Consider the following 72089-nt stretch of genomic DNA (forward strand, 5'->3'; position numbering starts at 1 on the left):
TAATAGGGTGATCTGGTTCTGCTCCCGCTCCTAGTTGTGGGACTCATGGTTATTCAGATGAGTAGGTGATTGGTAGGATCATGGATACAATTTGGGCAGAAAATTCTGACACACCAAAGATGGCTGACCTTAAAGGTCACTGACAATTCATTCAGCTCACACCATACAGATTAGGTGAATGCTGGTATTGTCATGGTATGCCCTTTTGTTCACTGTTACTTCTGCATGGTACGGTGATCTCTCATTATTTTGGAAATCTGGGATGACCAGCAGTGGCTTCAGAATTCCAAATGAGGAAATAGACCTTCATGGAGCTTGATTGTGAGAGGAGCTCGCCAGGGCACTTGATTCAGGGAAGCTATATTTATAAGCTCAGACATGGGTAGACATTGTCCTGTAGAAGTTGGCTACACCAGACATCTACAGATCTTTTGCAAACCACTTTCGGTTTGGAAAGTCCACTGTTGTGGTTATGACAGGTTTGAGGAAATTAATGTGCTTTACCAACAGGTAATTTGTCATAAGAAAAGTTGCAGAAATAATAGCTGGATTTCAAAAGATGGGGTTTGAATCCGTATCCAAATACTTATATCCCAATACTTTGCCTACCACAAGAGGTTACTTTTCAATCATTCTGCAACACATAGTGGACCACAGAGGTAGATTCCTGAATACAGCACTGGTGGGATATACTGGAAAACTTAATGACAGCAGGTTGCTGAGGAGATCTGGATGGTATCTGAAGAGGGGGAAAAGGATTTTATTCCCCAGAAATGATAAAATTCTGCATTTGTTCTGTATTTTGGCATATCTGTGCCAACTGTTATTTTGGGTGACCCCGCCTACTTGCTTCTGCTTTGGCTTATGAAACCATACCCTGACCTCAATGACAGTGGAAAAATGGAATTCAGTTACAAGCTAGGTAGCTGCAGAATGGTCATGGAGTGTGCACTTGGTAGGCTGAGAGGTAATTGGCACTGCCTACACACCTGTCTGGATGCCCATGTAGTAAATGCCATTTATATAATCACTTGCTGCATAACATTTGTGAGGGTACAGGGGAGTGTTTCCATCCCGAGTGGTCTCAGGACAAGTCTGTTTTACAATTCTGTGTAGGCATCCAGATCTGACCCCTATACACACTGGTCCTGGTTCCCAGTGTGCAAAGAAATAAGGGATGTGCACACATCTCGGCATCCCAGGGATGCAGAGGGTGGCATCTGCCTGAACGGAGGGACACCTTCACAACTTATGCAGCTGCTGGAAATGTATATGAAGGAACATCGGCTCATACTTACAGGGTACATAGCTTTGTGAAAGTTTTGTTCCCCTGTAACAGAAAGTCATTTGTTCATGTGACATTACACACATTCAAAACAATTAATCCAGTGGCATTGCCCTGTTGTATCACCTTGGGGTTGGGTTTGTGCTGTGGAGTGTGGTGGCTAAACTGTTATGGGGCCACTGTGCAATGTTTTTGTCTTTGCTATTCACGCTTCTTTAGCTCTGCTATTGGGAGCACTTAAACTTTAATGAGAATTATGAAGGTTTGCTTTGGGTTGGGAGTACTGCACCCACTGTGATTTTTGATTTTTTATTGTCTGCAGTGCAAAATGCAATTAGTGGCTGTTAGAGAGCTCTAATCCCTGGGATAGCTGAAATTCCTAAAGGTTTCGGGAAGGGGGAGATTTGGTTCTGGCAGATGCTGTTATTGCCGGTATATTCCCTCTTTCTTTATAATTGTAATATACATATGTATACTTGGTTATTTAAAGGGCCAATTTCACAAAGCTGAAAACAATTATAAGCCAAATCAGCTGGGAGGAAAAATTTAATTAGAAAAAAGTGAATGATAATGGAGACTCATTTAAGAACACCTTACCAGATGCCCCAAAATCCACAATCAAGGAATAAGACTGTGCTGCTTAAAAAAAATGACCTGGCTTAGAGGAGAAGTGAGGCAGCTATAAAAGAAACAATAAGACATAACAAATGGAATAAAGGGGAAGTTGACAGTAATGAATATAAATCAGAAGTTAGGAGTTGTAGAAAACTGATAATGGAAGCAAGGGATACAAGTAGAAATTTATGGCCAGCAGAGTTAAGGACAATCAGAAGGAGGGTTTAAAAAAAAAAGAGGAACTAAAATAATCTGGACAATAGTATTAGTGCATAGCTAGATAGAAATAGTAGAATGAGCAATTCTCTCTCACATGTGTGTGTATGGCAAGTTTGGCATTTGCAGAGCAACATTCTTCAGAAAAGGCAGAAATGTTCAATAAATATATCTGTTAGGTATTTGGGGGGGGAAGAGATGATATAGGCTCACCATATCATGATAACACTTTTCATTTCACTAGTATCTGTGGAGGATATTAACAGCAGCTATTTTAAAATGTCTAATTTTGAAGTCAGTAGGTCCAGATAATTTGCATCCAAGTATTTTAAAAGAGCTGGCTGAGAAGCTCGCTGGACTGTTAATGTTGATTTTCAATAAGCATAGAGCACTGGGGAAGTTCCAGAAGACTGAAAGAAAGATAATGTGCCAATGTTTAAAAAGAATAAATGGGACAACCCAGGTAATTATAGGCCTGTCAGTGTGACGTCAATCCTGGACAAGATAATAAAGTGGCTGAAGTGTGACTTGATTAATAAAAACTTAAAGGAGGTAATATGTAAAAATCAACATGGGTTTATGGAAACTAGATCCCATCAAATTAATGTCATACTTTTTATTGATGAGATTACAAGTTGGTCAATAAAGGAAGTGTTGTGCCTTCTGTGAGGTGTTTGATTTGGTACCACATGACATTTTAAATAAAAAAAACCTAGAGCAACTGTAATGGGGTACACTCACCTCTTATGAGCACCCTCTTGGCTGAGTGCATGCCCCTTCACTTTCTCTCTGCTTTCTGGTGAGTCTTCAGCGACCCAGCACACCGGCCAAGTCACAGACTGTCTACATGTGAGATAAAGCAAACCCCTTCCAACCGCTGCTTCCTGCAGCTCCCATTGGCCATGCCTGCAGATGGTCAATCTCAGCAAAATGTCTCACGGCCCACAATCAGATTAGCCTGATGGGCTGCATGCAAGCAGCCATCCACCACAAACCTTTAAATAAACCGTCACTGCTACAATTCCCCAGGTCACTTCCCCACAGCCTCAGTACATTCTTCACCCTTGTCCTCATTGAATCCCAGCAGCCAGCCCAGAGCTCCTTCACATTCCCACTGGCCTCTGCCAGCACTACTCTGTCCAAGGTCCTATAGCTCCCTCAGCAAGTCATCCACTCTCTTCCAGCTCTAGCAAGGAATTGACCTCACTCTGGCCCTGAAGCTCTTCTTATACTAGTCTGCTGGGCCCTGGTTGGTTGCTCCCTGCAACCCCTTTCTGATTGACTGTATCCCATACAGCCACTCTAGGCAGCTTGGAGGACCCTCTCCATTGCCCTTTTCTGGGGTGGGGTGTGTGGCCAGGCCATAAAGACTCCAGCAGGAGGCCTCAGGGGGACTCCAGCAGGGGGCCCATCACAACAATATAAAATTAACATGGCACACATTAAATGGGTTAAAAACTGGTGAGCTAATAGGTTTCAAAATGTAATTGTAAATGAGGAATTGTTCTCAAGTGGGAGTGTTTCAAGTGGGGTCCCACAGGGATCAGTTCTTGGCCCTATGCTATTTAACATTTTATCAATGACCTGGAAGAAAACATAAAATCTTCACTGATAAAGTTTACAGCTGACACAAAAACTGGGAGAGATGTAAATAATGAAGAGGACAGGTCACTGATCCAGAGTGATCTAGATCAGTTGGTAAACTGGGATCAAGCAAACAATATGCACTTTAATATGGGTAAATATAAATGTATACATCTAGGAACAAAGAATTTAGACCTTGATTACAGGATTGGGGACTCTATCCTGGGAAGCAGTGATTCTGAAAAATATTTAGGCCTTGTGGTGGATAATCACTTGAAAATGAGTGTGACACTGTGGCCAAAGGAGCGACTGTGATCCTGAGATGCATAAACAGGGGAATCTCAAGTAGGAGTACAGAGATAATTTTACTTCTATATTTGGTACTTGTCTGACTGCTGCTGAAATACTGTGTCCAGTTCTAGTGCCAATAATTAAAGAAAAATGTTGATAAATTGGAGAGAGTTCAGAGAAGAGTCATGAAAACAATTAAAGGATTATAAAACCTGCCCTATAGTGATAGACTCAAAGAGCTCAATCTATTTAGTTTAACAAAGAGAATATTGAGGGAAGATCAGATTGCAATCTATAAGTATGTACATGGGCAACAAATATTTAACAGTGGGCTCTTCAATCTAGCAAAGAAAGGTAGAACACAATCCAATGTCTGGAAGCTGAAGCTAGACAAATTCAGACTGGAAATAAAGTGTACATTTTTAATGATGAGAGTAATTAACCCTGAGAACAATTTACCAAGGGTCTTACTTGACAATTTTTAAAATCAATATTGGATGTTTTTCTAAAAGATATTCTGTAGAAATTGTTTTGGGGAAGTCCTATTGTCTGTGTTATAGAAGAGGTTGGACTAGATGATAACAATTGTCCCTTCTAGCCTTAGAATCTCTGAATTGTTCTTAGGTTTTGATTTTCATCAAATGTAATAAAGCTCCAAAGACACTGAGGAGAAAAGGGGTCATGCTTTTGTGTGTTTTAGACATCTGCAACGTAGAAAAATAGTTGTGCTTTTTAAAGAATATAATACCATACACTGAACTTTCCCCATCACTCCTGTGTATCCTTATAAGTTAAGATATTTCTGAACCTTGAGGGGAAGAATCAAAAACATTTTCACTATTATGGCACCAGATTTTATACATTCCATTGCATGAGGTAGGAAGTTTGTGGCCCGTTCAGGAACAAAAAAACCACCTTCAGTTCATCATTAGGAAGAAGGACCTACACACAGGCAAACAAAGCATACCATTTTACTAAAAGTATGAGGAGATGGTTTAATAGAAATAACTTAATGTATTGTTCATGAATATGTTCACAACAGTTTTATGAAAGTGACTGCTTATAATCAGGAATGCTGCCAACAGTTTAATGTCTTTCCACCCATCTCCTTCCTCTCCTAACCAGAAGGGGTGAAAAATAGGGGAAATGGCTCTCAGGCTATGGCTTAAACAGTGCAGCTGCACCAGTACGGCTAATGCAGATGTGCTAAGCCACCAGGAGAGAGCTCTCCCATCGACTTAATTACTCCAGCCCCCGCAAGCATTAGTACCTATGTTGGCAGGAGAAGCTCTCCTGCCAACATAGCGCTATGTATCCCTGAGTGACATAACTTATACCCACTAAAGCTGTAGTGTACACATAGGCTCAGTGAGAAGCAGAGATGTCTCCCGTGCTGGGTGTAAGTGGTCAATACATGGTGGTGTTCCAGTACTCCTGAAGGCTCATGTTCTCCTCCTAGTCTGTCAGGAAGTCTCACTGTAACAGGATGCTCCAGCTCGGCAGCACCCTGAGCAGCAGTCAGAGGAGGAGATGGTGACTGATTGGCTGGTTCTGGGGCCTCAGCAGCAGGCAGGTGCCACACTCTTTTGACCACCAGTTCAATGAGACTCTCCATTAGGGAATACTCCCATTCCTGAAGTTTTGCCTCTGTGTCCATGAACCGGTTCATAAGCATCTGCTCCTACTGAGGAAACCACTTCTCCCGTGCCCCGAGGAATTCAAATTGCTCCTGGTTTCTCTTGTACATCCCTATGAGCAGCTCTTCCAAGGTTTTTCTCCGTCTGCCTCTGCTGTCTTTGGGGGGCTGCTCCAGACCTCTTGGTGGCATGGTTTCACTCATGGGACCTAGGAATTTAGCTGTCTCACTATTCTTGATTCCCAGACAACTTTTGCAGCCCATGAGGAATGAGCAGAGGCTAGTAATGACAAGAAAACTGTATTAATGTTTTTAACAACTTAAAATGTTCATAATGTCTCAGCATGGGTGGGAGGGGTGGGATAATTTCTTCTAGGGGCTAGGTTATCAATTTACAATTTTGTCCCTTAAGGCTGGCCTACAACTAGGAGAACATTGAAAACTGCTAAGTACAACAGTGGAAAATAAAAGTGGCTTTCCAGTCTCGTGGAGGGGATCCAGCAATCTGTGCCACAGAGATGTTTCTGCTAATGGTCTCCCCTCTACATATTGCTGAATAGAAGGGTTTGGTCACTTTTGAAGGCTGGACCAAGCAGATTGTACTGCTGGTGAAAATTAAGAAATATCTGGAGGTTCTGCTGCAACAGCAATTTGCTGAAATACACTTACAGGGGTGGGAGGCAAATCAATTGAAAATTATCCTCAAATTCAGCTATCAGAAGGAAATTTCATACAAAATGAGATCTGAACTCTGAACCACCACCCTCATTTTCCCCCTCCCTCATTTGCCCCTGAAAATCCTGGCCCTGTGCCTTCCTAACAGTGAAGAGGACAGATAAAAAAAGAGAAACGCTGCAACTTCCTTGGGTTTTCTGAAGATTCAGCTGAGCACCACAACCCCTTGCCTCAGACAACAGACACTGAACAGAAACTGTAATCTTGCATGGGAGAAAAAAACAGCTGTAACTAACTTTTCCTTACACAACCAAGTTTTCTACAACTTTGTTCTTTCCTTTCTCCAACTGGGACCTTTCCAGACCCTTCCTCCCTGATCCCCCATGGCCCTGGGACCATTACTCCCTGACTGCTGGCTGAGAAATACACACACACAGGGGCACAATGATTTTGCCTTTATAATGTGTTTGGGAAAATAGCTCTGAAAGCCAAATGCATATTTGTGATTGATTTCACTGGAAATCAATATAATCATTGATTTAGAACACTGTCTCACTTGAGGACTATTTCGGGATGGCACAGAGTGAGGACTGGATGGAAGAGGAAAGTTGTAGGATTTGGTAAAGGCATGGAGTGGGACAATGCTGTGGCTTCAGCACTGCAGTTCAAACACACAGAGACAGAGCAATGCTTGGCATATTATCCAGGGAGCAAAAGTCAGTCTCACAGTACTTCGAATGCTTTTGATCTTAAAATCAGGAATTTAGCACCCTCCAAGACCTTTTTCACACAGTTTATCCAGAACACCTTGTCCAGTTCTGAGACAACTCTTCATCCAGCTCTCTGAGATCCAAAAAAACCTCACTTTGGTTCCAGCTCGTCACTCAGGTTACTTTGTTAGGCATGGAACAACTCTTTGCTCACACTGGCCAGGCCCAGATGCCAGGGGTATAGGTACAGGGTGATACTATAATTCACACGCCACACACTTTATATACATCTTTCCTAGCTACTAATGTCTATACTTCTTGCATGTACAGACCAATCACTTTGCAGATTGTGTAAGGCAACCATACCAGTTCAGGATATTTCTGCCTACTTTGTTTAGTATAAACATACTCACAATAGTTAGTTTAATTAGTTTCTGCCTCCCTTATTTTCTGTATTAACCTATTCACAATAGTTTCAGCAGTTACTTGTTCGGGCTTGTTCAGCAGTTACAACATGTCTTGTCTTAACTTGGCCCTGCCCGTGTCAGTTAAGCCAGCCCTACACAGAGCAAGAGGGGATATTGGAAGGGACATGCAGCATCCATTGTATCTTACCAGCCTTGGGTTCTGGTCTGGCCTGGGCTTGGGGGTCTTCCTTGTGTTCACTGGGGGGCTTCCTCAACCAGTTCCTCTGGGTAGAGGTGCAGAATCACATGCTCCTTATCTGCCAGGGCTTGTGGGGCATCAAGGTTTATATTCTCAGAGATTATTTTCCAGAAATCCCCACGCTGCCCCCCACGCTGCCCCCCATTTGGGGGTCTGGGCTTCAGCTGTGGGGTGAGTGGTCTCAAGGCTTTATCCCCATGGGAGGGCACTGGGGCTCGGGGGTCTACCCTGCAGGGGGGGCAGGCACTGGGGCTCAGGCCTTCAGCCCCGTGAGAGGTGCTGGGGCTCACGCAGATTTGAAAATATTTACTGGAGCTCTGTTCCGGATGGCCCTGGCAGAAATTATGCCCTGCTGCCTCCTTATCCTGACATGCATCAGCATGCCACTGGACAATGAGGTTGGTGGGATTCAGGAGGGGTCATGAGCCACTTCAGGCTCTGTAGTGAGAGCGCTTGACAGCACCTGGCCAAGCTCTTCATAGAAGGGGCGTGTATGATGAGCCTTCCTGGAGCAACTGTTATTTCAGTCATTACCTTCCTATAAAGGAACCACAAGTGCTTGATGCTTTCTCAGGACTGTGCGGGTGTCTGCTGAATGCCCACCTGCTCCAACCTCTGTGAAATTTCCTGATAGAAGTGAACATTCCTGCCACTCCAGAAGAACAGTGTTCTCTGACCACACATTGTTCAGCACCCACATGTAGTTGGTGCACCAGGTGGCTGCTCTTGGAGCAGGATCCACGTTCACTTGTACTGATCTGTAAACAGTGCAACAAAAGCTGTCCTGATGTGGTCAGCACACTTCACTAGTACCAATGACAACAGGACCCTTTACAGAATGGGTAAGGGTCAGGAAGAAAAGGGTCAGTGCATTGTGGGAAGGGGGAGAGGAGGAAATGAGACCTTGTACATACCCTTGGTCCTATCCATGCTGTAAACTGCCATGGTTACTTACCCAAGGCATGTACTTACCCACACTTCTCAGGCGTGCTACCTTCCTCGCCCTTTACTCTCCTTCCGACTTGTATTTCTAGAGGTTTAAGTGTGAACAATAGGGGGTTTATAGCTCAAGCCCATGAATGGACATGTATATAGTCATTAATGTAGATATACTCATAAAGATTACTATATCTAGTGCTATATTTTCCATTTCAAATCTAGGGGATATCTCTGAAACTCAAATCTGAATTTTCAAACATGTTAATGATTCTGGATACTCAATTTGACATGCCTTCTGGGGGGAGGGACTAGTTTTCAAAGGGTAGGAGCTCAGCACTTTCTGAAAGTCAAGCCTCATTAAGGTACCCAAAATCATTAATGACATATGGGGAAATGACCCCATTGAAGTCAATGGCAAAGCTCCAGTTTGCATAATGTTTGGAATAAACTTATAAGGTCCACCCAGCTCTTATAAACTGCCTGATTTATGCCCACAATCAGTGTTTAGAAGGACAAGTACACAGAGCTGTACCCACAGTTCAATTGCAGTTGCAACAATGTGGGTCAAACTCTTGCAGGAGCAAACTGTGCACACATGGAATTTATCATCAGTCAGACAATAATATGAATTTTTTTTTATAATGAGGTGCTTTCTGACTTTCACAGACGTGTTTAACTGGTGTATTCCTTTAATCACCTTTCACTCGACTAACACCTCAATCATCCTTAAGCAGCTCCATCTTCTCTTCCCAATGTAACATGTGAGATTAAATAGAATAATTTATTTTCAAGTAGAGCTGCAGAGTAAACCTTTGAAGGGTTTTGTCGACTTAAAGGTCAAATCTCCAAATCTCGGAAGAAATTTTAATGTAATGAAGATGGGAACTCTCAACCCCAAATTCAAAACTTAATCAAAAAGCAAAAAACACCACAATCGGGAAAACGTTATGTAGTGTCTGGCTTTCATTTTTATAGATAACAAATATAATCTCCATAGAGTCTCCGTATATAGAAAAGATGTCAATACACAAAAGAGCTACGCGCTAATACAATCAAAATGGATACAATTCAGTATGCATAATAACTTCAAAATCAATGCCTATATTTCCAGGATTACATATATATAAAGCATAACATAGGCCATAAACGACAGTAGTTTGTTTCCTGGCTTGCGCAACCTCCCTTGCATTTTTAAATCAAACGTTCAGAAAATGCTAGTTCAGATTTCACTGCCTTTACTGTTAATTCCATTATAAACTGTCCACTCTGGGCCCAGTTCTCCCCTCCAGTTTTACACTGGTTAATTCAGCTGAAATCACTGGAGTTACACTAGAGTAATGCAGTGGTGAATGGGGCTCTTTTAGTGGCATTTAATTTATTTTACAGATAGGGTGAACTGCTCAGCCAACAGACAAGCTCAAATACATGAAATTAGCGCCACTTGCCTGGTAAGTTCTATTTTTGCTGGGAACCTGACTTCAACCCTGAAATTCCTTTAGTGAAGAGGGAAGTTGGAGACAACATGAACATTTTCCCCTCAATGTCAAAAAGCATCAATGTCAAAAAGAAATATACCTATATCTAATCTATATCTATATCTCTATCAATCTTGTAAACAGTGGAAATGAGTGAGTTTCTGACATGAAGGATCATGCTGTGAATAAGATCAATCTGTCTTGATTCGTGGCCTTTATAATGGGCATTTTGCTTCTGAAAGGGAAGGGCATGAAGTGATCTACAGATAAGCTAGTTGCTTGGTCATAGAGAGAGCTCTATTTAGAAGGAAATGAGCAATACGGAGTGAGCCCCTGGTCTCTAAAACTACAATGTATTTACTTTAATTTTACCTTGTGAGCATCAAAAGGAAATAAGGAGCAATGCAGCCAATGCAAAGTGATTTATTTCATCGGTCTCTAAACAAGAATTAAAGAGAGAAGGGAAGCTCTTGTAAGTGGTACTTTTCAAAACACTGAGATATTATTTTGCCCTTGAACATTTCAGGGGAAGTATTTAAGCCTTGATTTTTGTTCCTTGAAGATTTTTTGCCTAATTCACTGAGGTACTGGGCAGCCATAAATGCTACTTATATCTAAGAGAGTTAAGGGAATACACCATATTGCAAGAAATGTGACTTTGGTTCAGGTTCATCGTGGATGGGGTGGGGGGAGAATTATAGTTTTGTGTCTAGGTGAAAATCCACTAAAACATTTTAGGTTAGATACACAGGGCCAAGTTCTGTCCTCAGAGGTGCTGGCACAGGTCTCATTGAAGTGTCTCCGCTTGGTGAACATGCGTATATAAGGGCAGAATTTGGTCAACACTCTCTATTACCTTTCCTCTCAAAGATTCTCCAAACTGAATCCACTTTCAGGGGTGCAACCATGTAAAAATCCTGGGAGGAGGAGCAGGAGAACAGGAGAAGCAAAATGAAAGAGAATGGTAAAACATTCAAAACCAAATCCTAACAAAGTCAGCCTTTTTACGTGACTTTCTCAGTATTTAATTAAGCATGTGCCTTACTTTAAGTACATGAGTATTCCCTTTGATGTCATTGGGACTACTACTCATGTTTAAATATCCTTGCTGAAACAGGGCCTAATAGATCTACTTGTCAATGGGAAGTTATGCTGTATTCTGTTTCTCTCTCTCTCTCTCTCTCTCTCACACACACACACACACACTCCAAAATATAAAGAAATGTACACCATGCTATTGGACCTCAAATAGACACACACTCTATCAATGCTATCTGACAGTATTAGAGCAGGTTGGGAGATATCTAGTCAACTATACCATTGAATGAATGCATAAGGCTTAGGTAATTTCTTTTTCATCAACTGGTTGATTACGTTGTTTTTAAAATGCATGTATAAAATAATATTAGAAGTGTACTGTACGAGAAATGCACCAGACAGCAACAATAATGTCAGGTTTTACAGCATGACTTAGCCCTGTGGAGTGGCTAAGTATTTAATCAGATTAGGTATCCAACATCCCAGACTGATATATTCTGAGTCATTCCTAGCAAACCTGGCACCACCAGGGTTATTTCTGTGGGACAGAGGGTTGATTATTTGTTTTTTAATGTTTATGTAAATTTTCTGTATAGAAAGTCATCCACAGCCTGATTAGCTCATAATTCAATGGTTCTCTTAACTGTACCTTTTTACTTCCAGGTCACCTTTCAACCAGTCTGTAATTATTATTGAGCATTTGCACTGTGGTGGAGCCTAAAAGCCACAACCAGCTGGGCTCCATTATGCTGGGCACTGTACAAATATATAATAAATGCCCCACCAACCATGTGTGCTTTTTCCATGCTTTTTCAATTTTCCCCTCTTTTCCCAGTGCCTTTCTCTCCCTCCCTTCGGTCTGCCCTCTGCTTTCCACTTCATCCCACCTCCCTTTCATTCTCCTTTCCCTCGCTTTTACTCAGCACCCACCTCTTTTACTTTTGCCTTACCTCGCCCCCATTTCTAAGTCCATGTTCCTCTCTAGTCTAATCACTCAAACCTTTCCTCTCTACTTCCCTTATTTCGTTTCCCCAGAACTAACCCCCTAACTTGGTCTGCTTCCCTTCCTCACCCTCTAGGAACTCATTTTATTCAGCCACCATGATCACCCTCCAACCTCTCTCCAATAGGATCCCTCCAACACACCTGAAATCTCTTTTCTCTGATTCCCTCTCCACAGGGAATATCCATTACCCCAACTCCTGCAATACTGTAGTAATAACTACAACAACATGGGGCCACACTGTACTTTCTCCAGGATTCCCATGGGACATAATGCCCCACCTAGCCACCACCTATCCTCTCAAGTACTCAAGCTCTCTCCAGAAAATTTCACAGGGGTTATTGCAAGGGAGATAGCACGTCTCCTTTTTGCATGAAATGGTTCTCTGTGTTGATCTAGGGTGATAATCTGGGTCAAAAACAGCATATCATATAACACTTAGCAGGGTTGGGGAGGAAAAAATATGTTCAGGTTTGTAGCCTAAAAAAAAACAAAGCCATTCTGACATTTTTCTAGACCACACGGTTTTTATTTTAGTCATTTCTGAGTGATGGAGCGGTGAACTGTTTTGTGGATTATTTAATGTATTTAGAATGTGGAAAACATTCCTCACAGGATTGTGACAATTTTAAAGACTGGTCAAATTTTAGGACCTACACCACTTTAAAGTGTCATTTCAAGTGATAGTATTATGAAACATGCTTTTAAAGTGCTAGATATGGGGAAAGTAAGAGAGTTCAAGCTAAGGGCTGCCACTTTTCTAAAACTGGAAAACATCAGAACCCAGAGAGCTTCAGCTTGGCTTTTTTATTTCACCAGGGAGTCAGTTCAGATCTCTTCAAGCTGCCACAGAACTTTGCTATTTATCAGCCACCTTAGACAATCTGTGCTATCACATGGACTTTCCAAAGCTCCTTGACAGAAAAAAAAAGATGAAGATGTATTTAAATGCTGATGTCAAACACCTTAGTCTGGGTACACAGACAGTGAGTTAGATTACGTTCCCAAAACACAGCCCATAGTAACTGGGGTGAAGGGAGGAGCAAGTGGCTGTACCGAGTCATGAGCAGCACCAGAAAAAAAATGTGGTTTAAGGAGCCACAATTTCCACCCTGCAAATTGTTTTCCTTCCTGAACCTCAAAAACTGTTGGATCACATATGGTTAGAGAGTTAAATTAGCTTTCTATTTGTCCAAATTAGCCCACCCATGCCTATTCCCAACCTACAAACCTGTGGTTAATGTCTACCTAAATAATATGATTACCCAAGAAGGCCAAAATCAAACAAGTGTGCAGCATTGCTTGATCTTTGGAGTTCACTCTCCACATTTTAATTTAGCAGTATAGGTCAGGTTAGCTGGAGGAGCCATTAGAGAGAAAGTTAAAATTACATCAGAATTGAGAAATCTTTTATGTCTCCTCTAATTTTCATTTGGAAGATATTCATGCTACAGCTGCCTACCCAGTTTATCCTTTCAAGACAGATCTTGCAAAAAGTAACATTAAATGTACTGCCAAACTGAGAGACACATTAGATGACTGTGGGACAGATTGTGGAATGAAAGGTAATTTTACTCATATCCCAAAGCACAGAGTATTGGTCAAGGAACTTAAATTTCTTCACTGGTTATTACAAAAGTTATATTATCAAAGAAGCCCCTTTGGGGACTCCTGGTAAAGAGATCTATCCACCCCTTAGAACAAAATTGATTTCACACCATCTAGTACTATCAAAGTGTGTCTTGGTAGACTGATGAAAGAGGAAACCATGATGTGATCTTGTGCTTGAGGAGATATATATGGGATACTCTCATAATGGAAAGCATTACAGATGACCTAAGACCAGAGGATAGTTGTCTCTTCCAAATATAGTGACTGCTCTAAGACGAGAATGGGGAAATATAGCAATTTTGTTTGGTGGTAAAATAGATACAGTCTTCAGCCTTAGTATTTGTAATAGATGGATTTAAAAAAAGAATTTCAGCTAGGCAAAGACTCAAAATTAATAGCTATTTTTGTTTTATGTACATTAGAAGCAGGAAGTCTGCTAAACAACCAGTGGGGCCACTGGATGATAGAGATGCTAAAGGAGCACTCAAGAACCATAATGCCATCGGGAGAAACTAAATGAATTTTTTGCACCAGTCTTCATGGCTAACAATGGAGGGAGATTCCCTTGCCTGAGCCATTCTTTTTAAGTGACAAATCTGAGGAATGGACCCAGATTGAGGTGTCATTAGAGGAGGTTTTGGAACAAATTGATAAACAGTAATAAGTCACCAGGACCAGATGGTATTCACCCAAGAGTTCTGAAGGAACTCAAATGTGACATTGCAGAAACTACTAACTGTGGTTTGTAACCTATCATTTAAATCAGCTTCTGTGGAAAATGACTGGAGGATAGCTCCACTTTTTATAAAGGGCTCCAGAGGTGATCCCATCAATTTCAGGCCAGTAAGCCTGACTTCAGTACTGGGCAAACTGGTTGAAACTATAGTGAAGAACAGAATGGTCAGACACATAGACAAACATAATTTGTTGGGGAAGAGCCAACATGGTTTTGTAAAGGGAAATCACACCTCACCAATCTACTAGAATTCTCTGAGGGGGTCAACAAGCATGTGGACAAGAGAGATCCAGTGATATACTGTACTTAGATTTTCAGAAAGCCTTTGATAAATTCCCTCAACAAAGGCTCTTAAACAAAGTAAGCTGTTGTGGGATAAGAGATTAGGTCCTCTCATGGATCAGTAACTGGTTAAAACATAGCAAACAATGGGTAGGACTAAATGGTCAGTTTTCAGAATGGAGAGGGTTAAATAGTGGCGTCCCCCAGGGGTCTGTACTGGGACCAGTTCTATTCAACATATTCATAAATGATATGGAAAGGGGGGTAAACAGTGAGGTGGTGTCATAAATATAAAGGGAAGGGTAAACCCCTTTGAAATCCCTCCTGGCCAGGGGAAAGCTCCTCTCACCTGTAAAGGGTTAAGAAGCTAAAGGTAACCTCGCTGGCACCTGACCAAAATGACCAATGAGGAGACAAGATACTTTCAAAAGCTGGGAGGAGGGAGAGAAACAAAGGGTTTGTGTGTCTGTCTGTAGTCGTCTTGGCCGGGGACAGAACAGGAATGGAGTCTTAGAACTTTTAGTAAGTAATCTAGCTAGGTATGTGTTAGATTATGATTTCTTTAAATGGCTGAGAAAAGAATTGTGCTGAATAGAATAACTATTTCTGTCTGTGTATCTTTTTTGTAACTTAAGGTTTTGCCTAGAGGGGTTCTCTATGTTTTTGAATCTAATTACCCTGTAAGATATATACCATCCTGATTTTACAGGGGGGATTTCTTTATTTCTATTTACTTCTATTTTTTATTAAAAGTCTTCTTGTAAAACACTGAATGCTTTTTCATTGTTCTCAGATCCAAGGGTTTGGGTTTGTGGTCACCTATGCAAATTGGTGAGGCTTTTTATCCAACATTTCCCAGGAAAGGGGGGGGTGCAAGTGTTGGGAGGATTGTTCATTGTTCTTAAGATCCAAGGGTCTGGGTCTGTAGTCACCTAGACAAATTGGTGAGGCTTTTTACCAAACCTTGTCCAGGAAGTGGGGTGCAAGGTTTTGGGAAGTATTTTGGGGGGAAGGACGCGTCCAAACAGCTCTTCCCCAGTAACCAGTATTAGTTTGGTGGTGGTAGCGGCCATTCCAAGGATAACGGGGGTAATATTTTGTACCTTGGGAAAGTTTTGACCTAAGCTGGTAAAGATAAGCTTAGGAGGTTTTTCATGCAGGTCCCCACATCTGTACCCTAGAGTTCAGAGTGGGGGAGGAACCTTGACAGGTGGCAACATTTGCAGATGATACAAAACTACTCAAGATAGTTAAGCCCAAAGCAGATTGCAGAGAGTTACAAAGGGATCTCACAAACCTGAGTGACTGGGTAACAAAATGGCAGATAAAATTCAATGTTGATAAATTCAAAATAATGCACATTGGAAAAGATAATACCAACTATACATATAAAATGAGGGGTCTAAATTAGCTGTTACCACTCAAGAACGAGATCTTGGAGTCACTGTGCTTAGTTCTCTGAAAACATCCACTCAATGTGCAGTGGCAGTCAAAAAAGCTAAAAGAATGTTGGGAATCATTAAGAAAGGGATAGATAATAAGACAGAAAATATCATATTGCCTATATATAAATCTATGGCAGTCCCACACCTTGAATACTGCTTGCAGATGTGGTTGCCCCATTTCAAAAAAGATATATTGGAATTAGAAAAGTTTCAGAAAGGGGCAACAAAAATGATTAGGAGTATGGAACAGCTTCCATATGAGATTAATGAGACTGGGACTTTTCAGCTTGGAAAAGAGACGCCTAAGAGGGGATATGATTGAGGTCTATAAAATCATGATTGGTGTGGAGGAAATAAATAAGGAAGTTTTACTTACTCCTTCTCATAACACAAGAACTAGGGGTCACCAAATAAAATTAATAGGCAAACAAACAAAACAAACAAAAGGAAGTATTTCTTCACACAATGCACAGTCAGTCTGTGGAATTCTTTGCCAGAGGATGTTGTGAAGGCCAAGACTATAACAAGGTTTAAAAAAGAACTAGATAAATTCATGGAGCATAGGTCCATCAATGGCAATTAGCCAGGATGGGCAGGGAAGGTGTCCCTAACCTCATTTTTCCAGAAGCTGGGAATGAGTGACAGGGGATGGATCATTTTATGATTACCTGTTCTGTTCATTCCCTCTGGGGCAACCTGGCATTGGCCACTATTGGAAGACAGGATACTGGGCTAGATGGACCTTTGGTCTGACCCAGTATAGCCATTCTCATGTTCTTATGTTCACAATTATACATGTGTGAATATATCTGTAGAGATATGTGAGACAGCAAAGGGAGTCAGAAGCAGGGAGGGAGCTGCCTGCAAGACACTTGGAGGGTCTTGCTAAATCACCCAACCAGAGATGCCTGGGGCAGGGAAGGAACCTCAAGCCTCTGTTCCTTATAAGAAAGCTGAAGCTGTTTGGGTGGAGGCATAGGGAAAGGGACTGTCTCTGAGAAGGGAGTCAATTTGCACAAGGAAGCTGTGCAGTGATAAGGAGGCTATGTGAGGGAAACCTTTTTCTACTGCCCAAAGCTCTGAGGTATGAGTCATGGCCTGAAACAGATTTTTTTGGTGCCTTTAAGTAATTAGGGAACTTCTTTTTTTGTTTGTGCTTGCTTTTTGGAACTTTTTAAACAAAGAAACCAGACCCCAGGAAAGGCTGTGATTGAAGGAGAAAGACTGCATGAGGTTTGTTTAATGGGTTCTGAAGAAGGCGAAATGGGCAGAACACTGCAGAGGCACCCTTGGCCAGAAGGGGGTGCTCAGGTGGCAGTAACTCTGTTACGTGATGGGTTGTTTCTCATCTTTGAGGTGGTGGTAAAAATGGACTTAAACTTGTCCCCCCCCCCCCCGCGCCCCAAAAGCAATGTATCCATTTTCCTACTATTGGAAATTGTAATGTGAAAAGAGAGCCTTATAATTTAGAAGTGACCTTATGGTCATAAGTAAACTATTCACACAATGCAGCTTTAACTCCATAATTCTGAATGTACAATTATCATACAGAAAAATAAAGGAGATTTGAGGTGGGAAAGATTTAATTTGATGCATACCCCCTCCATTATGTGATTATGACCTATTTTCCAGATTTTGTCCAAACTATTTTTAAAAAAATCAAGCATGTCTGGGATAGTAAAATGACCCCCCCTTCAGACAGGATCATTTTTATAACTCCAGATTCAACTAATATTCAAGGAAATGACTCAACCAACATTATACTTCAGATATTGTTCCACTACATTAGATTTTAACTAAGGAATTATCCATGATACTCAGCCTAATATTTCCTTTTCTTAATTCTATTGTAGATAATCCTACTAATAAATAGCAAAAAATGTATTTTTTTAAACGTATGGAATACTTTTCATTGACATTATTTCAGGTTGTTCTTTATAAAAATAATTATATCTGTTATAGGCAAAGCTGTCAGCGCTGCCTATTGTTAAGTTGCCCAACACATCCCATTATAGGACACTGATCACTGTTGCTTATAGCTTTGCAAAAAAAAAAAATGGATTGAAATTTTTTTCTTTGTAGTTTCAGAGAAAAGGGGTCAGCTGTTTCTGAGTGCAAGGTTGGGGGGGGGGGGATAAACTGTTTGCATAGATGCTGGAAGCAGGCATGCTGGTGGTGCAGCCGCACCTCCTGGCTTGGAGAGGTTTACATTATATACAGGCTTTACAGTTTGGTTCAATGGCTCTCTCAGCACGACTACCATAAAAGTTGTTCCAGCACCTCTGAGTGTTTGATACTGCAACCTTAATGCTTGTATGCAGTGTGTTATTGCAGCTGTGTTGGTACTAGGATATTAGAGAGACAAGGTAGGTGAGGTAATGTCTTTTATTGGACCAAGTTCTGTTGGTGAGAGAGACAAGCTATCAAGCTATGCAGAGCTCTTCTTTAGGTCTGGTAAAGGTACTCCGAGTGTCACATCTAAATACAAGATTGAACAGCATAAGTAGTTAGCACGTATTTTAAGAGACCATTCAAGGTGAAGTGGCCGGTTAATCCTCTTGGAGTCATAGGACAAAGAGAGAGATTAGGCATTACAGATTGCTGTAATCAGACATAAATGCAGTATCTTTTTTAAGACCATGTCATAAATATAAAGGGAAGGGTAAACCCCTTTGAAATTCCTCCTGGCCAGGGGAAAGCTCCTCTCACCTGTAAAGGGTTAAGAAGCTAAAGGTAACCTCGCTGGCACCTGACCAAAATGACCAATGAGGAGACAAGATACTTTCAAAAGCTGGGAGGAGGGAGAGAAACAAAGGGTCTGCGTGTCTGTCTATATGTTGTTTCTGCCAGGGATAGACCAGGAATGGAGTCTTAGAACTTTTAGTAAGTAATCTAGCTAGGTATGTGTTAGATTATGATTTCTTTAAATGGTTGAGGAAAGAATTGTGCTGAATAGAATAACTATTTCTGTCTGTGTATCTTTTTTGTAACTTAAGGTTTTGCCTAGAGGAGTTCTCTGTGTTTTAAATCTAATTACCCTCTAAGGTATCTACCATCCTGATTTTACAGGGGGAATTTCTTTATTTCTATTTACTTCTATTTCTATTAAAAGTCTTCTTGTAAGAAAACTGAATGCTTTTTTCATTGTTCTCAGATCCAAGGGTTTGGGTCTGTGGTCACCTATGCAAATTGGTGAGGCTTTTTATCCAACATTTCCCTGGAAAGGGGGGGTGCAAGTGTTGGGAGGATTGTTCATTGTTCTTAAGATCCAAGGGTCTGGGTCTGTAGTCACCTAGGCAAATTGGTGAGGCTTTTTACCAAACCTTGTCCAGGAAGTGGGGTGCAAGGTTTTGGGAAGTATTTTGGGGGAAAAGACATTTCCAAACAGCTCTTCCCCAGTAACCAGTATTAGTTTGGTGGCGGTAGCGGCCAATCCAAGGACAAAGGGTGGAATATTTTGTACCTTGGGGAAGTTTTGACCTAAGCTGGTAAAGATAAGGTTAGGAGGTTTTTCATGCAGGTCCCCACATCTGTACCCGAGAGTTCAGAGTGGGGGAGGAACCTTGACAGACCATGATTTTTAATATCTAGCAAAGTTATGAATTTAAGCTCTGAGGCTTGTCTTTTGAAAATGTTGTGCAGGTTTCATTTGAGGATGAGGACTGGTAGGGCGGATTTAGAGTGATTGCTTTGTGAAGAGTGTTCACCCATAGGGGATAGGGTGTTTTTGTCTTTTATCATTTGCCTGGGTTCATTTGAGAGCGTACTGACTGTCTGATTGTTGTTGGGACATCTAGCACACTAAATGAGGCACGTTGCATGTTGTGATAGGCATGTGTCGGAGCCATGGATCTTGAAAGGTGTGTTGTGGGGGGTGTTGATCATTGTAGCAGTGGAGATATGTGTCTGTAGGTTTTGCATCTGTTGTTCTGGCAGGGTCTGGGGCTGACTTGAGCTGGTGTGTTCTGGTCTGTGGGGAGCTTGCTTCTGATGACCTTGGAAAGAGTGGGCCTGTTTGAAGGCCAGAAGAGGAGGTTCAGGAAATATTTCTTTCAGGACTCATCCCCATCAAGTATGAGTTGTAGCTGTTTGACAATTCCCTGTATAGGTTCCAGTGTAGGGTAGTAGGTGACACCTAGCGAGTGTGTGTGGCCAGAGGCATTTTTATTTCTGTATTAATGCAGGTTCTCTTGAGGTATCTCAGTGGCCTGTTCCATGATGCAATCTGTGGAGCTCGAAAGCTTGTCTCTCTCACCAACAGAGATTAGTCCAATAAAATATATTACCTCACCTGCCTTGTCCCTCCAACCTTGATGTTACTTTAGCATAATTATTTGTAATATTATATATAAAAATGTGTGAGATGGAGCACATAGTATAATTGCCTAGAAATCACTTGTACAAGGTGAATTCAATAAAATAATATGAATAATTTATTATTATTTAATAATATAAACACAGAATTTAAATTTGATAGTCTTACTGATCTTTTTGTACCTTAATATTAATATTTCTAAGGAACGTGAAGGATTCTTAATATATAAAATATTAATACATCAACCTAAAAAACCCTAATGTGTTGCAACATTTAGAATCAAAATGAGTTTCACTAATGGACCACTTCACATTATGTTCGTACAACAAATTGTCAAGAATCTTGCATAACAACAACATGTTTAAGTGATTTGCTGAATAGAGATGGCCCTAAACATGTGCCTAAATGCTTTACTAAACTGGGTACATTGTGATGAGGACCACTCTGAGCTTTCCATATAAGATATTTTTGGCTGTCCAGTCAACGATGCAGGAGATGGATTTTGTGTGTGGTGCCTTTTAATTCTGATTTCAAGACTTCTTGGAGCAATATGATGTAATTTGTGATGGAGTGTCTAAACCCCACACTGCACAACATGTGGGTAATGAGCTATTGTGGGCTCAGTCAGCCCTGACCTGCCACAACTGTGAGAGATGTCAGACTTGGTAGGAAGAGCTTAAAAGGGAAGAATACACATCATACCTGGTGGCAGACTGGAGAGAAGCTCAGACCTCCAGTCCTCAGCTCCTGGAGAAAGGCTGGCTGAAGGCAAGAATGCCTCAGATGACCAGTGACTGACTGCTCCCTCCCTGAAGGAAAGGAGGGCCTGATACTCATCCACTTTTGGTGGGACTATTCTATATTAGCCTGGATTTGGAAGCCTAGCTGGGGCCAAGGTTACCAGAAGCCTTGTGGAAAAACAGGGCCTGCTCATACCTCTGGGACAATTCATTTGTGTTTGGTTTGTTGACAGCACCACAACAGACTGACTGTCTGGGTCTCAGTCTCTTATGACTAGACTGACATGGAAGGATGTCTGAATGCTGCAAACCAGAGGCTGGTGAGTGCAAAAGCCTGACCTGGGGCTCTAGGGGGCACCCTGGGCAAGCAACATAGTGCACATCTAATTTGTTTAATGCATAATCAACAAGCATATTTTGAACTACTTCTGTCAAGTATACCAGAGATGTATTTGGACAGTTGAACACTTCAGACACTTTAAATGCCAAGCAGAATCTTATTTGGGACCACCTTCAAAGATCAGTTATCCATGTTCATAACAAGAAGTCTTAGGCTGCAAATCTGGCCATACTGGAGCTGGTTCGAGTTTGACATAGACATCATAGCTGCTTTCAACTACCTGAGAGGTGGTTCCAGAGAGGATGGTTCTAGACTATTCTCAGTGGTGGAAGAGGACAGGACAAGGAGTAATGGTCTCAAGTTGCAGTGGGGGAGGTTTAGGTTGGATATTAGGAAAAACTTTTTCACTAGGAGGGTGGTGAAACACTGGAATGCGTTGCCTAGGGAGGTGGTGGAATCTCCTTCCTTAGAAGTTTTTAAGGTCAGGCTTGACAAAGCCCTGGCTGGGATGATTTAATTGGGGAAGGGTCCTGCTTTTGAGCAGGGGGTTGGATAGATGACCTCCTGAGGTCCCTTCCAACCCTGATATTCTATGATTCTATGATCAGTGGTGCCCAGATTTCACCCCGAGTGATCCTAATATTAGGAGAGCAGAGCAGTACTTTGAGAGTTACATTATTTAAGATTCCCAGTTATTTGTGGTATAAACAAAATCTCAACTTATGGACCTATTAGCACAAATCAGTGTGATTCTAAGACTTGCAATGTATGGGTATTAAGGCTGATGTATTAATATTTTGCATATTTATAATCAAGTCCTTCACATATTCACGGAAATTTTAAGCATGTGTTCAAGTGCCATGCTGAACAGAGATGGACTTCTGAACTGAGGCCAGAAAAAGTAGCGGTAAACTCTCATTAAGGTACAGATGAGATACAGATGCCAAGTTACACAGGCAAATTACTATTTTCTTCCTAGGTCCTGATTTTTTTTCCTGCTATATTTCTATTTCTTTTGTCTATAGCACACTTTATCATTCACTTTTATGTTTTTTATTTCTTAAATTTGATGGGAGTAATCAACTAAGACACTTATTTCAGCAAAGGTCAACTCCTCATGCTGAAAATAGCAGCTGAAAGAAATAATCTAATCAATTCTAAAGTTTAAGAGTTCTTTTTGCATATTATAAAATGTTTTTATGATTAATTCTTTGAGGCTATTCTTGTCTGAAGTAATTTTTAAAAGTGCTTTATTTGCATTATCTCCTCATTTATTGCTTGCTTATTCCTTTTTCCTACTTGTAGATGTTCTTGATTTTGATATTGAGTTCAAGATTTACTGAGCATATTTAAAGTAAAAAGAAAAGGAGTACTTGTGCTACCTTAGAGACTAACAAATTTATTTGAGCATAAGCTTTCATGAGCTACAGCTCACTTCATTGGATGAATGCAGTGGAAAATACAGAAGGAAGATATACATATATACATACACAGAGAACATGAAACAATGGGTGTTATCATACACACTATAATGAGAGTGATCAGGTAAGGTGAGCTATTACCAGCAGGAGAGAGGAAAAAAAAAAACCTTTTGTAGCGATAATCAAGGTGGGCTATTTCCAGCAGTTGACAGGAATGTGTGAGGAACAGTAGGGGGGAAAATAATCATGGGGAAATAGTTTTACTTTGTGTAATGACCCATCCACTCCCAGTCTTTATTCAAGCCTAATTTAATGGTGTCCAGTTTGCAAATTAATTCCAATTCAGCAGTCTCTAGTTGGAGTCTGCTTCTGAAGTTTTTTTGTTGTAATATGGCGACTTTTAGGTCTGTAATTGAGTGACTAGGGAGATTGAAGTAGTCTCTGACTGGTTTTTGAATGTTATAATTCTTGACGTCTGATTTGTGTCCATTTATTCTTTTACACAGACACTGTCCTGTTTGGCCAATGTACATGGCATAGGGGCATTGCTGGCACATGTATGAACCAACTTCACTTGCTTATTTTTGGTTTCTTTGATGGGTGTGGGGAGATATGCACTGAATGATTGAAAGTGATTTTTTTATTCTAAGGAAAGCAAACTGGAATGTTCTGTACTATATTCACTAGTGTGTTCTTGACCTACTATTCGACAATTCTAGCAAAAACTAAAATTTCATAGCAAACCTGAGTTAAAAATTAGATAAGGCTTTGATGACCAACACGAAAATTCAAATAAGGAAGCAAGATTTTGGAAGCCCATATAGTTGTTCTTGAACATTTTGATCTCTGGTATGATAAAATTAGCTTCCCAGCGGTTTAGCATGTCAGTACTTTTGCCTCTGAGATTTTATTGATCTTTAGAACTGTGAGAGATATGATTGGTTACACATAAATCCATATCTAGCCGACCAGTGCAGGGATTATTCCAAACATAGCTCTCTCGCTGCACGTATGATACAGTTTGATAAAATTTCTGAATTGCATATTTGACTCTCACATTTCAAGAAGGTCTCAAGTGCCATTTAAATAAGGCATAAAATCATTAATTGAAATGCACCCGTCTCCATAATTATGAGTATAGTGAGGAAAATCAGTAAACAGACAACCAATTAGGGTTCTTCTAATTTTGATAGAATGGTACATATAGTTAAATACAATTTTTATGTTATGAGTTAAGTTTTCTCTGCCTCAGTTATATATATGCACCCCTTTTGCACTCAAAGCCAGGCATATATGTGTGTGTGTGTATATATACATGCACACACGCACACACAGATGCACAAGAAAATCTCCACACAAACTTCTGGGCATAATAAATGAGGGTGCATATTGTGCAGTTGTAATTTAGTCAGGGCTTCCAGCACATTCACATCACATGCCTCACAATGTCTTAATCAAATGCTGCCTGCAGTTTGTTGTGTTAGAGAAAGATCCCACTCAAACATTGTTCCACAATAACTTTGTCTTTGGAACGAGTTTGCTACATATTTTAAAAATAGCCTATTTGTCTAGAACATTTTTTTTAAAAAGACTTTTAATAAATTTACTTGAACTTAGTGTTCACCCAGACTCAGATTTGGGTGGACTCTCCCAAGCCCAGCCATGAATACACACCTGCCACACGTTCTTAATAAATATTGAATCACATATACAAACAAGGAACTGGAGAAAATGTACTTCTGTAAATCCACCAAAAAAAATGTTGCTTTATTCATTAGGATTAGCATAGTCATGGAGGAAAGAAGGGACACAGCGAGCAGCAGGGACCTCCAGGGGGTCGGGGAGTGGAGTAGAGAAGAAGAGGGACAGATTCTCCAGGCAGTGGAAAGTGGTTGGGGTCTCGGGGAAAGGCAGAGCAGGGAGGGGGAAGAGGAGGAGCATAGGTGGGACCAACATCGCCCAGGGGTCTGGCCACAGGTCAGCAGTGGCTGTGCCAGGAGAGTCTTAGCCTCCCTTGGCCTATTATACTCACCGCCCATGGGTCCAACAAAAGATATTTCCTCACCCATTTTGTCTCTGCCATGAACATAGGTATTTTCCAAATGGAGAGATAACAAAGGAAAAAAGTTTGATGCCACAGTACTTTTGTATGGAATGTAGTGCTATAGAACTGCAGGACTAGGTATAATGCTGAATATTTTGATAGGTTAATATTAAAACACATTCTCCCCTAACATATTATTTGAGATCGGAAGGGTACTATAGCACAAGCCGTTAGAATGTCAACATTTACCATCCTTTGCTGCCGCTATCATCTATTCTATCTCTAGGGAAAAGCAGTACTGCAATCTTATAAAAACCATTTGGTTATTGTTAGCAAAACTTTGTCATGATGATTATCTTACTGTGGTATTAGTGACTCAAATGGCATGTGAATATTCTTTCACAGCCAGAATGTGACACCCTTTCTACCACTGAGTAACAGCTTACTCCAAAAGTATTCTCAGTGACTTCAGTGGGACTATTCTTGTGGGAGGGCCCTATTCAATAGGAGTAAAAGTATCTGGCCCTAGAAGAGACCAATACATTTGTAAATGGTGAATAAAGAGTTTTCTGTTGTATGACTATACAAAATTCTTTGTAACTATTCAGCCTCAATTGGTGGTGAATGGCTTTTTCGCACTAGCAATACCGTTCTTTTTAAAAAGGATTATGTGTCTGAATAAATCTTCGTAAAAGCCCATTAGTGGTATTTTCAGGAATAATCTGAGTAGAAAAGCATCTGGAGTAAATTGAAGCATTAGTCCGGTTGTGTTTAAAAATTATCCTGTTGATTATGAGCCAGAACTGGGCAATATAAGGATAATGCCACCACATATGGATCTTTCTGTTTTTTGTTTTTTTGTCTTGGCAAGCTTTCCAACAGTCTGCGGAAATAGGATCATTAATCTTACTTAATCTTGCAGGTGTCATATACATTCTGAAAAATATTTTCACTTGTGTTTCCTTATATGGATAAAAGGCAGAAAACTAGGACATATAATTCCAGATTATCAAATAAATTTTATCTGATATGTTTTGTTTCAGATATTTTACCAGAATTGAATATATACATTTGTATTGCGTTAGAAATAGGAGGTTCCCACAGTTCATTGGTCTGGCTGGCTTGTGTCACAGAGGAAGGAGAGGTTAGGTATCATAATAGCAACTAGTAAGGACATGCCGTTTATATCCTGTTCCCCAGGGGGCTTGAACACCTTCAGTCCCAGACTCACTGGCTCCCAGGTACGTTTCCCTCCTCAAGTTAAGTCACCAGGTTGGTTGGTGGTCTTTGGAGCAGGTGGCCTGCCAGGTGACTAGATGGTGGGGAGAGAGATTTCCAGTTCTCTGGTTTGGACCATGTGCTAGATTTGGAAGAAGAATGCATAGAAGTGGCAAAATGACAATCTGTTATAGGTGTGGAATATATGTTTCATCCAATGGAATTTTATATGCAGGGCAGGAAATCTCTCATATTAGAGAGGGAATTTTAAGTCTCTCATTAAGAATCTTCTAAGGGAGGTGAACCTCAAAAAACTGTCAGGGATTGTGGCACAGAGATCCAAGTCTTTGTTAACTGGATGTGGACTTTAGGCCCCTTGGGGCTTTCAGAGCCTTTACTGAATCAGCTTTGACTGTAGGAACTGCTGGGTAGCCACAATCTAACACGTAATTGAACCAATGGGTACTTGATGAGTGTGACAAAAGGAGTATCAGTGGTGTACGGTTCTATATGATTTGCATAATGGCTTAGCCACTCCCAGTCTCTATTCAAGCCTAAGTTAATTGTATCCAATTTGCAAATGAATTCCAATTCAACAGTCTCTCACTGGAGTCTGGATTTGAAGTTTTTTTGTTGTAATATCACAACTTTCATGTCTGTAATCGCGTGACCAGAGAGATTGAAGTGTTCTCTGACTGATTTATGAATGTTATAATTCTTGACATCTGATTTGTGTCCATTTATTCTTTTATGTAGAGACTGTCCAGTTTGACCAATGTACATGGCAGAGGGGCATTGCTGCACATGATGGCATATATCACATTGGTGGATGTGCAGGTGAACGAGCCTCTGATAGTGTGGCTGATGTTATTAGGCCCTGTGATGGTGTCCTCTGAATAGATATGTGGGCACAGTTGGCAACAGGCTTTGTTGCAAGGATAGGTTCCTGGGTTAGTGGTTCTGTTGTGTGGTATGTGGTTACATTCATTAGTGTAACTACATAAACACTGATGTAAATACAAGAGGAGAATCAGGCATGCAATTATTTGTAATTCAGAATAATTGTATAGGCAGGTATTTATGGACAGTGCTGATTCCTTTACTGGTTAATCTTGTGGGGGGTTTAAGCCCAGTTAAGTTATTTTTTCCTATTCCTGTAGAAAGCCCTTAGAATCATAGAATATCAGGGTTGGAAGGGACCTCAGGAGGTCATCTAGCCCAACCCCCTGCTCAAAGCAGGACCAATCCCCAATTTTTGCCCCAGATCCCTAAATGGCCTCCTCAAGGATTGAACTCACAACCCTGGGTTTAGCAGGCCAATGCTCAAACCACTGAGCTATCCCTCCCCCCTTTACAACATGTTGTTTTCACCTACCATATGGAGACAATTTTATTTGAACTAACAGCGATACACAAAAAGGGGAAATAGAGGAGACACACTTTTCCCTGATAAATTTAAACATTGAAAACGAGGGTTAATTTGGAGGCAGAAAAACCTAGTTGATATTACTCTCTATGGAAAAGAGTCACCAAATTACATTGTGTGTCTTGCTGATCGGATTGTGAACCAGAAGCCATCTCCATTTGGTAGTACAATAATGTAGTTGTACACACTGAAAGATAGTATACGGCTGATACACATGGGGTGACATCCTGGAACAATAGGTGAAGGCAGTGGAAGTTTCATCATTGACTTTCACAGAGCTAGGATTTCACTGCTGGATTTGTTCTAGATCCATAGGTGACAGAAATAGGGGTGATGCCGCACCCCTGGCTGGCAGTGGTTTCCATTATATACAGGGTTTATAGTTTGGTTCAGTGGCTCTTAGCACCCCCACTATAAAAATTGTTTCAGCACCCATGTCTAGTTGTGAATTTACCTTTGTAAGTAAGTGCCACATTTGAGCACGGACCACGAACATGAAGATCTGTGATTATGTTCCTTACATAATTATTTCTCTACAAGGGGACGTTAACTATAGGAGAGTAAAAGGATAGATTTAGCATGGATGTCATATTTCCTAGAGATCTAACAGATGTAGAATAACATTTGATTCAATATTTTCAAAAAGGATTACACTAATATTTTGGGTTGCAAATACACAACATTCCCAGTGTGGTCTTCACTGGCTGCCTTCTGAAATAAGGAGAAAATAAATCTAAGTGTAGAGGCCCAGAAATATTATTTAAAATCCTAAAATTCCAGGTCACCAAATATTGGCAGTGAAATGCAAATTTTTCCTCTTAATTTCTATAGCAGAATTAAAAACTATAAAATAGTATAAATAAGGAAAGTTACTAAATTAGATCTAAACACATTTTCAGATTTTATTGGTTAGTCTGATCGGTAGCATTGTAGCAAGTACTGATATCACATTAATGAATTATGCACAAAAACACAGGTATATGTAGGTTTTTAAGTGTTTTTGCTTTATTTTCATAAAGTTTGTCATTCCTGCCATAACCTATATTTTCCCATTTATTTAGGAAGATTTATGCAAAGAATATAGTATTTTAAATCTGTATTATTTATTCATAGTTCAATGTATTGTTCACTGTTTAAATCAACTGTATTGTAAGATATTGACAATAATGTATTATTTATAAGGGATGTCTGGAAGTAGGGTAAACCTGCATTACCGTATAACAAGCTGTAAAATAAAAACAGGATATATATTGGGTAACTATTTTTCACAGTTTTTATTTTACTAAAATCTATTAAACAATTCATAAAAGCTTTCTTTGAATTTCAGATTTTTAGACTAAAATATTGGAATATAGGAAAAAACAGAATGTATTTGTCCATTTTACTCCCTTTTCTTGATATTTCCTTCCACCCGCTCACATGCATCAAAAATAAATCTTAGAAGAGTTTAGTTCCACTTCAGGGGATTATTTTGCCTGTTTATATTTCACTGTTAGATTTTAGTAATTTTAGTGGAACGTGACTCCTATTAATCAACCTGCAGCCTGTTCTTTACTTTGGCTCTTTCCATACCCCCTTCCTCCAAATCAGTGCAGTTTCTAGCAATCTACATTTTTTTCCCATGCAGAAAACATTGTACTCCTTGATTTAGTATTTTAAATAATATAGTCTGGTAATGCCTACCAGGATTGGTCCCCCTTGTAAGTACTACAACAGAATATAGTAAGAATACCACACACTGGTTTAAGGCAGGAACTATGGAAGGAGATAAGAAATGTATGTACATTTCTTAAAGGATCATTTTAACATGCAGCTAAAGCATGTTAAATGGGAAATTCTGAAGTGGATGTAGGGATTCCCAGCTTTGGGCCAAACAAAGTAGGTGTATTATTCCTCAAGGACAGAATTTACATGATATTTTATTGATGAACAATTTAAGAGCCTGGTTCAATGCCACTGGGTATCAATTACAATTCTTGCAAGACCTGGCACAAATTTACAATCACGATTAATGAGATGTCAACATTGTTGGAAGAAATGTATTGATGTCCAATAGTAAAGTAATCAGACCCTCACAAGGCCAGGTACTATGAGCATCTTTTAAAGAAGTGCCATCTATCTAAACTGTCATACACAAATTTGCTATACTTCAAAAAGAGAAAGTAGGATGCTGGAAAAAAAAGCAAAGCTGTGAATGTTTAATTACTGCAATAAATTCAAGTGTGCTAAATTCTAGCTTTCCAAATATGTATACCTGCTGGTATATGTAGTATCTGGAAGTCTGTGTGTGGAAAATGTAACCTTTGAAAAATGCTCACCCCCACCCCCAGCTTGGAACCTAAAATAGCTAAACATATTTTCTTTCAGCACTCCCTTCAATATTTACCTCTGGACTGAGAACAAATAGAAACAAAATTCAGTAGTAAAATAGGGCCTTCAAATGGAATGTGCATCTTAATCATTTGCAAGGTCACCATACTATCCTGGTAAATACTTCAGAAACTTTCCCATTAATATCTACTCAGATTTTTAAAATGGAATGTCTTTGGACATACTTGTACCCTTCACATTTACTTTCTGAGTATACTTAGAAGATTGTGTTTTACTGGAATGAAAGTTTGCAGAAAGGCAATTTCAAAGTTGCATGCATTGCTATTACTGATAGAAGTGCCTGTATTGTCATCCAATCCAGGAACAGAGATTGCAATTCAGTAAGATACTTAAGCATATGCCTAACTTTAAGCATGCAAGTAGTCCCACTGACTTTGTTACCATGTGATTAGCTGACCCATAACAAAATTACATAATTCAGATTTTGACTAGAGTATCTCAAACTGTTTATGATCAGTTTTATAGAGTAAAACAATTGGTAAGTATATTCACACAAATGAGGAAATCATGGCACACCATGAGTAGAAGAAAAACAATTTGTTGCAAATTACATACACAGTATTAGTCACAATCACATTGCTATAATTAAATACAGGTTCTCTAAGACATTTTCTATGTGAGCTGAAGGGAGCTAGAAGCAAAAGCAAGTACCCTTACACAAAGGTTGGGCAAATTCAGAAGTACACCCCCAACCCAAAGAACTGAATTGAGAAATACTCATCAGAATGGAGAGAATAAATTCCTCTCTCCTAGAAGAGACCTTCTAACCAGAGCTGAGGGAATATCAGTTCCTATAAAATTAATTCCATTAAGTCCCACATCTGGTCCTTTAATGGATTTATATAGTTTTACTGTGGCCCATGCAATAATAGCAAAACATTATTGCCAATGTTATGAACACAATTAATAGGCTGGGTATCTGCTAGAAGTTGGAGCAAGGTCCATCCATTACAAATACTTAAATGCATCAGAGGTGATCATTTATATGAAACCAATACTATGTAATTGTGCATTAAGATTTCTTGATTAATTACAATTTTTATTGTCCGCCAATTAAAATGGATTTAGGGAAGATGTTCTTTGCATATGCTGGGCCATCAACTTTGAATGAATTACTTAAGTATCTTAAACTGCTTGATATAATGACTGGTTTTAAAAAGGAAATAGGTAAATTGATTAGAGCATGTATGTAATTGTGGAGCTTCATGTAAAATTGCTTGATGTTTAGTACTTATAATGAAAGATCTGAGCTGTAACTAACTGGCAATGCTTCAGGATAATATTGAAAACGTGATAGGAGGTCTCCATACGATATTCCTAGCAAACAAATTTTGACAACACATTAAATTAAATGTCTTAAATAAGGATCTGATTATTATAAAATCAACAAAGCTACTTAATGTATAGTAATTTAGTTAAGAAGGTATTCAATTATTTTTATTAGATCCATGTCCATTGCAATACATTTATATATAATGTCTTAATAAAAGGATAACAAAGGCATCCAGAAGTGTAACTCTTGAGATTTAAAAGCACAACATTTAAGGATCTCTTTCTGAGGTCTACACTGATCAAGTTATGGTCAGATAGTGGAGTGAAAGGTCCAAATGTGGAACAAAGATCCAAACTGAGAGACTCAAGACAAAAAGAAATGCTTCCTATTTATCATACAAGGTAAATGATTTCTGCAATGTTAGTTTCATGTAAATGGTAAAGAAATCAAGATTAGAACACAAATCTGGTGTTCTAACCTGTTATAGCAAGTGAAGATTCAGAATGGCTCAGTATTCACGCAGGCACAAGTCTTAGCTCAAAGGGAGAATCCTCCCTTGAAAGCTGCAGAACCCCTCGCTGAAGTTATGTAATTGTCTGGCTATACTGAAAGGAGGACAGGAGACATTTGATATGGTTTTAATCAGGCCATTATTATTAGATGTCTGTAGCAACCCAGCAGATAAAAGTGTACAGTGTGGGTAGCCCCAGTTCATTCAATAACCACCCAGGGGATTCCACCAGCCGCCCTTCTTTTTTCCATTCATCCCTGAGCCAACATATTGCTGGGACCTTACCATCCATACACACACACTCTTCATAGAAGGGTTAAGGTGGGCTATAAGAAAGGGGGGTTGGCGCCGTTCCGTATCATTCATAGGGGCCCCAAACCCCTTCCACTCCGTTCTGTTCCTTTAACCAACAGCTCCTTTTTAGTCCTTTTCTAAGCCATTTATACAGTCACTGTATACCTTCCCCGTGAAGTACCTGCATGGGACATCCATCCCACACTTTTATAATGAGTCACAGTATACAGCCAAACTCCCTTCATGCCACATGCCAACAAAGCCCTCCCGGAACCTTCTCTGCGGAAGGCGAAAAAAAAACCCAACTCCATGTAGGCCAATCTGGTGGTGAGGGAAAAATTCCTCCCCAGTTCCCATAAAAAGGGGCAGTTAGCGCAATACTCACAGCAGGTCTTGACAAAACCTGGTATTTCACCACCTAAAGGGGAGGGAGGGGGGGTTCTGCCTCAGCCTACTCCCTGTAAAAGGAGGCTTAACCACATGGGCCTGCCCCTTTTAAGCCCTTTCGCTCATCTGGTTTCCAGGGGATGAGTCAGTGTCACCATGCTGTCCCCTTGTCTCCATTTGCAGCAGTTTGACCTCTCTCTCCCCTTCCTCTCCCCAGCCCTAAAGCATTGTTCCCTTCATTCAGCCAGCCAGCTGAATTTCCCCCCACTTAAAGGGGTGGGGCGGTCAATCTCATAGGGAATGTGCACACTGCAAAATTTTAGTGCGTTCAAGCTGCATTACAAACGCTCAAATAGCTGCCACCATAAACTGATTATGACTAACTGGTCAGTGTAGACCAGGCAAATTGTGTTGAGCATTATCATCTAGCCCAGACCTTATACTCATTTTCATCCCTCAAAGGAGACAGTTTTTTATCATCCTTTATGCATGTGCTTCTTTAAATTATTGACCTTTTTTTCCTCTCATTTATTTATTAACTGTGATCAGGGCCCTTAACATCCAGTGGAAGTGTACAGTGATGTGAAGAAAAATGAGTTTGTGGCTGAGAGAGCAAGCTACTAAGCAGCTCCCTCTAAAGCTGTTATCAATGCCACTCTAAGAATCGGCTGGGATGGAGAAAGGGCGGGAGAACAAGAAGATATTCCATCTTAAATTACTGCTCTTTGTAGGAGAGTTAATGGGGATAAGGGGAAAATATAGAAAAAAGTAACAGCAGCACAACCCAACAGACCCAACCCTAAAAATGCAAGTCCAGCAATATGACTCCAGGAACCATTTCCAGTATGAATATGTGTTCAGCATTAGAATTAATGATCACGATGGAACCAATGGGAAGTACTTATAAAACCCTGGAAGATTATCTTACTAATAATTATCTCTGTTTTATTTTATTAGATTTCACACTCTGGGCAGAGAGTTCAGAGAGAGAGAGAGAGAGAAAGAGAGGGAGAGAAAACCATAGCTGCTGAAATATACAGAGGTTGAGAAAAGCAGCAGTCACTTGGATAATTGGTGCTGTTAATATTTATGGTGAGGTTTCTGCATTTTGCTCCTGTGGAAACTTTGAAAAATAAAACTAATTTGGGGCATTTTGGTGCATCATTACCAGTGCATTCAGTTAAAAAATAATAATTTCCGCTGCTGTGCTGCCTGGCTGGATGCCTAATAAAAAACCTGTAATGTATCTCCTCCGATGCCTAAGCAAACCAAGCCTAAAGATAATGATGATCAAAGAAAAGGGGATATAATTTCAAAGTAGTGGTGGGTGGGGTGGGATGTGGGAGGGGAGGAGCTGCAGTTGTGTGTAACAGGCATTTAGAAAATGAACCCCAAATATGTTTCAGTTACCAGTTATTTTTCTTTCAAACCTGATATAGCGGGATTAGAAATACAAGCTGTGTGTGTGTTTGCAGAACCACACTTTTTAGCCATGTTTATAAGCAGAGCTGATTCAGCAGCACTGCTAAACCTGTGGCCCCACAGATCCCCTCTTTTCCCCCTTCAGACCTGCCTTTTGAAGATTTGGACCCTTGTAGCAAAAAATCTCATCCTGATTTTCTTAGATGCTAAGCATTTGCCATTTCCATTGAAACTAAGGGAGGTATGAATGTGTGGCATATGGGAAAAAAACACCCAGGCCCAGATAACACCTTAGGAGATCAAGTTAAGACCCACATCATCAGGTCTCAATAAGAGGACTCTGCCCCTTCCATTAGAGGCAATTCTCTGCTCCTCCTTAGTTGCAGAGATATCAGAGGTCTCCAAAAGCAAACTCGTAGGAGAAAGCACAACAGGAGCTGAGAGCATTGCCAACTATTTTTCACCGCAACTCCTTTCTCTCCACTGTCAGCATATTTAATGGACAGATCTATCTCACTCCTTGTCACAGATCCTTATACATTGCTTGTTTAGAAATGAACAAGCATAGTCCCCAAACTTTAGAAACATTATGTTGAATTTTTTCATAGTTTTGTTTTCTGTCTTTGAGCAGCTCTAGTTTTTATGGAGGACAGGACTGCTTGATTTGGTTTTGAACTCTGTATATATTTAATCACTATTGCTCAGTGTCCACATATATTTGCTATAGGTGCTGCAAATGGCCCTGATCTTGCAGGCAAACCTTTTTAGCATTCATTTATTTCTCTGGAATTCTGCTGTTGGCATATAAAGGTTAACCCAAAGAAAACATATTGGAGGAACTGGACCTAAAAACATGAACTGAATGCAATATAAAATGGGTAGTTTTCCTTAGAATAAGATATTTTGTTTTACTATTTTTTTGGGGGGGGGATAAAGGGGAGGGAAAATCCAATAAAAGATTACAGCCATATTGTTTCCTATAGGATTAAACGGTGAGAATTTGTGTGACGACTGCATATCAGTAGAGAAATTCCTGAAGTCAGATTACATATGTTCACTGATATGCTTTTCTAGTGGAAGAAATACTCATTTTTTGCAAAAATATCAGCCACCACATTTCCTTAATGCATTATGTATTCTAAATAAACATATCTGATCCAGTCTGAATGTGATTTAGCCCCAATAGACTTTCTAGGGACTCCAGTATATACTTTCTGCTGCATTTGACGGAATTAAAGATGACTACTCTTTCGGCAGTGACCTTTAATTTAAAAGCGCGTACCATATTCATGCTGTTCTACTCTCCTTGTATCTTTCTAGGCTAACTAGGGATCAGTATTTCCATGTTTGGAGAAAATGAAAAAACCAACCAAATCTAAAACCAAATAAAACATGTCTCTTCATGTTCTTGTCGTCTGAAGTATTACTGCACTTTAATTACTGCTCTGTAAGAAATGGGATTTTGTCATATTAGGAGAACAGCAGCTACATATTGGAGACATAGGACAGAGAAAACAACATAACTGGAAAGTGTCATAACTCATTTATCTTCTTTAATACTCACCATAGTTCTGGCTGAAATTTCCCTTTCAGTGGTCAATACATTTTCAGGGAAGGGAATTTCAATTTACTCTTTTTTTTTCCCTTCCTTGCATTTCTGCACCCATTCTCAACATCTCTAAAAGCATACCTTTGATACTCATGAAAGTCCGTTATCCCAATAACTCATTAATATAAACTAAATAGAAATTCTAAGTAAACACAACTGATTCCAGAAGTCATAAAGAATGAGGGGTAAAGTCTTCACCCCTCTGAACTGAGTGGCAAAACTCCCACTGATGTCAGAGCTGCCAAGATTTCACCCCAGGTCTTTTCTCTACTAAAGCAATTAAAGTCTTGACTGGGTAGTACATATTGCTTGGATATTAGCCTGACAGGTGGAAAATAGTAAATAGGTAGAATAGTAGGAAAATATCCAAAACAGAAAGATACAGATTAAGTAATAAGGTCATTTTGAAAAATGTCTCAATTTTGAAACCCTAAATGGGCCCAGTGTAAGGTGATAAGTCATACCTGAACTGGAGCCTGATTAAGCCATATGCACTGATGAAGGCTTAGAACTCTTCTCTGCCTGATAGGGACAACAGACTACTCAAGCCTGCTCCAGCCTTGTTCCCAATCCTATGCCAGACTTCCTCTCACTCTGGCTTCACTGACTCCAGATTCTTGCTGAGCCCCCTGGCTCTGACGATGAGACCTCACTTCCACTGCTCTGGCCACTAGGCATGGCCACATGCTCTGGCCACAATGTCTGACACCCAGTTCCAGGGAGTGGGTGCTCAGTCATTCAGTCAGCAGTCACTTTCAAAAACTGCTTTTCATAGCTAAGTATTATTTCTCTACAGAGGGACCGAGTCTGCAGACTTTAATGAGTGATAATTACACATTTTTGGAAAAGGAAAGTGATAAATAAAGAATGAGGCAGAAATGAATTAAGAACAAAAAGTAACTTGAAGTTCCCTTCCCTTTATTACAGCATGTTAGTGTGTGTATATATATATATATATATATATATATATATATATATATATATATATAATCACCAGCTTATTAAACAGCCACACTATATAAATCAAATAATATATAAAAGGATGAACTGCCAAGGCTTTTACCTACAGCAGTTTTCTACAGACAGAATTTATATTATGCCTGAAATTCAGCAGAACTTTACAGTTCTGGACCAAAGCAGAAACTGTCTCTTAGGACAAGTTTATATTAACTTAGAATATGGGAAAATTCACCCAGGGACTAGGATGAGACCACTTATATTCATGTAGGAATATAGGATTTGCCTTATTGAATTGGACCGATAGCTCATCCTAGTTATAGTTATCCTGCTTGTGACAATAACCTGTTCCTGGAGATTCAGAGTAGAACTATATGAAACATTTTGAATGAAATAAATTGGCCTGTTTTTATGAATTTGAAAATATTTGCAAAACTGGAGAGGTTTCAAACAAGAATTCAATGGAACTGCATGAAAATATTCTTGGTTCTAGGGAAAATGTTGCAGCAGACGTGTTGCTTTTTGAATTAGCTAAGCCTGCACTCCCTAGGCCTGGGCCCCTCTCAGGTTTCAAAACCAAGCGATTTTTGAAAATCGCAGCCTTATTATTTAATCTATATCTTCCTGTGTCTTTGTTTAGCAATAAGTTCCTTGATTAGTGGAGTTTATCCTGTGTGGCCAGGAGGGTTGGCATAAGTCATTATGATGCAGAGAAGCATCTACGTTTTTGGTTCTCTATTAATCAAACAGGGAAAAAATATTGTTTCAGCTTTGGGGTTTCCCTAGCAACTGTTAAGAGAGCTGTGGGCCTGCCTCTGTCTTCCATCTCTGTGAGCAGCAGGAAGTGACTGTTTGCTGCTTCCTCCTGAAGTCTGGGGATTTGATGAAGGGGTGCATACTTCAGAAGACTTTCTGTGCTGGAGAGGATCTTGTGCCTTTCTTGGCAAAGAAACCAGAAGAGAGAGCAACCCATCCAAAGAAGTGGGAATGGGGTACACTCCATTGGTCATTTCCTACAACATAACATCAGAAGGAGAGGACACTATGTTGTTCAAGCAAAAGTCTGCTACAGAGCCTGTTGATTAGAGGGAATTATAAGGGAGCAGAAGTCTTTATGAACAGGTGAGATCCTCTGTTGAAATGATGGTGCAATGCTGAAGAACATAGGCTGGTTAGTAATTCTCTCTTATTTCCAGGACTAAATGCCACATAGGGACTAATCAGAGAATCCTTGTTCAGGATCGGTATATTGGGAGATATTCATGGGTATTAGCAGGGTTTGAATTCAGTGGAGCTGTCTGGAATGGAGCTCTAGTAAATGGTTTCAAACCCATGAGGCAGAAGCTCCGAGCCCCAGCGTTAGCTGTGGGGCAGAAGTCCTGGGGCTCTGGGAAATACTCTATGAGAATTTAAGCCCTAGGTATTAAGTAGGGCTGGCTGGAAAAACAATTATTCAATTTCATAAAATATTTTTAGGTTTGAAATTTGTTTTTGTTCTGCATCAAAATGAAAATTAGACTTTTTGAATTTTGTTTATGAAAAAATGAGGTAGACCATCCTACCTCAGAACAGCCCAGTGGTTATAGTGCTCACCTGAGACCCAGCTTCAAGTCCCTGCGCTGCCTGATTCAAAGCAAGGACTCAAACCAGAGTCTCCATTATTCCAGGTGAGTGCCATACCCATGAGCTGTTGGCTATTTTGTGATGGTTCCCTCTCCCTTCAGACATTCCATCCTTGATCTGAGAAACCTTCCCAAAGAAAGTATTGTTGAAACAGATACATTTTCTCAAAAAGTTTCGGGTTTGATGGATTGACATTTTCCAACAAGTTTTTTGTCATTCCAGACCCACTCTAGTATTAGGGAATAACCCAACAATGTAGTTAGTTATTGTATCCTTCATTTGATGTTACCACTCCCAGACTGCTAACTCATGTTAGATAAGCAGTATGTTGGACATTTAAGTATTTTATGAAAAGCCTACCTCAGCTAAATTATTGTTATTTATTTGTTTTACTATGAGGGCATAGAAATCAAGGGCTCATTGTGGTAGTGTGTAGAAGCACAGAGAAAGAGACGGTCCCTGCGCTGAAGTGCTTGCAATCAAAATAAACTTGAGGGGAAATGGAGACACAGGATGGCATGGCTGATTCAAGCTCACACAGCAGGTTGGTGGCAGAGCCAGAATTAAACTCTGACTCCCAATTCAGTGCCCTAACAACTGGATCATGCTGCCTCTTGTAATACTAAATAAATACAAAATGAATAGGCAACATGAGCTAAAAGATTAATAGCATTTCAAGTAGTCTTATCTGAGAAATTTGAAAGAGAAAGGTTTGAAGTCATCCAGTATTTTAAAGAAACGTATTTTTAAAAAGATTGAGTGACACTCTGCCAGCTTCTCTAATCCGTCTTCATTTATCATGTTATCTGAAAGGAAACACAAGAGCTTTTGATTCTGTTTCATGGGATTGCAAAATTATCCTGTGTCCTTTCCCCGTTTAGCAGCTCCTTCCCGTGTGCTTGTAGGTGTCATAGACAAGGACTTCTTTGCCGATGGAATGATTAAATGATGTGCAGCCTGTCCTCACCACTGAAGATGATAATTACACAAAGAACCGCATCTTAGGAGTAAGGATGTTCCCATGGAACAGGCCTCAGAATAAAAACATCAGATGTGTGATGCTCTCAGTAGCACTGGGCCTCTTTATTACTGCCCTATCACTCTTCTGAAATTGATCCCATTTCATTCAGTTTAATGAAGTCCAACCGAAAAAGCCATTGAGGAATTTCAATGTCCTCTCCTCTCTCTCAATAGTTGAATTACTCCAGAGCATCAAAACTAGCAGCTTGAGGCATTTCTGTGGTTAGCATTTTTTCTCTCAACTCTCGTTCAATAAACTTTGCAAACTAGAACAATTTCAGCAGTAAAAAACAAAACAAAACAAAACCTCCTTAGGGCAGAAACCATCTTCTGGTTCTGTGTTAATATAGCACCTACCCACAATGGGGTCCTGCCCCATGCCTGTGGTAATACAAATAAAATAAAATGATATAGTTTTATTTTAGTAAAAATGTTTTGAATATCTATACTCTTTAACAAGTTAAGCCTCTATCCATAGGATCAACAAATCCAAGAATGTTTGGTATAAATCCTTCATATTGTTTTTTGTAGACTAAACCTTCAGGTCCAAATTTAAACACAATTTCTTCACTGCATGTGAGTGCCCCCTCCCCTGAACCATCCTTTACTTTTTGTCTGGAAAAAGAAAAGAAAGTTGCTCTGAGGTGATGCATATCACTCATACTGGTGATGTGTGAAGTGGTATGGGGGGACGCGGAGAAATAAAGCTGATCTAAATGTTATACACAAAATGAACCAAATTCAAACATTTACAGTAATGAAGAGCTGCCAAGCATGTATCTGAAGTCAAAAAGATCTAGCTAAGTCCACGATCTGGATAACAAGGGTCTGTTTTTGTCAGATAACCTATTTTTGTTGACAATTTGCCTCTGACATTGTCAACTGATCACCTCAATTTGTGCAGCCATTTCTCAAAACTGGAAATTGAATACATCTGTATGGATCAACTGATGTAAGCTGCTCAGGTGTCAAAGTCACAACCAAACTCACAGATATGCTTTATGTATTTACCAATGGTAGAACTGAAATGAGCAAGTACAAGACTTTACTGTACAATAGATGAATCTACCTGCAAGTAGTGCCCGAATAGTACCCATAAACCTCACCAACATGCCCTGAACTCATGCTAAAAGCACCATCACCAGGGGTGTTAAGTATTGGCCAAATAATATGCTACATATAACGTTTTAGCTTCCTTACTAGAATTTTCCTATTTGGGGACTTGCCTAAAGAATCGGGTAGTGCCCAGGTCTTATAAGTTTGAGCACATGACTACTAGAAAGTGATGAAGTTTAGACACTATTGCCTTCTGTCTACAACATCTCTAGTTGTGGTGCTTGGTCTCATTTACATGAGAAAGTTATCAGATTTATCTGGAAGAACATTGCTAAAAACGTTAATGGCTCCAGCCTAAAAGTTTATCTCAGAATAGAGAAGCAGCATTTCTTGAACTGGAACTGTTCTGGAGGTCTCCACTGACCAATGAGTTGCAATGGAACCATGTTGTACGTTCCGCAACCAAATATAGTAAATCTGACCCACTTACTCGTAACAGGCAGTGAAATATCCAGCATGTTGTGAGGCCTATTGATAACACAAATATCTTCTCCAGCTATGAGTATATTAGATACCAAAGCCACTTAATTGTTTCCCCACTATTAACGGTATTATTTCAAAACAGTTGAACCTTTCGGAGTGATTTTCAAAGCTGGTATCATTGCTGTAATGGCAGCAAGTATGACCACACATTGTTGTATAGTCTCACTTAAAAATGCTCACCCTTTGGTCTGGCATTACCAAACAGAAAGTTATTATTATTAATAATAAAGTAATTATAATGCACATATGCACTAGTTGTCATCCATGGAACAAAGGCGCATAAATGTCATTTTAACTTTATACATAGAGAAACTGAGATACAGGGACCGTAAGTGAGCCCAAGATCACTTTGTGAATAAACTACAGAGGCAGGTAAGGAATGAACATTTCCTGATTCCACTGGGCAATGCTTCTTTCCTTATGAAAGATTACTACATTATTTCAGTAAAGCCCAATGTTTTGTTACATAGCAAATAAAAAGATCAGAAAAAAAGCTTCCTAGCTCTAAAAAGTCCCCTGATTTTTCAGTCTACTGTGACTAAAGCACCATAAACTAGACAGATGCTTTTTAAAAAGATTTGAGATGCTCTTTCTTTTTAACTTATTCAGTATGTTAAACATTTTGAGTCTATATGGGGCTAGAGTTGAGCCCAGAAAATCCTGTTTTTATGTACAGATTGGCACGTAAGAAGGATTTGCAAAGCCTAATGATCTCTCACGGTTGCTTGATTATCTATCTTGCCCTGTAAGAAAAAAAAAATACTAGAACACCATTGCTGAGAGTAAATCAGAGCCATCCATTACTCATCTGCCTCATAAAACATTTATGAATAACAGTGCTGCCTTGGGATCTTGACCTCTGCCCTCTTCCAGTGGTATCTGATAAGAGGCACTGCAGCCTTTTGGTGTTATCTCAGAGGATCAGCTTGTGACTGTGCAAATACCACTAATAGAATTTAAACAGCTACACATCATTTTACACCGGGATCCACCACAGGATTTATATAGGACAGAGCAAAAGCTTTCTTCAACGACGCTGGATGGATAAATAGCTTAGAAAAACACTAAATAGAGTCACTACACACTGGTATTGCTGGGTATTTGCTCTCAAGCCTATACACCAGTGAAATATTGTTTTCTATATTTTAAGTTCATGCCCATGTTTTTTCATAAATTACGACCAGCTATAGACCAGAGCCTTAATATTCTAGCTCCATAGAGTCACCATTCACAGCCAAGAGCTATCCAGCCAACACACACACAATTAATAGGGTCTGGTTAAATACATTCTGTGGGCCAAATTCAGATTTCAGTTACACCAGCATAAATAAATAATACTGAATTACACTGCACATACACCGACTTAACTGAGAGCAACCTCTGGCTTGAAGTTTCTGGTGTTACTGGGCATTTGACATGTCACTGTACATGCATTACTTCAACTAAAACAAAGAAAAAAACTTTCATACCTTAAAACTCAGCAGTGATATGTTTGAAAGTTATATGGGAAGATAGAGATTTATGGAAAAGGTGTCTGAATCTGAAGAGAAGGCACTGACAATAATCCCAGCAGTGAGTTTGACTTCTCAATGATATTCGCAATTGAGAGGTGACAAAATGCTTTAATTCTAACACTTTGTATCCGAGGACTCCAAAATATTTTCAAGTATTAGCGAAGTCTTAGTGAAGAATCAGTCTGATTTTTGCTGGTTAAAGCAGTTACAGTCCATTTTGTAGCCACACCGTGGTAGTACTTCCACCAGTTGTGGCACTCATCAGCAACTGAGACACCCAACACTGGATCTTCCAGAGGGTCTGGAGCTGGTAGGGCTGACCAGGGAAGACCTGGGCTGGGCCATGCTAGCCATTACATGCACTGATTCAATCTCCATTGGTAGGACTCCTGTGGACTCTTAATATGATTATGCAGGTATTCTGATAGCACCCATACACCTTACCACTAGGCCATGAAATTTAGCTCATGCTAAAAGAACCATATTTGAAAAAGTACTTCCTCCTGCAGCAGAAATCATGGGGAATGGAATATTGAATATATTCCAGCCCTTGCCAATGAAGCACTTAAGGGAACTGAGAATTTTTACTCTTAGTAGAAATCTAAAAATAACCTTTAAACACACAGATTTAAGGTTTGTGACCCAAAGTGGTTTCCTAGAATCAAATATGCCCCATTTAGTGTGGGCCCCTTAATGAATGAGGGAGGCAACCTAGTGATGGAGGATGTGGAAAAACCTAATGTACTCAATGCTTTTTTTGCCTCTGTCTTCACGAACAAGGTCAGCTCCCAGACTGCTGTGCTGGGCATCACAACATGGGGAATAGATGGCCAGCCCTCTGTGGAGAAAGAGGTGGTTAGGGACTATTTAGAAAAACTAGACGTGCACAAGTCCATGGGGCCGGATGAGTTGCATCCGAGAGTGCTAAAGGAACTGGCGGCTGTGATTTCAGAGCCATTGGCCATTATCTTTGAAAACTCGTGGCGAACGGGGGAAGTCCCGGATGACTGGAAAAAGGCTAATGTAGTGCCAATCTTTAAAAAAGGGAAGAAGGAGGATCCTGGGAACTACAGGCCAGTAAGCCTCACTTCAGTCCCCGGAAAAATCATGGAGCAGGTCCTCAAGGAATCAATCCTGAAGCACTTACATGAGAGGAAAGTGATCAGGAACAGTCAGCATGGATTCACCAAGGGAAGGTCATGCCTGACTAATCTAATCACCTTCTATGATGAGATTACTGGTTCTGTGGATGAAGGGAAAGCAGTGGATGTATTGTTTCTTGACTTTAGCAAAGCTTTTGACACGGTCTCCCACAGTATTCTTGTCAGCAAGTTAAGGAAGTATGGGCTGGATGAATGCACTATAAGGTGGGTAGAAAGTTGGCTAGATTGTCGGGCTCAACGGGTAGTGATCAATGGCTCCATGTCTAGTTGGCAGACGGTGTCAAGTGGATTGCCCCAGGGGTCGGTTCTGGGGCCGGTTTTGTTCAATATCTTCATAAATGATCTGGAGGATGGTGTGGATTGCACTCTCAGAAAATTTGGGGATGATACTAAACTGGGAGGAGTGGTAGATATGCTGGAGGGCAGGGATAGCATACAGAGGGACCTAGACAAATTGGAGGATTGGGCCTAAAGAAATCTGATGAGGTTCAATAAGGATAAGTGCAGGGTCCTGCACTTAGGACGGAAGAACCCAATGCACAGCTACAGACTAGGGACCGAATGGCTAGGCAGCAGTTCTGCGGAAAAGGACCTAGGGGTGACAGTGGACGAGAAGCTGGATATGAGCCAGCAGTGTGCCCTTGTTGCCAAGAAGGCCAATGGCATTTTGGGATGTATAAGTAGGGGCATAGCGAGCAGATCAAGGGATGTGATCGTCCCCCTCTATTCGACATTGGTGAGGCCTCATCTGGAGTACTGTGTCCAGTTTTGGGCCCCACACTACAAGAAGGATGTGGATAAATTGGAGAGAGTCCAGCGAAGGGCAACAAAAATGATTAGGGGTCTGGAACACATGAGTTATGAGGAGAGGCTGAGGGAACTGGGATTGTTTAGTCTGCAGAAGAGAAGAATGAGGGGGGATTTGATAGCTGCTTTCAACTACCTGAGAGGTAGTTCCAGAGAGGATGGTTCTAGACTATTCTCAGTGGTGGAAGAGGACAGGACAAGGAGTAATGGTCTCAAGTTGCAGTGGGGGAGGTTTAGGTTGGATATTAGGAAAAACTTTTTCACTAGGAGGGTGGTGAAACACTGGAATGCATTGCCTAGGGAGGTGGTGGAATCTCCTTCCTTAGAAGTTTTTAAAGTCAGGCTTGACAAAGCCCTGGCTGGGATGATTTAATTGGGTATGGGTCCTGCTTTTGAGCAGGGGGTTGGACTAGATGACCTCCTGAGGTCCCTTCCAACCCTGATATTCTATGATTCTATGATTCTATGATAGATCATCCCTTTTAGCACCTTCAGTTATTCCAAATATTCTTCAGTTATAATTTTTAGATTTTTTTCCAAAGACATAAATTTTTCTATGAAGTGCAAAACCTTATCTTTAATCAACACAAACTGGAAAGTTTTAGAAAGTCTCAGATTATGTATATTAGCTGCATCAGAGTTTTATTCCTCCTTAAAATATATATTTTTTATCAAAATGAGGATCCACAGGGCACAGGTGCCAACTTCGTGGGTGCTCTGGGGCAGGAGCACCCGTGGGGGAAAATGGTGGGTACTGAGCACCAACCAGCAGCTCCACTATCCGCTCCCCCTCACCGCCCGGCACATTTTGCCCGCCCGTGGTCCCTGCAGATCAGTGCCTCTCCCCCGTCCCAGGTCCTCCTGCCTGCTGTGAACAGCTGTTTTGTGGCATGCAGGAGGCTGGGTGGGCTGGGGGGAGAGGAGAGGAGTGAGGACGCGGCGTGCTGGGGGAGAAGACGGAACTGGGTTAGAAGAGGTGGGATGGGGTGGAGCAGGGGGCGGGAAGAGGCGGGGCATGGGTGGGACCTTGGGGGAAGGGGTGGAGTGGGGGCAGGGCCTGGGGTTGAGCCAGGGATCGAGCACCTCCCTCCCCCTCCCCTCCAGCACTTTGAAAAGTCAGTGCTTGTGCTATGGGTCTATTTTAGATTCCAACTTTACTGCAAGAGCTTTAATAGTCTGGAACAATGGAATAACTCCAAGCCACCATTTGAAATCAGGACTCTCAGAATCCTTTACCACGTGACCATTTTTAGAAGTTACCTATTATGGGAAGGACATGGAGTCTAAGTTCTGAGCAATTTCCATCTCAGGTTCACAAATAGAAATAAAATAAAATAAAATAAACACTTACCCCTAAATCCCTGCTCCTGAGTCTCCTTTCAAGGATTCATCACCTCTCTTTTTGGGCCATCATAACTCTCTTGCAAAGATCAATTAAAATAAAAAAGACAAATGGTCAAATCAGTCCATGAGTCAAAAAATTGCAGGAGGGCAAAGGAATCTTCCCCCCCAAAAAATCCCCAAGAATGACACCAATTGATCTCCACTTCAACAAACCACACAGTAGCACAAAGATACCCCATGTTGTATGCAACTATGTACAATTAAGGAAGATGTTAAGAAATTCTGTTTTCATTGTAATATATTACCCATTTTAATGCGAAGAGATTCCCTAATTCTGAGTAGCACATTATATACTCTCTCAGGGAGACTTTTATTTGTTTGTTCCATAATTGTGGGTTTTCTTAACCTGAAATAATGTTCATCCCTCCTCATGTATATATATTTAAACAAAAATTCATATCAGCTGCAAAACTCACTGTAACCTGTAGTATTACCAACCCTCACCTTCAAAGTCTTATTCTTCTTTCCTCTTACAAGTGACATTCTCAGGGGCCTGTGTTAGGTGGCAACAGCAGCAGACACCACTGTACAGGGAAGCCCCCCACTCCACTAGAATCGACAGCAGCTGATGCAGCAGCAGACAGAAGCTACAGCTCAGGTGGAAGACATAGCTTTACCCTTGCTCTGCCTTGCAGAATAGGATGAGGCAGCACAAGCCAGAAACACCTATTTTCCGAATCAAACTGTAGCATTATGTTCTGAATGCCCCAAATAACTAGGGTGAAGTTAACATCTCAGGCAAGCCTGTCTCCAATTCTTTGGAAAGTGCTGCCTGGTCCTGTCCTGAGGCTCTACCTCTTAAGCCAACCATAGATATTTCAGCCTCATTTAGTGGCTAGACAGAAGGAGCCTTACCATAGTTAACTCAGCTCTGCAGCTCTAAAGCTTCAACAAAGAGACATTTCTGCATCATCTCCTGCCGAAGAGTCCTCCCCATGGCACAGGAGCTTCAGCAGAAAAGAACCAGAAACATAAAAGGACCCTGGAGCAGAGTCCTTGCCCCAAGGTAAGAAGTCCTTTTCTATCTCTCCGTTCAATTCCACTACCCAACCAATTCTGAGTTTGTGTGCAGTTATGTCACCAGAGGAATCCAGGGTAGAAAGCTTATGCAAATAAAACTCTATGTAGCCATACTTCCACCTGTTCACCAATGTATGGAGAAGAGAGCTCCTGCTCCTTTGGAGCTTTTGTCCATCTGGAGTTCTGGGTAACTAACTTACACAGATGAAGCAGCTCTGTGACCGTTCTTTCCCCAGTTCACCAAAAGATGAGAGCAGAGAGCACCTTATCCTCTGGAGCTCCTGGTTAGAGTGCTTTGTCAGAAAGACAGGGTATACAACCAAGCTTAATTAAGCAACTGCTTAACTGATTACCTGTAACACCTTTTTAGGCTTCTTTTAATTTCAGTTGTTGATTAAAGAAAAGGACTGGAGTTGAATTTAGTTTCACAAAACTTTGTTCACTATCCTTAACAGCAGTAGTATAGAATATAAAAGGCAAGTATTGTATTGGACTATGATTTGGCTGCATAAATTAGAAAGCTGGCCAATCTAATTGTTCATGTTTTTGGAATAAATCACACAACCACAACTGAAAATAACACTTACACTCAGTAGCTATCTAGGGAAGGTAACTTTGTTCAGATTTTTGACCGAGTCCCTCAGAATAGGGCCTCACTTGTACCAACTGTTTATCAACTCCAGGGAAAACAATCCAAAGCTAGATCACAAAATAATTTGGTCAATTACTTGCATGCCAATTAATCAAGGCCTGCTTTCCAAAGGATCTATACTAGTCAACCCTTTTAACTTATTTCCCAGTGAATAATATTAGCCTCGGGATCTGACAAATACTCCTAACTATCTAAAGGCAAGTCTAGCCTACTGATGCTACAGTGGCTCAGCTATGGTGCTGCAGCTGTGCCACTGTAATGCCGTATCATAGACTCTTCCTACATCACCAGAAGGAGTTTTTCGTTCATCTACTTAATCCATCTCTCCAAGGGGCAGTGGGTAGATTAGAAGAATTCTTCTGTCATCGATCTAGCTACCTGTATACCAGGAGTTGGGTTGACATAATTATGGTGAATAGGGCACAAAAATTTTCACAGCCCTGAGCAACATAGGTAAATTGATCTAATTTATGACATACTGTGAGTGCAATTCAAAAAGCGTGCATACTTGGTCTCATTTTATGTCTGTGTACAACTAGAACTTGAAAGGCAGTATGAAACCATTAACTATGATAGCACATGTATAGTGTTCTATAATCTTAGTTAACAACAGTAACTTGTTCAGTTTTAAAGCTACTTTACAGTAATCTTGACTGGAACCTGTTACAAAACAGACAGAATGTAACAATCTTTAAAACACATACACAAGCATGTATACTTCCTTACTAATTAAGTACCCTGTTTCAGGAAGTAGTAAATTGACTGATTTGGGTCCTCACCCAAGAAAAAGACAGAGTGTTACTTATCACCAGATCTTTGTACAGCTGTCAACTTTCACTCAGCTCAGTTATTGTTCACAGCAGGAGTTGACACTGCAAACACAAATGGAGTAAAGGACTATAATCTTCCCTTGTGCACTAGCAGGCAACTCAAATTGTTGGAAAATAGAAGGAAACAGTTAAAGATTTAACAGTTAAAGTTAAACATTTAAAGATAGGTACTTGGTGTCACCAGGAAGACTCCCAGGTGGCAGGCCCAGGACCTCAGTCTTCTCCCTTCCAGGTATCTTTGGCTTTCAGGAGGTGATGTGCTGAAGGAAACAGGCCATTTTATCCTATTTCTGCTGTGTGGTCCTACTTGGTTTTTCTTCTTGGAGGTGCTGGCCTGGGCCAATCAGATGGTGACCCATATTTCTTCCAAAAGTTGTAAAATGTTCAACCAAAATTATAGACATCCTCTCTCACCATCCAATCATGGAATGAGATATCAGCTTTGAGTTCTTCCAACTGGGAATGGAATTTTCCAGTCATTTTGTGCAATACATCTTGTCACACCAGCTTGTGTACAACAAATTAGGCCACAGATGTTAGTACAACAATCTTGGGACATACCTCGAATACTGTCTGATTTGCCCCTGGTGGCAACTTACATCTCTAAGCTGCTTTCCCTGGGCCTCTTTGCAGTGCATTCCTTTGCCAACTTTGCAGTTATGCTTGCTTAAGTTGCATTTTTTCCATCAACACTCTCTTAACTGATGAAATCTCCAATTCAAAGTTCCCTCCATATTCGTTGATGCTCTTTAAACTTGTTTTAACAGTCCATTAAACAATGCAAACTGTAATTCTCCAGCAAGCCAGAGCAGCTGTATAAATCTTTATTTCTGTTCTGTTTTAACAAGGGTGGGACCTTGGTATGTATGTCTGAGCTAAGTCTGTGCATTATTGATCAAACAGTTACACTTCTGATTAATCCACTCTGTGTTCAAGTCTAAAAACACTGTTGGTTCATAAACACACTATTTGGTTTCAGTGCCTTTTATTTATTGTCTCTTTCAGCACATGTATATTTCACTAACTTAATAGCAAAAGTATACATGATTGTAAATATTAGCCTTACTTCTTCACGTTATCACTAAATGCTTGCACTCACCTGAGCTCAGACCCTGTCCTGTGATAACTCCATCAGCTCCACTAATCTTTCTCTGGAAGGGGAGTTTTTCACAGTCTTCCCCCTTCTTCCTGGTGGCCAGCCGAGCTTGAGTTGCATGGTGCAGGCAGGAGAAGGAGCAGCTCACACAGCAACAATTGCAAGGGGACAGAGAAGTTATGCTGTCCTCGTGGCAGTGTGTTTGCAGAAATAAGGGACAGATCATAGAGATTCTCTTTTCATTTGGGCCTGATTCACCTCTATTATGCCAAAGAGTCCAGCATAAGTGTTCCAGAAACTTAGTGTACACAGCTGGTTCAGGTAGCTGGATATTTATCCCATTTTGAGCAGGAGTCTGGGCTCTTTGAAGACATTGCCTTTCTCTCATTTAATCCTCTTGTTGAGCTGAAGGTGGTATGATGAAAAGTTGGAAGATATATATACATATTTCTCTAGTTATTATATTTGTATTGGGAAAATAGTATGTCATTATTCCTGTCAAATAAACAGTATTATTTGTTCTTAAAGTCAAAGGAACAGATGGTTTTTCTGCAGATAGCACTATAGAGATGTGTCCCTTACTGATAGAGGTTCAATTTAGAGGGGCATCTGCACCAAAGTTAGAAGCATTTAAATATGCATTTTTCATGTGTGATTTTTTCCCCCGGGCATTGATTTTGTTGCTATAACATGTTTGCAGGGACCTCTCTATCTGTTTCATAGATGGTATCTAAGCCATGCTTTTATCGATAGACCTTCTAAATCCTTTAAATCTGTAACAAAATAAAACCAATGTAAGATTTCAGTTGATTAAGGTTATAGTTCTCCCAAACAGGAAAATTCATACTCTTTAGGGTTTGTGTTCAGTCAGGGTTTATTGGATTTAAGAAAAGCATGTTCAGATATCCAGGTAGACTAATATCATGCCTTTTTGTTATATTATTTGTATTACAACAGCAGCACTTAAAGGCCTCATTCTAGAATGGGATTCATGGTGCAAACTGATATATAATTACATAAAAAGAAACTGTCTCTGCCCTGAAAAGGTAATGGATCCAACATGTAAGGAGAATGATCAAAGGGATGGCTGGAAAATATCATTGCAACCCACACTACCACAGTATGGCTCCTGGCTGTCCCTGTCTGATAGGACAGGGGGTCTGGGAAAGTAAGCCAGCACTGGAGGGTCTATTAATTGGGGAGGATGTTGGAGCAAACAGCCAATCAGAATGGGAGAAAAATATCCTGAGTCCAAGCTGAAGAAGGCAGAGTCTGATGACATCCATTTTGTCCAGGGGGGTTCCAAATGTACCTTGACAGACTCTTGATATTGTTATCCTGGTTTGTACTGAGGAAATCTCTCTACTCCCAGAGATGGCTTCATTCCAGAACAGTCTGACCCCACTGCCTATTTGCCTACAGGAATGGGGATGTTGTAGGGACTGGCATCTCAGAAAGGGACTTCCCTCCCATGTTCCAACACAGAACGTACTAGATAGTCACAAAAAAGCAGAAACCAAAGGTTTATATGAACTGCAATTCAGTATTTGTAAAAGGGTAGGGGAGGTAGTATATATTAAAATGACAGGTGTGCTGAATGCCTCTCTTGCTCTTAAAAAGCTCACGAAAGCTTATGATCAAATAAATGTGTTAGTCTCTAAGGTGCCACAAGTACTTCTTTTCTTTTTGCGAATACAGACTAACACGGCTGCTACTCTGAAACCTCTCTTGCCCTTGTTATTTCTGATGTTTGACCTGTAATGGTATACTATGGTTTATATTTTCAGCTCACCTCTAAATCCCCACAGTAACAAACATTCTGTCATCCTTTTATGTGGGGTGTGAAATCTCTGCCAGGGAAATACAATAAAATGTACCGAACATGAATAATTAAAAAAATAAAAAAAAAATCCCCCACATCTAAAAGCCTTTCTTACCTTTTATTTTCCCTTTCCCTTTTCCATTTCCTTATTCCCTTGTCTGCTGCTCTTCCTTTTTTTATTCTTCTTCATTTCTCTTTAGTGATTTTTCCCTTTTTTCTCCTCGCTGTCTCTGCTTTTCTTTCTGTAGAAATATTTTCAACTTTTCTTCTACTTTGATGATGCATTTCCATTCTCCTAATTCTGTCTCATGCCACATTCTGTGCCCTCCCCAATTTTCTACTGTCCCTTTCCTCTTCTCTTCTTAGTCCAAAGTATCTCTTTTCTTCAATCCCTGCTATATTTTCCTCTCCGTTCATGTTCTCTCAGTTTTCCCTTTTCATCCTTCATTCTCAAGTCTCACTATTCTCAGAAGTGACCATTTAATTCTAGTTTTTCCCTTTCTTTTTCAATATATATAGGAATATTTTTCATATCCTATAGATACCTGACATAACAGGTATGGGCCCCAGCATCAGCATGTGTTCTGAAGTTTACCACAGTTGACTTCAAAAGAGTCCTGATCTACTAGTAGTTACACCACATAAGCCAGAAGGAACCTCTGGAAAGTTCACCTCAGTTGGAAATCAGTGTTTAACGAATATATGTTCTGAAAGCAATCAGCTGCCACAATGAGTACAGGAAGAGTGATCTCCTGGTTAAGGTATCGGACTAGGACTCAGGAGGATTCAATTCCTGCTTCTTCTGCATACTTCTTGTATGAAATTTGAAACATTTTCCCAAATTCAATGTGCCTTAGTTCTCTATCTGTAAAATGGGGGTAAATAATAGGATACATTCATGAAATACTTTGAGGTGGCCACATGCCTAGTTATTACCTCATTAGATGACAGATGATGTGGTATAATAATTGAAGTATTTTACACTGCACTCATATGCTCATATTTCAGAACACAAATTAGGTATAATCTTAAATCTGACAAGATATCACTTTAAGATATTTTTAAAACAAAAATTTGCATAGTTTTCTTCAGCTACATGATAATAGTTGTGTTTCTCTAAGATTGCATGTTTACAAGGGATTTTTAATTGCATTTTATTTTTTAAAATGAACTTTTATATTATCAGGCACTTTGAAGTTTTTCCTGAGTGTTTTGGCGCAAAATGCCACCAATATGATTGCTAAAGGCAAAGAAAGTATTATGAAGTCATCTAAAACTAAAATAAGATATTAGGAAGCACATCAGACACAATTAAATCTGTTTGGGTTGTGATATCAGGGGGCAAACATTAGATTTGCATAGGTTTGAATAAACATGAGGCAAATCTGACCTAACAATGATTTACCCATTGCCTGCAAATTGTATGTTCAAAGTGACTGGCCCTTTATTAGAAGATATATTATCTTTGGTTATTTGAATGAAGGACACAGGAGAAACAAACAAACAAACAAAAGTAACACCATTTTGTTAAGTCATTGCATTTATTGGGTCTTTTGCATTAAACGTCTTTTTCCCATTAAAGGGCTTTTTCCCTTCACCAGGCTTTTAGCTGAACACAAGAATCCCTGTGGTTGCAAAAAGAACTTGAGTAGTACTCATGAGGGCAAAGAAAGAGATTTTTGCAAGCTCTAGCCTTTGGTGGGAAATCTTTTCTAGTCTTGACTTTATTGAGAATTTGTACTTCCTTCAGTATTAGATCTGGCATCACAAATTATTACTGTGCAGTTTTGTGCAACCTTAGCACACTGACTTCCTAATGGATAGGAATTTTACCTTTGATGTTTGAAGTTCATTAGTTTTCTACCAAGTTATTTATTTATTTGTGCTGCTCCTTGGCATAAATGATTAACCTGAGGTTCAGTGTCCTTCATTTTAAAACCATGCAGACTAAAGACTTTTAGCTACCAAATCTCATAATGGGATGACAGTTTTTGTCTTCGTTCATCAAAAGTCCAGGACATTCCCTTCAGTTTAACTGGATGACTATAACTTATTGGTAAACATGAGTTTAAGGATAAAGTGTTCAAAAACAACAGGTAAAAAAGGAAAGAAAAGTAAATTGGCTCCCTGTAGGGCAACTTGGCAAACCCAACAGCAGTGCACTTTTACTCAGATGTCAACTAAAACAACAATAGTCAGCACTTAATAAATTTATATCACATTTTATGTCTTTCTACACATCACTTGATGTTTTGTTGTCTGCTGGTGCTTTTAGAAATTTCCCTTGTTGATAATGTTTTGTGTTGCTACCAGGCCTAATTTGGCTTTCAGGAAAGCCTTTGAATTTTTTATAATAAAGTAATTTACAGATGCTAGTAGATAAATTAGCACTGCAAATGCAGTTAAATTGCATAATCACACAGATTGATTTTGTGTTAGCCTTCAAGATGTATAGATACCTTGTGGCATCTCTGTCAAGGAAAGGCAATGAAAACTAAAGCCCTTCAGTTTCTCTAAAAAAGAAGGGGGAAAATGTCAAGGGACCAGGGAAAAATAGAACTGTCTTATTGAAATCCCTGACAGTTTATAAATGTTAAATATACAGATATCACTCAATACTGGCATTTTAAAAAAAAAACAAAGATTTGGATTGCACAGAAGAATATTCTTTGCACAAGCCAGAGTTTGGAGATGCAGCAAAGAGCAAGGGCTTTTTTATTTATTGTCTCTGATTAGTAAGGCAAAAATAATTTAGAGGTTAGTCTCCTCAGCAGATTTGTTATTTTTAGAGGTGGCACAGAAGGAGCTATGCTTCTTGAAATAAAAAGGTCATCAGAGGATTAATGTGGTCATGAGGAGATGTCCAAGAGCAATGTAGAATACAAAATTATACCTGTTCTGTGAATGTCTATTTCAGTTCTATCGGGAAGTTAAAAAGTTTTAAGTTAGGGTGAGTGCAGCTATAGTAGGTGAATCCTTTGTTGGTATTTTGGGACTGGTGCACCACAGCTGGAATGAACTAACTGCACTTAATCCTAATAACTGAAACTTTCTTTCAGTTTCTTCTAAGAGTCAATAACCCTGAACCTGCAGTGACACCTGTGAAGAGCTTCACTGAAGTCAATGAGTAGGAATCTGCCCATGCAGAGTTCTTTGCAAGATTGAAGCCTATATTAATAATAAATAATACCTTACATTGTGCAAAGCCTTTTATCCCCAAAGGATACCAAGTTGTTTTACAAGCTATAAATCAGGGGTGACCAAATTGTGGCTTGTAGCCACATGAAGCTTTTTTACAGTTAAAGTGCAGCTTGCAGAGTCCCACAGGTCCCCCCCACTCTCTGCCTACCAGACTGGGGGGGGGGGGAGGCGAGGAGAGCTCAGGGCTTCTGCCTGGCGGAGGGGTTGTGGGGTTAGGGGCTTCTGCCAGAGACGACTGGTGCCTGCTGAGAGTAGGGGGACACAATTTAAAGGTTTGCCTCCACCTGCAGCTTGAGTCATGCTCCCCCAAACTCACATACCCCTCTTGCTCTCAGTGCCCCCCTGCAGCTCCCAGTTGTTAGCTCTGCATGGAGAGGCAAATAGCTGGGAGCTGCAGCTATTTGCCTCTCCATTAAAGGCCCAATTGCCCGAGTCAGGGTGTCAGCCCATTCACACAAGGCTGTGGGATCCAATAGCCCGAGTCAATATGGCTTCCTGGTTTGCCCAGGGCATATCACCTAGTGGTCAAAGTCAGTGTGGCCACCTGGCTCAGCCAGGCAGTATGGCCTAGCAACAAGAGTCCATAGGGCTGCCCGCTCTTAGGGCTGCATGGCCCAATGGCCAGAGTCAGTAATGTCGCCCTCTCTTGGGGCTGCATGGCCTAGTGGACAAGTCAGTAAGGTCGCCCTCTCTCAGGGCCACGTGATCTAGTGACCAGAGTCAGTATCACTGCCCCTTCTGTGGGGCTGCGTGGCCTAGTGGCCTATCAGGAGAGTGGGCAGCCACCCTGGGGTGGGCGGCAGCCATGTGTGGGACCCGGGCCCTTCCTGCTCCACTGGGTCCCAGCTCAGGGCCCTTTCAGTGGCAAGCATGCCCGCCACAGGGTCAGTGGGGAATCTGATCAAAACACGCTGACCCCACTCGGGGGACCACAACTAGTCTCCCCGAGCTACTTCCTATCCAGTTCCTGATGCCGTGGTCCTGGCATCTTCAGGGTCTCTGGGCTCCTCAGTCAGTGAGGCTCTCAAACGGCTCCTCCACTCCTTGGATGTCCTCCAGAGTCTCAGAGTCCCTGGCTTCTGCCATCTGGGGCTTCTGCAGTTCCCGGGCTGGAGCTTGCAGCGTGCATCTTCTCTCTTCTGCGGTCAGCCCTGAATGAGCTGAGCTGCTCCTTTTTATACCTAGTCTCCAGCCAGAGCGTACCCAGCGTGCCCAGCAGGGCTGCGGCCTCCTCGGCCCAGAGAGTGGAGTTAACGCTCACAGTATCAGTGCGGGCAAGTGCACCCTGTCACACCATGCAAGAGAAAAGGTTTGATAAAGGCTCAGAGAAAATAGTGCCACATGCTAAATCACCAACACCAATTTCTACACTATTCTGCATTTTCTTTGGAGTCTTCTTATAGAAGAACTGACCAGGCTCTATCTTCCTTAAAATGATGACATCAGAAAGCTCCACAACATGAAGTGAGATGATAAAGGATTTCCACAATTCCATGGCTTTAGCACAATTCAGTACCATCCCACACTACACTGTAAAATAAGATTGGGCCTTAGGGATGTTTACCTGCAGTAAAACTTGTACATTTGCCATTCATGATATTTTTATTTGCAATGCCATTTTAGTTTTGCCATTTTCACCATAAAAAGGGACAGTTTTCACATTTTCCCAAACCATGAATTTATCTATTTCAAATTGAATGAGAGCCTGAAGTCCACAGCTGAAATGTAGACCCCATGTTTCCCACAAAATTCTAAGAGTAGACTGTCATAAAGGGAATACTTGACAGTGGATGGAGATACCTTGGACACCACACAAAAATACTAAATCATTTTTTTTAAACCTCAGTAAAATCATCTCTTGTCTTGTGAAAGCTTTCCAGTCTCTAGTATATCAATGAACATTGCAAATTAGCTACAAAAAGTTATTTTTCTTTCTTAAGGAAGAAAGGATAGGCGTTAAACTGTAGGAAGACAAAACAAAACAAAAAAAACCCCCAGAAAATGAGAAAAGAATAAGGAAAAACACATGCTAAACAAGATGAAAGACAATAAGAAGGACCAATGTGCTCAATGTGTCCTTTGTAAATGGAATAGAAAATTAGAGGTAAGCACTGAAACATTAGGGAAAAGATCTTCAATTGCAATTGAAGTTCACACTGCAGCAGAGGAAAATGATGCAAAGGTGACATAAAACCCACTTTTGTGCTTCCTTGTTCCTGAGCAGACATGTGCCAGGCTAATTACTCCCTAGTGTAAATTAAAGCTGCGTGTTACTTCTCTCTGGTCCCTGTGCCCATACGCTCTGGAACTAAGGGTGCTGGGGTTGCTGAGAGCCATTGAACCAAACTGTAAACCTTGTATGTGATGGAAACCCCTGCCACAAGTACTCCTTTTCTTTTTGCGAATACAGACTAACACGGCTGTTCCTCTGAAACCTGGCTTGAAATGGTTTCCATTATATACAGAGTTTACAGTTTGGTTCAGTGGCTCTCAGCACCCCCACTATACAAATTATTCCAGCGTTCCTGCTGTTAGAGGGCTTATCCCTTCACGCACTTACTTCCCTGGTCCTTCTCACATGAATAGAGAGCAACAATACCCGAAGTCCAAAGGTGCAAACAATTCGATGTTTATTGGGGTGAACTTCCAGCAAGCATGATTCCAGTTTCCTTCCTTAGTGTCCTCCTTCCCAGCTCTGACACCACAGAGCCTTACACCTGTGTCCCTGTTCCCATTCCTGCCCTTAGCCAAACATTATTCCAATTTCCTTACCCCCATTCCCTGTTCCCATTTCCTCTCTTTAGCAAAACATGATTCCAATTTCTGCAATCCTATTCCCTGTTCCCATCTCCCCCACCCACACACCCATCCCCTCCCACCCACGCCCTTCCTGATTGACTGCAGGCTATATAGTAAAACTTGAGTTCTGCTTTGCTATACCTTAACCAATCATTTTCCTGAAATTTAACTAACCAATCCTAACATATTGTAACATGATTATGTAACCAATTATATCCCACCACCTTAATTAGTTTACACCCAGCAAAATTAATTATACAGCAGACAGGAACAATCACAGAACCAGACAGAGATTATACAGACAAACAATAGCAAAGTGGGAACTATAATGACAAGACAATACAGAAGTGAGGATTTCACATCCCAGCTATTGATAAGTGAGTTCTTGCCTGACAGGATGCTATCAAACTAAGTTTCCTTTTACATTTTCTAGGCACTTCTCTTTCTCTGGAGGCGATAGGCATTATCAGGACAGGATTGTATTCCTAACAGCCCAATAGCACCTGATTTCAATGTGACTAGTTTGGAATGTAAGGATGCGACCGTTCGCTTCCTAGCTTATGGCTGCCTCTGCTGCTTAGCCAAAGGCCTTAGCCTAAGCACAGGGCCTCAGACTGTCACAGTAAGAGAAGGCCCTTACACCAGCAGACAGTGATTTTGATTCTTTCTTTTATACCTCTATAACTAGCCAAGTGATAAGAATACACCTAAATTCTTAGAGTATAGGCCTTTACAGACAGGCCTGAATATCAATATCCTAACACCTGCCTGTGCCAACAGCTGGGAAGGAGATCTCACAGTAACAGTGATGCTGCTAACATTGGATGTGATCCACCAAGGGCTGTTTACATGTGTGGAATCCTCCAAGGCTGGTTACCTGGTTTTTAGGTTCTCTTTGCACTGACTGCACAGTGCAGTTCAGCCACGCTAGATAGCAAAATGTGGGCCCAGGTCTCTTTCTTCAATGAGGAGTTGTTTTACTCCTCCCCTGGTTCTCTCTCCTTCCAAAAACCGACTGTACCTATTTTGCTAACATGCTTTTATTATTTGGAACAGTGAACCATCAACTAGACCCTAATTGAAATCTGACCTTTGTCTCCTTGAAGTGGAATCTCAAAGGAAAACAGTTAAATTTAACTTAATCTATCAGATATAACATAGAATCCTACCAGGAGACTTCATTCTAACCAAGAAACTTAGAAACTGGAGTCTTTTTACTGTTTAGACTGTATATCAAAGTCATAGAATACTGTGGACAGGAAGGTTAAAATAGAGGTAAGAATCTAGGTCGGGCCCCAAAAGAATAGGGATTTTGGCCATGTGGATAACAACATATGCTATAATATTCCTACAATTACTACTAGGAAATCTGTGTAAATGCTACATCTCTTGAGATTTACATAACTATTTTGCCTTCTTATTTCTCACAATAAGCAACATGATGGTTTGAAACACTATTTTTTCTAATGAAAAATGATGAAAGGGAGAACACAGTGAAAGTCTTTTGAATTAGGCTTCAGAAAGGAGTTTATCTTCCAGTTCATGCAGCCCATGAAAGCTGTGATGATTGGAATGAACATTTCTAGAAAGTTCCCTTTCTTCTCTATCTCTTTTAGCATCATGCTAGATAGAAGCAAGTAACAATTTAACTTTTAAATAGAAAACTGCAGGGAACATTAATCTGCTTAACGAAAGAAATTGTGCAAAGTTATAATATGACCGTGGTATATTGACCTTCCTGAAATTACAGGAACTATTGTTTTTAATTTTCTTTTGGAATGTGCATGAGTCGATGGTTTTTTATTATTGCCAGTTTTTGTTACAGAAATTTAGAATTACCCTTTGATTATTGACTGTAAGAATATAACAACTTTTATCTCACATGATGCATGAAGCATACTGTCAAATTTTTATTGTGCACAGTACGGTACCAGAAAATATGGTATCTCACTGGCAGTAGGCTACAAAAGGTGAAGTATAAATCAGGCATTTACTGAATAGGAAAAAGAAAATTTAATGTACTTACATAAAAAAAAAACAAAGACTACTTTGTCTTGTATCTTTTGTACAGAATTTATTATTAGGATGATACAGAGACATGGTGCTATTTTATTACAGGCTGGCATGGTGCTACTTTATTATAGGCTGGTTCTTGAAGCTCAATTCATTAACGGATTTCACAAAGAGTATGACATTTGAGAAAAAAAAAAACAGATGTGGGTTTTTTCCCTTAGTTTTTGTCTTTTTAGTCTTCGTATAAATTGACATAATTTGCCAGGCCTGTAAGTGGCTTTGATTGTTTAATCCACCTAGGGAAATATGCAGCTAGTGTTATTAAAAGCCCACTATTGTGTATGATTTTAGAGACAGAACAAAAGAAAAATGTAATATAACAAGAGCCTGAGCAGAAAGCTGGGCACTGAGGATGCTGGAAGAGAGAGCACTGAGTCAGGTTAGCTCATTCTGGCTTCCAGGACATGCAGGAAAAGGACCAGAAAATAGAAAAGAAAACCAAGAAAAGTGCTTGGACACTTGGCAGCAGATGATGGTGTGGGTTGACCAACAGAGAGACAGATAAATACCCTGGAAATTTCATAGTTTATTTGCTGAATAACGCACCACTCTCAAGTAGATATTTAAGATCTCATTAGGGCTTATTTTGCTTCTTATTTTTAAGAAAACAGAGATGACATCCTGTTTACAACGAAAAGCCTGCTATTCTGAGACTAGCAATAGAACCTAAGGATTGTGTTCCTGATACCAGGAGGGTATCACTGGCTACTTCAACCAAAGGGAGATACTGATTCATAATAATTAAGAGACAGAGAGCCATTGGGCAACATATTTCAGACACTCACCAACTCCACTTTTAAATCAGGCTAGGATGTGAGATGGGAAACTATCTGATTAGAATAAATCCAAAAGCAACTGGTGAAGGGTTGTTAAAAGACATTTTAGGAGTCTGGCTGCAAGGGAATTTCCATGAAATCCAGGGATGACAGACTGAAAATCTTACATGACTGAGGGATACAACCAAGTGGAATCCAACCTGGATGGAAACTTAATAGGGACAATGCTTATTTTGAGGCTGCATAGCAGACAAGAAGTTCCAAACATGAGTCATTACTTTGAATATTCTAGAAAGTGAGGTCCACATCTTTAATGGGAATTAGGCATCTGAATACCTTTGAGGATCTCTAAGTCTATTTCACAGAAGGGCCAGATAAATTCTGGATTGCTAATGCTGAAATTTTCAAATTTAACCTTCCATGGGGCAATGATTCCTGTATCTCATTCCTTCCAGCCAAACTATTAAAACCTAGTATAGCAGTGATGCGCAGAACTAGAGAGAGACTGACTACTACCTTGTAGGGGATGGACATTCTATGTTGTTAATAATGAATAAGTGCATGAGAAGCAAGTGCTGGGGGAGTGGGGTCTGTTTTTCATCCATGACAGAAGTCAAGAGATCTAGGTTCTAATTCCAGCTCTTTCACGGATTTCCTGTGTAAATTTCAGTACAGCAATTAATCTGTGACTCAGATTCTCCATGTGCAGAATTGTCAAGCTTTGGCATCCCTCCCCCTGCTTAGCGAATGAGGTTCAGTTTAGGGTGACCCCCTCAATCAGAGCATGCTCAGTACAGTTCTGCTGCCCTTTACTCATACAGTATGGAAAATAACATTTCATTACCCCTGCATTCAAAAGAGTGAATTGTAATCCAAAACCAGCCAAATTTGATCACTTTAGCAAGGCATCTCTGTCTGCTGTACACCCAAGGAGAGTAGGTTTGTCTTTGCAAATATGCCCTGCTCTTGAAGTCTTCCCCCCACCCCATTTCATCACTAGATGCCGGAGGAGAGCTCATTCAGCTATCACTGAATGTCAGGGGACACCTGCTTACATCAATGAAAGCTGAGATTTTCACAGTCACATGACTACTGGTTCATGATGAGACTTTAAGAAACACCCCAAATATCACAAAACCTGTGATAAAATTGTGGGAGTTGGCAACACTACTTCTTGAAAATGAGATTACTATTTAGTCCCAGTGGTGTTCTGGCAGTTAATTAGCTAGTGTTTAAAAACTGGTTTATGTCCTAGGATGAGAAGATGCTACAAAGGTGTCAGAGTATTATTCCTGTACGGAAAAATATTTCCATTTGACAGAGCTATAAATACAAAGAGAAGATTCTTTAATTTACTGTGAAAACAGCAGCAGGTATCTAGAGCTGCATGAGCAAAAACTTGCTATTCCCTGCCCATCTTGCCAACTGTGAACAGTTGTTCTGGATGAATATTTAATGCTGCAGGTGGCATTGTTTCCTGTGGAAATATCCTCCCGCAGGCTCTAGAGACAGTATTTAGTCAATGAGCTGGGAACTGGATGCTTCATCCAAATTTTTAGATTTTTAATGGACTGGATAATTATGAGAAAGGAGATAGACAACTGTGTCTTTATCTATCAACAGATCACTAGCCTTCATTTTCTAAATAGTGAGCAGAATCCAGTACTGCTATGAGTTTTCAGATCAGTGCCTCAATTCCAAACATGGCCTGCTCTAAAATATGCTGGTAGATGTTACCCTTCCCACTTTCTTTCTCCTCAGAAATGAAATCTAGAAAAAAACTGATGACTGTGGTAGTGAACCTTTAAAAACAACAGCCAAGCAAGCATCTAAATACAAGCTGGATATAGGACAGCCACTATGTTAGAGTCTGGGTAGTAGTCCAAGAATGTGCTTTGTTCTGCAGTGGAAGGCTTTGCTTCCTCTTATTCAGTTAGAACAAAGTGGCTACCATCTGTCACGCATAAGATTATGGTTTATTAGTTGAGCCCACTCAATCAAATCATACAAGAGAATGCTCTCGCATTCAATGGAATTTTGTATTTCTCTCACAGGTTCTCCCAAAAGGTGTATTGTTCTAACATAAACAAATCCTTTTCCTGTTTCTATACAAAATTTATTTAGAACCATAGGTGAAACAAACCTCATTATCTACCAGCATATAGTTTTTGTTAGCCACCAAGACACTCCCATAAACACCTGGTGGAGAAGGGCACCTCAGGGCCAGATTCTGTACACCACTGTAAATCCAGAATAACGTCAAAGATTCTCTATGGAGTTACTCCAGATATTCATTAATATAACTAATCAGAAGTAGGCCATAAGACTTCAATAATATTATTTTAGGAATATATTACCTACCACTAAATGTGTCATATAAAATTCAGATCCATAGCTGTCTACAGAGAGAAAAAATAACACTTATTCTTTGCAGAGTTAGCACAATCCTCAGAAACATTTAGAATTACGCTGCATAGACTGTCTTTTTTCTCACTTATTTTTGGTATTGCCGGGCTATGTTTCAGGGCTTTATTGATTTCCATTCTGTCTGTGGTTGATTAAAGTTCCAGGAAGGTGTCAGGTGCATTAGTATAGAGCTGAACAGAAATATCAGTCTCAGGAAAAAAAAAAACCTAAACCAAAACAAAACCCTGTGATTTTATCTAGTAATATATGTACACAATAAACTGCAGCACTAAAAGATAACAGCCACATAGACTGGTTAACTGAATCTTTCACACACATCTTCTACACCTCTGATTATAGGACTGTCAGAAACTACTAGCAACCAATAAACTGTGGCCCTTTAGTGAGAAAATTAATAGCCTCTTATTTTTTTAAGAAATTTCGTCTCCAGGTTAAATGTTTTCACCTTATAAATTTGCAGCATAGAAAGTGCATTCCTTAGTAATTGGTTTTCAGGTTGATAGGAATTCCTTACTCATTATGTGTAACATGAGAATGTAACAGTTAAGAGAAGACTCCACAAGAGTAACATTTTTCATCCTGATCTTATTCCCAGGGTTGAGAGATTGCTAGGAAGCCTAATGTCTGCCATTTATTCCTTTACCAGCTGCATTTTTCTATTTTAATGGCTCCTTTTCCACATTTTCCCCCACTGCCTCTCCTGTATCAGCTTGTCTTGTCTTATAGAAGATCGGGAACATAGTACTCACTGATAATGCTCCGCATATTAGTACCCTGAAAAATCACATCTAATCAAGGTGACTGCCACGCCCAGTCTATTTGCAAGAATGTAGGATGATCTCTACAAATAAGCAGCCACTGCCTAACCCACTAGATATTGACACACAAACTGATTATATAATGATGTGGAATGTATTCAAAAACACTCTTTGCTTTTGAATACATTCCACATCATTATACAAACAGTTTGTGTGTCAGTGAGAAATCTATATAAACATTGAAATTATCCCCTTTGGTATAAATTCATAAAATGCGTGCTCGTAAAACTGCAAACCATCTTACGTGAAATGTATGGGTTGCCTATACTAATGGCAATGTAGTATTAAAGCACAGAGTCTTCAGCTATGAGTTAACTGTTGTTATTGTTTAAGGAATTCACATGGCAAAAATTCACATATATAGCATACGTCAAGAGGTTCAGAAACCTGATTGTAAAGAAATGATAGATGTAGGGAAGTGTAATAAAGCATAATAGCCTTTAATAAATAGATACAAAGTTTCAACTGTGCAATTAAAGAAAGGTTCTGCCTGATAACATGAAGGCATTAGCAACAGTATGGTGAAGGAATAACAAATATTTGCATGATCTCAAAAGAGCAATCTATCACTGAGCAAATTGAGACCTTGGGGAGCAGGACAAAGGGAGAACCTTTGAACAGGATGCCCCAATTGTATTAAACTGCTGTACTGAGATACAGAGACCTGAGCGAGAAATAAAAGAGGAAGAAGTCTCTGCAGGCTGCAAACTGCAAAACTGACCCTCCTTTCTTTAGGAATAATGTCTTGGGTATTCTCTGACCTTAGGGAAGTATTGTAGTCTCCAAAAGAGGGAATCCCCTCCAGCACTCTTAATCAGTCTGAACATGTACAAAATCAGCAGAGCCTACTTATTGCAGAGCCACCATTTTGAATAAAGAGGGTGAACTGAGGTTTGCTCCTCATTTAGGCCCTGATCCTGCACCATTAAAGTCAGTGCAAGCTTTCATGGTGCAGGACCAGGGCCTCACAGCCTCACACATCACCAATTCCTAACAGAAATGCAGCATACGCTTTCAGTGTCTTTAGTTTTCTTGTGGTTTTGCTTTTTCCTCGCTTCATAGTAGGATGATATTGATGTAACCTTGCTTCCTGCTGACAAGGGGAAGTAAAGAGGCTTTTAAGGAGGTTTTAAAGAAATAACAGAACAAACCAGAAAGAAGTTAGGGGTGGGTGAGGGAGAGGATCATCTCAGGGCCAGCCTGAGGAATTTTGCTGCCATAGGCAGACTTCTGCATATACACACCACACTCAGACTTCTTTATCCTCACCCTCAAAACAAAGTATGTCTACTGTATTCATTCACAATGTCAGTTCATGGTTCGTATTTTTATATTTATATAAGCAAGCAACAACACAACAGGATTGGAGTTTGTCAGTCAATACATACCCACTCCTATGTAATCCATCATGCTCAAGTCATGCATATAATCTTAAGTACAGTAATGGTATACAAAAGCATCTTGTACTGGGAGCAAGGTGACTGTTGTGACACCAGTAGGATTCTGAAAGTGGTAAGGGGTAAAAGATCTAAAAAGGGACTGAGGAACCTAAACCCCAGAACTAGGCACCACTGAAATCCACAAAACCTCCACTCAGCTGCTGCCTAAATATGTATGTGCCTAAATTTTCACTGTAAAAGTGATCAACAAACAGGAAAGATAGCTGTTCCCCTGACTTTCTTGCAAGCAAGATGTAGGACATTAGCTCAGAGCATGCCTTACAGACCAGGCCCAAAGAGGTTCCTTCCCTTTTAACTTTTAGCCCAGTGACTAGGGCACTCTCCCCTCTGCCTGAAGTGGAGAAAAGATTCAGTCTACCTGCTCTTAGGAGAGTGCCCTAACAATTGCAAGAGAGGATACTCTGATTTGGAGGGGAACTCCCCAAATCTCTCCTATTTAAGATGTTTCCCTTTGGATAAATATTTAAAGACTCACTGGGCCAAAGCAAGAGAGTGACTCCGTAGCCTGGTGGTTAAGGCCCTCATTTGGGTGACCCATGGTCCAGTCTCTCTACGCCAATAAGTATTTAATAATTTAGTCAAAGTGAAACAGCTTCAACAGGAGAGACTGAGAATAACACACAGCGGAGTAGTCAAGATCCCAATGGTTAGGGCATGCTCCTGAGCAGTGAGAAACCCCACTTCAAATCCTTTCTCCCCATGAGGCAGAGGGTGGGGAGATAGAACCCTGACTCCCACATCCTGGGTGGTCTAACCACTGGCATGAAAGTTATAATGATGGCACCAGCACCTCCTCCGTCAGCACTTTTTGCAAGAATGGCTTAGGGGCCTAAGCTACCTTACCCTTAGCTTAGGTGGCTCCCCACCTAGTATGCTAACTTTTGCGGATCCCAATCTTAGCTGCCTTTCTCTCTCTGTGGCAGATTAATGCACCTGACCAATTTGGTGGGGCTCTTGTAGGAGCTCCAGAACCTGGGTAGAAGTGGGGGGGGGCACAGTGCCAGAACGGCATGCTGCCCCCTGTGCCTCCTCTTTCCTGTGGGGCCCCTTCCCCTGGCCAGGCCAGAAGCCAGCATGGGGCCATGGTAAGAGCCGCCAATGTGGGGAGACCTGGACCCTCCACTTGCCCTGGGTGGGGATGGGGGTTAGGGAACCCAAGAGCATCCCCTCGCCCATGTTCCCACCCTCCTGATTATTAAACTGTGAAAAATTGGGTCAAATATTTTTAATTCCCAAAATTACAATTTAAAACAATGTGTTTACTGCTATATAGATTTCAAAATAAAATTAATTAAAATATGTTAAATAATAATACCATTTCAGTCTATAATTATTTTTATAAACTATAATTATACAAAGACCTTAAGCTCTGGATATGCATAGTTCTGTATTAATTTAAATAAATGATGACAAATATATTGTTATGCATTTATATTTCTGAAATGTCCCAGAAGAGGTAAGGCTCACGTCATGTGTCATTCACAATGTAATTGGAATTTTAAAAAGCATTTGTCCCAGTTGTATGCAGTTTAATAATCAGAGTGTCTGTCTCTGTCGTCTGTTTGGCTTTTGGTAAGAATTTTGCAGCAGACTTCCCCCCCCCCCCCCCGCCCAACACACACACACTCTCTCTTCTCTCTCAAAGATAGCTGAACAGTTTTTTCCTCAAACTTTCTAATAACTATTCACTCCTGGGCTAAGTTTCATTTTGAAGGGTAAATACTGAGAAAGTTAGAATCAGCTAAAGATGAGGTCACAGTCCATCAGCCTCAGAATGAGCACTTTAAATTTTTTCTCCTTTTTTTTATCATCTGTTGCTAGCCTTTTCTGTATCAAACAACCTAGGGGGAAAGATTTTTTAGTAGTCACAATATTGGTACTTGAGGAAAAATAATAATTATGGATCAATCATGGATCTCTTTAAAGGAGGGTAAGTACAAATATCCTCAATTTACAGATGCATAGCACAGTTAAGTGACTTGCACAAGTTGCAAGAGAGCAGAACACTCCCGGTTCTGAGCCGGGTCACTGGACCACAGTATCTCAGTACCTAAATTTGCAGCACAAGAATATGTAGCTACTAGAGTTAGTCAATTTTTTTTCAAAAATTTGAAATTGACAAACATTTTCATTGAAATTTTGACCTCCTCAAAATGGGGAAAAGCGTGGGAGACAATTTCAACAATGTTTTTTTATTAAATTGACCCCCACATTTTCAAGGAACACTAGCAGCCACTGTTTTGGGGAGGCAATGGTGCTGAGTCTGATGCAGACAGCACACCTAAGTATTTTGTCTAAATAAAGATACATAAATAAATATTGGTGACACCAAATCATTATACATTTATTACAAGTGTCATCCCTTGATCTCAATAGCTTGTTAGAAAATCTTCATATACCTAATGCTAACTCCACGTTACCGAATGGAACAATAGGATGCTTTCATTAAATTTCACAATAAATCTTATGAGACTTCACAGGCTGGTTGTGGGTCATCACTGGAGGTGAATTATTAGTGAACAGGTCCTTCAAATTATTTTGGATGTTCTGTGTCTTACAAGGGAAAATTATTATTCTAATGTGGTTGAAAATTAGAATGGAAATATCATACATAACTAGAACACTGTTGATGTATTATTTAGGAAAATAATCATTGCAAAGATACAACTTAATTTAGAAATTCATACCACAATGTACCAGGCATTCTTAAAAATTAAAACTGTCTAACCAGATTATGTTTCCCTATGAAAAATAGCTGACTTTTAAATAAAGTCATAAAAATTGCATTTTTTTTCATTTCTGGAGGTAATCAGCTATGACATTCAATGACATAAATCTTTGCTCTTTTCATTTTCTGCTTCTTCAAGGAAAATAAAAATGAAATGTTTATAAAGGTGATAATTGAAGCAGTTGAAAGTAACCTCCACCCACTTCTGTAAGCCACTGTAAATTTAAAATTGAATTCATATTCAGAGAGTTTGTAAGCTGTTTGCGAGGCATCTGGGACAATAGATGAAAACTTGCTTACTACTGACTATCTTCATCTTAAGTTTTTCTACTGTATCAGAATAAGCTGAAAATAATTTGATCCTACAAGTCTTACTCATGCGTAGGATCTGGATTGTATAGTGAAATCCTGGTCCTATAGAACCATTCCATTTTCAGTGGCAAATGTCTGTTGGACTAGGATTTAGCTGATAAACCTTGATCTAAAAAAATAATCTTTTGACTTTAAGCAGATAATTTAAATGTTCTGACTTTGCTGGATCAGGGTATTACTGAGGAATGTTCTTCCCATATTTCTTATCTATCAGTATAGACAATTTCGTCCTTTGAAACATGAAGAATAATAAGATGTGTAATCTCTTCTGATAGAGCACTGGTTAGTATACTTTACATTGTGAAATTGATACTGTTTTTCAACCAGCATATTTCTGGAAAGAACAAAAGGGACTGATCGTCATCTTTCTTGTGCAATGCAGATGGGGGAGCAAATCCATACAAAGAGTTTTATTAAGTTTAATTAAAAATACTTTGATGGGTTGTGTTTTTGGAGGAGGGGTAGGTTAGTGGTAACTGTGTTGGCAAATAAAGCTGCACTTTTCTCATCCTGTCTGTTCCTTTCAACAGTCTCATTTTCCAGTTACTTTAATCCTAACCCCAATAATCTGTCCTTCACAAAATTACCAAAACATGAAAAATTAGTTATTATAAGTAGATACCATTACTTTCTCTGGGGTTGATCATGCTTCCATACATTTCAATAGCAACTCTCCCATACATTTCAGTGGTGCAGGATCAAGTCCTTTGTGAAGATACATGATGGCAGTCTGAAATGAAATACAGGTTAAATAGACTCATAGACTTTAAGGCTGGAAAGGACCATTGTGATCATCTAGTCTGACTTCCTGCACATCTCAGGCCACAGAACCTCACCAACCAATTCCTGTAATAGACTCATAACCTCAGGCTGAGTTACTGAAGCCCTTTTTATGGTTAAAGATGTCAAGTTACAGAGAATCAACCATTTGCACGAGTTTAAATGTCTTCTTTCAGAAAGAAGATACTTGACCTTGATTGCAAGTGCAGAAACATACTTAAAACTACTGATCCCACTGAGTAATAATGAGGAAAAATGGAACATTACCGTTTAAAGTACAATAAGTCTACTAGCTTCCCACCTGAGACCGACAGATAATGTAAGACGTCCTTAGCACACTTTAACAGACTCTACAGAAGATTCATAGTGTTTTTACTAAATGAGGAAGGGTCTGCTGGGAAGAGGAAGAATGCGCTGTTGGAAGAATCTGGACTGGGACCCAGGAGGTTTAGGGCTATTTTTTTCAAACATGGTTTTTGGATGCCCAGTTTGGGACATCTTAAAGGGACCTGATTTTCAGATGGCAGGTGTTCATTATTTTCTGAAAACTGGGCTCTTTTAAACTGGGCTCATGCCGAGCATTCAAAAACTGAGGCAGCCCAAATTATTAGCCGTTTTTGAAAATCTTGACCTAAGTCTTTTTCTTTCTCTGTCACCAACTTCCTAAATTATCTTGAAACAAAGCATTTAGTCTCTTTATGCCTCAGATCTCCATCTGCAACATGGGGATAATAATATTTCCCAAATGTATACAGATGTTGTGAGGATGCACTCTTGGGAAGCACCTGGATGAGCACCATAGAAAAGTTTATAAGGTTTGGATGCTGTGCAGTAAATAAGATAGAGGAATGATGAAATAAAAAGTTAATTTTAAATATCTGCCTTGTTAACTGAGCACTGGCCATCCTGTCCGCTGAACAGGTCCTGCAAGCAAAGTAGCATGTGATCATACAACAAAATATCCAACGCTCTGAAGCTGAAGTGTCAATATGCATGATTAAGGCTGCAATTCTGTCATGGAGGTCACAGAAGTCTTGGATTCTGTGACTTTCCGCAATACTCTGTGAATTCCACAGCTGCAGCAGCCAGTGTGCCTGACCCCGGGGCCGGCCTAGCAGCTGGCCCCGAGGGTGGCCCTGGGGAGCATCCAAGCAGTGATCCTGGGGGCTGTTCCAGGGCCAGTCACAGCGGCTGCCACTGGAGTGGCCCTGGGGCTAGTCACTCGGGTGGTCCCCGGGGCCAGCTACTCGGACAGCCCCTGGTAGCTGGCACCAGGGAGCACCCAAACAGCTGCGGTCCTGGCAGTGGCCAGAGCAGCAGCCCTGGGGGCGGGGGAGTGGCTGGAGGCTAGTGAGAGAGAAGGCCCCAGGTCCTTGGAGCAGTAAGCCACTGGGGGCAGTCAACCCCCACCACTGGAGCAGGGATCCTCCAGGGGAGCGGGACCCTGGAGCAGAGATTTAGTAATAGGTATTAATAATAAAAGTCATGGATGGGTCACGGCCCATGAATTTTTCTTTATTGCCAGTGACCTGTCCATTATTTTTAATAAAAATACCCATGACTAAATCTTAGCCATAAGCATGATTTGTTTAAAACTTTAGGAGAGTGGTGAAAGGGAGTTCTGAAATTTAAACTTTTGTAATCCATTGTGACCCTACCTACAATGATACCATTTTATTAGTACCTGCTCCCATTGTGGCCTTCAGGGGTTCCCCCCTCCACACAGCAGGAATGTGAACAGAGGGTCAGGAGGGTAAATATTGCTGACAGTAAGGAGAAGAAAAGAGTGGACAGGAGAAAGGCCCAGGAGTTCCAGCAGGAAAAGGAGTGGGAAATGTACCAGCACATAATGGGGCTTCTCCTACAGGTTCAGCAAGCATGGCTTCGCCTTCCTTTGCAGTCCATGAAGAACTGCATGTCAGCACCTCCTTATATCCCCCAACATTCCACATGCTGCCAGGGAAAACATCCCTATCCCTACCACTCCACCCTGGAAGACAGTAAGGACAACCAGAGCTTCACATACAGTGACCTCTGAGTGCCATGTTGCTGTATGTGTAGCCAACATGGACTGAAATGGACAGGAATGTCCTTTCCCTTTGTTTAGTTTTGTTCCGTTAATTTATTTCAGAAGTTTTTAGTCTATGTTTATTGCACATGGTTTCTATGCACCAGTTTTGGCACACAATAAAATCTATTTTGGGGCACATAATGTATCGGTATTATTTTACAACATATAATACAGAATGCCTAGTCCTACTGAAATGCCCCACCACGTGTACTTATCAGGGCAACAGAACTCATGGAATCAGTGACAAACACAGCGTACTAATTATAACGTCATGGAAAGCACCACAAAATTAATAGGTGTATTAACAAATGGTGTTATCATAAATGAACACCAAGCACAACACAATTCCTAATAGCCCCCAAAACTCATGGCCAGGTGGAGTGCAATCCTCCACACCACAATACTGTGGCTGTCTCTTAAAGTACTTTTTCAGGGCTTCCCTCAGCCATGAGCTCTTGTAATAATCCTTGTGTCTGGCTGTTCAAACTCAGAAGACAGCGTCTCCACCTCCACCCTGGTGGCATCTTTACCTCACAGATATTATACAGAACACAACAGGCAGCTATCGCCATTAGGATATTTTTCGTACAGAGATTCAATTGTGCGAGTAAACAATGATAATGTCCCTTCAGTCTACGAAAAGCACATTCAACTGTCACTCTGCACTTGCTGAGCCCATAGCTGAATGTCTCCTTGGTGCTGTCGGGTGGTCAGTGTAAGAGCTAGGGAAAGGCTGTGTATCCCAGGATCACTACTGAAATTTCAACATTGCCAATGGTAATCTGCCAGTTGGAAAAGAATGCCCCTACCTGCAACTTTCTGAAGAGTCATATGTTCTTCAGGATAACAAGCATCATGCACCTTCCCTGACCAGAAACCACTGACATTGGTGAAGTGTCCTCAGTGATCCACCAATGCTTGTATAACCTTAACAAAGTATCACTTTCTATTGATCTATACTGTGCCACGGTGGGCTGGTGCCAATATAGGGATATGCATGCTATCTATTGCCCCACTACTGTTCAGGAATCCTATTGCTGCAAATCTATCAACTATGTCCTGCACGTTACTGAGAGTCACAGTTCATAGCATGAGATAATTCATGGCCCTGAACACTTGCATGACAACAGCCCCCCTGTGGATTTTCCAACTCCAAACTGGATTTCCAACGACCAGTAGCAATCCGGTATTGAAAGTTTCCACCATGTGGTCGCCCCTTGCTTCTCAACTGTCAGTCCAGTGTTCATTCTGTTGTCAATGCACTGGAGGGCTGGGGTGAGCTCAGCACACAGATCCAGGAATGTGGCCTTTCGCACTTGAAAGTTCTGCAGCCACTGCTCATTGTCCCTGACCTGCATTACAATGTGATCCTACCAGTCAGTGCTCCTTTTTCATGCCTAAATGTGGTACTCCACCATCTGCAGCTGCTCTGTGAACACCACCAACCACTTGGAACTGATTTTTGATCTGTCCCACAGC

Source organism: Lepidochelys kempii, chromosome 1, assembly GCF_965140285.1.
Source record: "Lepidochelys kempii isolate rLepKem1 chromosome 1, rLepKem1.hap1, whole genome shotgun sequence".
Lineage (NCBI taxonomy): Eukaryota > Metazoa > Chordata > Testudines > Cheloniidae > Lepidochelys > Lepidochelys kempii.